Here is a 57,398-nt window from a genome sequence, read left to right as displayed (position 1 = left end):
GCTGCACAAGAATCTCCAGGAAGCCACCAGGAAGCCAGGGAAGGATCGACGTGCCAGGCAATGTGGAGCAGCGGTTTTCACACTGGCTCTGGAGGTCTGTGGGAACCAAGAGAAAGGGTCCAGCACTGGGGCGAGGGGAGCTCTGCCCATCCCAGCCCCATTCCAGCTGCTTTTTGTTAGATTTTCCATTCCACCAAGGTACTTCTGTAGCTAAAAATAAGTCTGAAAACCATGTCTCTGGGACGAATCAATTCAGACAGGTCTGGAAAAAGAGCTCCAAGAACCCAGAGTGCGGGTGCAAGCACTGAGACCCTAAGATTGTTCTGGGCGCAAGGGGTTCTCCAGGGGTGCCGGGAGCAAGGATTCCAGGAAGCTGAGAGGGGGCCACCCTCTCCTGAATTAGCAGTGGAAACAATCATAAGTCAGCAAAAAAGAAAACAGAGACAGCAGCCAACTGGGGTGGAGAACAGAGAAAGCCAAGGACCTGCGCCAGTATGGAAGGAAGTCCAGAAAAGCTGGGCAACAGGAGGCCCAGGCCTGTAACTCACCTGTCTGGGTCATACTACTGCTTTACCAAGAGTTTCTCCCCGGCTGCAGCAGGGTACTTGTGAGCAAGAGGCAACAAGAGAAAGAGGCAGAAGGTCAGGGCAAGCAAGGATATGTGAGAGGCAGAGAGCTCTCTCAGCTGCTTCAGTCCCCAAACGCCTAGGGTGTCTGGCGGGGGCTATGGGGAGGGGACTCCGCCGGGTCTCCTGTGTGGCTGGTAGGAAGCCAACTGCTTGAGCCCTTGCTGCTGTTTCTCAGGGTCTGCACTAGCAGGAAGCTGCAGTCCGGAGCGAGAGCCAGGACCTGACTGCAGACCCACGCAAGCAGGACATGGGCACCTTTGTCACTAGGCCAAGCACTCACCCCTCATGAACCCAGTTGAGATGCCTGGATCCTGCAACTTACTGACTGCATTTGAAGCTTGCGGTGAGAAGGGTGTGTGCTCTGGCACAGTAGGTTAAGCAGTTGCTGGGAGTGCCCATATTCCCTATGAGAGGACCTGGTTTAAGACCCAGCGACTCGGGCCCGGTGTGACAGCGTAATGGTTAAGGTCCTCGCCTTGCATGCCCAGGATCCTATATGGTGCCAGTTCTAATCCCAGCAGCTCCACTTCCCATCCAGCTCCCTGTCTGTGGCCTGGGAAAGCAGTCAAGGACGGCTCAAAGCCTTGGGACCCTCACCCACATGGGAGATCCAGAAGGAAGTTCCTGGCTCCTGGCTTCAGATTGGTGCAGCACTGGCCATTCCGGCTCACTTGGGGAGTGAATCATCGGACCGAAGATCTTCCTCTCTGTCTCTCCTCCTTTCTGTACATCTGCCTTTCCAATACAATAAATAAATCTTAAAAAAAAAAAAGACCCACCGACTCAGTGTTTCTCATCAAACTTCCTACTATCATGCCTGAGAGGTGGCAGATGATGGCCCCAGAACTTGTGTTTTTGTCACTCAGGTTGGAGACCTGGTGGGGTTTCTGGCTTCGGGCTTCTGCTCTGCCTAGCCCATCCCTGACCACAGTGGGTGTTTGGGTGAGTGAATTGGCATGGCAGCCCCTTCCAGGATCTAGAAGAGGAAGAGGAAGGAAGAAGAAGGAAGAGGAGGGGGACACAGAGACGGTGGGGTTGAGGCAGGGACACTAAGTTGCTCTGATCAGCAGCAGTTTTAGACATAAAGGATGAGCCCACCCAAGGCAGACACAGTGCCTGGGAAGGAAGCCAAGGCCTATGGGAGTGACACGGATTCCTCTAGGCCACCACTGGGAGGACAGCAGGTCAGCCATGTTACAGAACTGCCCATCTGCTCTCTCGGCAGGCAACTGAGCTGGCCAGAGTTGCTGGAGATGGACGATGTCGCACACCCTGCTGGCTGACAGTGCCACATCCTTCTGGCCCCACGGGGTTGCTCGGAATCCCTGCTCATGGTGCCCGTCTCCACCTGCCCATTCCCACAGCAGCTGCCCCAGTTCTAACCCCCAGACCCGGGCCATCTCCCTTCACATAGGGCTGACATGTAGCTCCAATTCCTTTATTATTTTTTTTTTTTAAAAGAAGAATGGCATTAGACTTCCCATGAGTAACACTGGTTGCTTAAGAGAAAAGAAAGCTATGTCTTCAAAGGTTTCAGGGAGAAGTATTTTCAACTTGGCTGTTGACTAAGCCAAGGTGTCAGCTCCCAAAAGGAAAATAAAGAGGCCTTCAGGTATTTAAAACGGGCATTGCGCGTACCTCATTTTGGGTATGGGAAAAGGAAGGAACAAGGTCTACAAGAGCAAGTGAAAGGCCTTAGTTTTCTGTGTGATTTGGAAGCTTGAACGTGGATTCATCATGTTTCCAATGTTGAAGAAATTTACTTCTGGAGCCAGTGCTGTGGCACAGTGGGTGGAGTTGCTGCTTGCAATGGCAGCATCTCATATCACAGCACTGGTTCAAGTCTCAGATACTCTGCTATCCACCCAACTCCCCAGTATTGCACCTGAGAAAACAGCAAATTATAGAGCAAGTGCTTGGGTCCCTGCCACCCACCTGGGAGAGACTTGGGTAGAGTTCTGGACTCCTGGTTTCAGCCGGAATGAGTCCTGACTATTGAGGCCATTTGGGAAGTAAACCAGTGGTTGGCATCAGTATGTGAAATACCCCTTTCTTTCTCTCTTTTTCTCTCAAGCCACCTTTCAAATAAGTAAATAATTTCAGAAATTTTTTAAGGTTTATTTATTTTGGGCCCGGTGGTGTGGCCTAGAGGCTAAAGTCCTCGCCTTGAAAGCCCCGGGATCCCATATGGGCGCTGGTTCTAATCCCAGCAGCTCCACTTCCCATCCAGCTCCCTGCTTGTGCCCTGGGAAAGCAGTCGAGGACAGCCCAATGCATTGGGACCCTGCACCCGCATGGGAGACCCGGAAGAGGTTCCTGGTTCCCGGTATCGGATCAGCGCGCACCGGCCCATTGCGGCTCACTTGGGGAGTGAATCATTGGACGGAAGATCTTCCTCTCTGTCTCTCCTCCTCTGTGTATATCTGGCTGTAATAAAATGAATAAATCTTTTAAAAAAAAGGTTTATTTATTTTTATTGGAAAGTCAGATATAGAGAGAAGGAGAAACAAAGAAGAAGATCCTCCATTTGCTGGTTCACTCCCCAAGTAGTCACTACAGTAGGAGCTGAGTCAACCCGAAGCCAGGAAATTCTTCCAGGTCTCCCACGCAGGTGCAGGGTCCCAAAGCATTGGGCCGTCCTTGACTGCTTTCCCAGACCACAAGCAGGGAGCTAAATGGGAAGCAGGACTGCTGAGATACAAAATGCTGCCCATATGGGATCCCGGCATGTGCAAGGCGAGGACTTCAGCCACAAGGCCATTATGCTGGGTTGTGGGGAGCCATGCAGTTGGGTTGGATGCATGGGTGTGTGATGAGCACCGCTCCTTGGTTTGCTATGAGGAGTTTCTGGCTGCGTGGCAAGGCTCGGCAGAATATCTCTGGTCACCTCATTGCTGCATCACTCCATTGTATGGACACTGAATCACCTCTCTGATGTTTCATAGAATTCTTCTGAGGGTGTTGTTGCTGTTTTTCTGCTAATGTGAGGTGATTCCTGTAAGTGGTATAACACCTCAAGTTGATCAATCATGTTATGATAAAAACATCTTTAGCGACATAAGGCTATGACACACAGCTAAAAGTATACAATAGTACAATTGAGCCCACAATGTCTCCCAACATCCTGTTATATGCCCACCTTTGTCCTGAAGTTTTCCCTAATATAAGTAATGTTTTCCTTAAGAAATGGCTTAATAACATCTTGGAACAGATGGCAATCATGGAGTTACAAAGAGTTTGTTTACCATGAGCCTCGAACTGTTGCAACACATGATATGACACATTTTGGCTTCTCACCACGGAAAGCAGAAAGTATATGGGGCATCTTCTCAAGGGAAACAAATGTGAATCCCCCCAAAAATGGCTTAAATTCTCAACCTTATATTGGCACTTATATTTAGGAAAAGAAACAATTTATAAAAACTTCTATCTTATATTGGCACTTATATTTAGGGAAAGAAAACAGTTTATACAGATAAAAGGAAGGGCCCGCGGCGTGGCCTACAGGCTAAAGTCCTCGCCTTGAACGCCCCGGGATCCCATATGGGCGCCAGTTCTAATCCCAGCAGCTCCACTTCCCATCCAGCTCCCTGCTTGTGGCCTGGGAAAGCAGTCGAGGACGGCCCAATGCTTTGGGACTCTGCACCCGCGTGGGAGACCCGGAAGAGGTTCCTGGTTCCTGGCTTCGGATCGGCGCAGCATCGGCCCGTTGCGGCTCACTTGGGGAGTGAATCATCCGACGGAAGATCTTCCTCTCTGTCTCTCCTCCTCTCTGTATATCTAGATGACTTTGTAATAAAGTAAATAAATCTTAAAAAAAAAAAAAGATAAAAGGAAGTTCCTTGTAAAGGCCCTCTGTTTGTAGATTGGCTGAGTTGCCTTGATTCCTTTCACTGCCCTTTAACAAAAGAACAACAACAAAAAATCTGTAAATCTGACTTTAAATAAAAATAAATAAATCCTGAAATATATATATATATATTTCCAGTATTTCTAGCTCTGTCCACTAGGAAGGCCTAGAAATATGGCCAGCCCAATGAGAATGAGAATTAGTTTTCCTGGGTCCAGGGTAGGGGATGCAGAGCAGGAGGCTGGAATGGGCCTCAAGGAAGAGGCAAAATCAGAGGCCAGGCCGATGGCGAGACTTCCATACCAGTGAAGGCAAAGATGGTGTGAACACTGCCAGGGATTGCGCTATCCAATTCGCTCAAATTTATTCAAAAAAAAAAAAAAAGCAGTTCTTGGTTGTCTTTGGAAGATGCTAGGCACTCATTTATTTGAGAGCTGCTGAATAAAAGGAAAGATTCAAAAAATGTAATCCTGCCTTTTCCATATGAACCTCAGGAAATGGCCCTAACCTGTCAGAACTTCCAGCTAACAGAGAAGGGGACAGGATTAGAACGGCATGCTGTGACCCCCTCATTACACAGAGATGATGGCTACCCACAGCAAACAGGACAGACAGGGTGGCCCCATATAGAGGCCCACAACACCTGCCACGAGTCACCCTCCTTGTATCTGATCAAGACTCCGGATTTAACCACTAATCCACAGAAATGACAGGGAGTCAAAGGGTTATATCAAACGGCATGATGGTGTTAGTTGCCTGGGAAGGCAGCGAAGAATGGTCCAAGACCTTGGGACCCTGACTCACGTGGGAGACTGAGAAGAAACTCCTGGACCCCAGCTTTGAACCAGCCTAGCTCTGCTGTTGCAGCCATTGGGGAGTAAATTAGGGGAATGGAAGCTCTCTGTCTCTCCTTTTCTCTCTGTAGCTCTTTCAAATAAAAAAAATAAATCTTTTTTAAAAATGGCATGATGGGAGGTCACTCAGCAAGATACAGGTTCTAGGAGACTTTACAAGATTTTAAAAAAACAGTGTGTGTGTGTGTGTGTGTGTGTGTGTGTGTGTGTGTGTGTGTGGTGTAAAAGAAGCAGAGATATCACAGCTCAAAACAGACTCAAGAGATACATCAGGGCCCGGCGCAGTGGTCTAGCGGCTAAAGTCCTTGCCTTGAAAGCCCCGGATCCCATATGGGCGCCGGTTCCAATCCCAGCAGCTCCACTTCCCATCCAGCTCCCTGCTTATGGCCTGGGAAAGCAGTCAAGGATGGCCCCCTTGGGACCTTGCACCCGTGTGGGAGACCCGGAAGAAGATATTGGCTCCTGGCTTTGGATCAGCGTAGCACCGGCCATTGCGGCTGCTTGGGGAGTGAATCATCGAACGGAACACCTTCCTCTCTGTCTCTCATCTTGTCTGTATATCTGACTTTCCAATAAAAATAAATAAATCTTTGAAAGAGAGAGAGATGTATCAAATAACTGTAGTCAGGGGCCAGCACTGCGGCATAGCAAGTTGAGCTACCACATGGGTGATGTCCCAGGCACTCTCCTTGCAATCCACGTCCTACTGGTATGCCTGGGAAAGCAGTACGAGATGGGCCAGGTTCTTGGGCCCATGCACCCATGTGGCAGACCTGGCAGGAGTTCCTGGTTTCAGCCTGGCCTAGCCTGGCTGTTACGACCCTATGGGGAGTGATTCAGCGATGGAAGATACTTCCGTGTCTCCCACCATCTCCGTAACTCAATCCTTCAAATAAATAAACAAGTACATTTTTAAAGAAAATCAATAAAATAGCCATAATTAGATCCAATTCAAACATACCAGAGTATTAACTCATATCAGTTATTTGAAGATACTAAGACATGATGACCAATAGTTCCAGGTGTGTTGATGGTATGGCAGTTATATTTCTGTTTATTTTATTTGAAAGGCAGAGTTGCTGTCTACTGGTTCACTCCCCAAGTGCCTGCAGCAGCTGGGATGAGGCTAGGCTGAAGCTGGGAGCCACAAACTGCACACAGACCTGCCCTGGCTGCCTCCCGGGCTGTGCATTCACAGGGAACTGCCAAAGAAGGCAGAGCAGGGACTCAAACCCAGGCACTGGGACGGAGATGGGGCAGCCACATGCTGTCCCAACCACTTTGCCAAACATTTGCCTAGAAGCAGGATTCTTTACAGGGAGGTAAAGCTCAACCTAGATGCACTATGGTAAATACAGACTCGTCATTGCAAACCTAAATGCAGTTTTATTGTAATAAAAGAAGTGGGATCTAGAAACAAAGGGGGGAATGCTGAGGAATCAGAGAAAAAAATGGCAAATTACTTTTAAAAAAAGATTTATTTTCATTGGAAAGGCAGATTTACAAAAAAAAGAGAGACAGAGAGAAAGCTCTTCCATTTGTTGGCTCACTTCCCAAGTGGCTGCAATGGCTGGAGTTGAGCTCATCTGAAGCCAAGAGCCAGGAGCTTCTTCTGGGTCTCTCATGTGGGTTCAGGATCCCAAGGATTCGGGCCATTCTTTGCTGCTTTCCCAGGCCACAAGCAAGGAGCTGGAGGGAGGTGGAGTAGCCAGGACATGAAATGCTGCCTATATAGGATCCCAGCACTTGAATGGGGAAAGATTAACCAACTGAGCTATTGCTCTGGGCCTGCTAAATGCTTCTAAAATAATGAGTGATTTGTCGGTGATAATCACAAAGGCCAGTATCAGTTAAAATAAAGAACCCACATACCCTGCTTTAGAACCATGCAACAAATCACCCCAAAAATTAGTGGATTATACTTCTTGTACATGTTTTCTTTTACTTAAAATTATTTATTTGAGGGCCCAGCACAATGGTCTAGTGGCTGGGTCCTCGCCTTGCATGTGCTGGGATCCCATATGGGCACTGGTTCTAATCCCAACAGCCCAGCTTCCCATCCAGCTCCCTGCTTGTGGCCTGGGAAAGCAGTTGAGGATGGCCCAAAGCCTCGGGATCCTGTACCTGCATGAGAGATCCGGGAGAAGTTCCTGGCTCCTGGCTTTGGATTGGCTCAGCTGCAGCCTTTGCAACCACTTGGGGGAATAACTAGCAGGTAGAAGAGCTTTCTGTCTCTTCTCTCTGCATATCTGCTTTTCCAATGAAATAATGTTTAAAAAATCTTTAATTTGAAAGAAGGAGGAAGAGAAAGAGCAATGGAGCCAGAGAGCTGCCTTGCACTCATTTGCATCAGCAGGGGCTCGGGGAGGCTGCAGCTGAGGGCCAGGAACTCAGTCCAGACCTCCTGTGTGAATGGCGGGGACCTAAGTGTGTGAGCCCTCACCGCTTCCCAGGGTGTGCATGAACAGCATGCTGCCCAGGGTGGAAGAGCCCGGCTGCAGAGCCCGGCCCTCAGACGTGGAAGCAGCACTACAGCCATATGCCAGCCTCCACAGCAAACACTCCCCTGCCTATGTGCTTTGTTTTTTTAAGAGCTCTTATCTTTTTAGGATACATAATGAAACGTTTTCTGGTCGTACCAGATCTGGGATTTACTTCAAAATATTCTGGGAGTGGTGAGGAGTAGCTAAGGGTGTAGGCGAAACACTGTTGGCCAAGGGTTGACAGTGCCATGACAGCTCATTATGTGATGTTCTCTCCACAACAAAGAGATAACACACTTACCCCATCACTAAACTGGAAGGAGAAAGAGAAATCTATAGCAAGAAGAGGCTGGTGGTGCACCCAAGGAAAGTGGGGGAGTTCCAGGACTGGGTCAGGAGCCAGTCAGAAGTTGGGACAGAAACTAGGCTGGACTGTCCCCAGACTCCTCGGAAGTGGTGAGGTGATGGGGTGGAGTCCTTACTGGGAGGGGTGCAATGGCTGATGACTCAGAAAACTCTGAACACGAAGCAACCAAAAAGAAAGCCACCACACTTCACAATCGACGTAGACAAGAAATGTGCTCGCTTCGGCAGCACATATACTAAAATTGGGACGTAGACGAGAAAGGTCAAACCCAGCCAGGAGTAGACAGCACAGGGCAGGTGCTGGGAGTGCCACTGCGTGGCTACTTCAAAGCAACTTTTTTTTTTTTTTTTAAGAATCAGCTAAGGATTTCTGGAAGATTCCACCATGGTTAAATGGAATCCACATACTCAGGCACAGAAGGAGTGATGGAGTTGCACCATTTTCCTTGGACCACTGGCCAAGGCCAGGTCAAGCCCAAACAGGCTAAACATGGTTTCAGGGGATTTTACAGCAGGAAGAGCCTGAGAATGAGAAAAGGAGATACAATATATTAGAAGGCTATAAAACCCTTCTTGAGTGCTCTGTTGAAAATTACAGATGCAGCACAATATTTGGGGATATGGAGACAGCCAGCCAAAGTCCTGACACCCGGACCAAGCAACGGAGCTGCAGGGGGCCAGCAGAGAAAGCCTGAACCAGTGGTAAGCCTGAACTGTCCCTTGGCATTTCCTGTGAGCTACACTGTTCTGACCGGACGCTGTAGCTCAGGGGACCTCAGGAAGCAGACACCGTGCAAGGAGTCACACATGGACAGCCAGCCGAGTGACATCAGGGAGCAGCCTCTGGAAGAGAACACTCTGGTAGAGGAGGAGCACCAGGAGGAAGGGCCCAGTGGGGAGCCTGGAGTTGGGGTATGAATCACAGGGGCCAGGAGGCACTCCCCACACTTTCACACAGGAGATAATGATGGCCTGGCTGGGCACGGGACGAGGCACGAAGAGGGTGAGGCAGCATCATGCCAGGTGCCTGAGGCCCTTTCAGGAGCTGGAGATGCCATGGGAGGGACAGAGGGGTGGGAAGAAGATAACCAATTTGGACTTCTTCCCTTTGAGTCATCGAGGATGTGGGAAGCCCTTGACGGCCTGGTACCAGCCGCCCTCCCCAGCCAGCTGCTACCCTCCCGAAGCCCCTGCCAGCCCTCTGACACAAGCTGCTTGCAGCTGCATGAAAGCCCTCCGTGCCTCTGTGTTGCTGACCCCTCCACTGGGACGCGAGCTCCTCCCCTCCAGCCTGCATAGCTCGTGGCATCGTGCAGCCTAAGTGCCACCTTCTCAGAATGTATCAGACCCTCCAAGCAGGGCTCTCTCCTGCAGATGCCCCAGGCCCCTGGCAGCACTGCCCATCCCAGGTAATCCGTTGTGTGTGTCTGTCTCCCTCAGCAGAGGCTGGCTCCTGGGGAGGCAGGAGCTGTCCCGCGTGATTCTCTCTGCGTTTCTGCAGGCATTCATGTGTCACGTGGGATGCACATACCCCAGGCCTGTGTACCCCAGCTCAGGTCCTGGCTATTTTGCTTCTGATTCTACCTTGCTGTTGAGGTGCATGCTGGGAGGCAGCAGGGCCTGGCTCTCGTGACTGCCACTCACCACGCGGGAGACCCCAACTGAAGGCCCAGCTCTCAGCTTTGGCCTCAGGCTCAGTTGTTGTGGGCATGGGGGGACAAATCAGTGAATAGGAATGTCTCTCTCTCTCTCTCCTTCTCAAATAAATAAAACCTTTTTAGGAATACCAGAAATGTCAGGTATTTCCTTGTGTGTCAGCTCTGTCAGCTGGTGACAAGTGCCTAGAATGCTGCATCCTGGAGAATTTGAGACACAGGCTGTGCGGGGTGGTGGGGAATGCTGGAAAGGTGGAGTGTGCCATGAATGGGGACAGGGGAGCAAACTCAGCAAGTCAACCATCATCTGAGGACACCCCTCCCAAGGGTTGTAGGAAGCCACTTCCAACCTAGCATCTCATCCCATAAAACACTGCATCGATTGGGGCCAGAGCTGTGGCATGATGAGTTAAACCTCTGCTTGCAGCACCGGCATTGCATATGGGCACTGGTTGAAGCCTGGATGCCTCCATTTGTGACCCAGCTCCCTGCTAATGCACCTGAGAAAGCAGAACAAGACAGCTCAGGTGCTTAGGTCCCTGTCCCCACTTGGGACACCCAGGCACCTGGCACCTGGCTGTGGCCTGTTGCAGGTGTGGCCATTGGGCCATCTGGGCAGTGACCCAATAGATAGATCTCTCTCTGTATCTGCCTTTCAAACTAATAAAGAATAAGTATTTTTTAAATACAAATGGAGGAATCTTCGTTGGGCTTGGGCACCTGTGCCCCAGAAAAGAACTTCCGCTCCACAGCAGGATTTTCCAGCTTGCTCCAGCTTTAGGTTGAGACATTCCTGTGATCTCCTCCTAGTCTCAGGTCACCTGTGTCCCAAGGACCCAGGGAAGGCTACTCTCATGATTTATTATCATTATTACTATTATTAAAGGCTTTTTTATTGAAATATGAGATTTACGGAGAGGAGAGACAGAGAAAGATCGTCCATCCGCTGGTTCACTCCCAAATGATCACAATAGCTGGAGCTGAGCCAATACAAAGCCAGGAGCCAGGAGTCTCCTCCAGGTCTCCCACACAAGTGCAGGGTCCCAAGGCTTTGGGCCATCCTCAACTGCTTTCCCAGGCCACAAACAGGGAGCTAGATGGGAAGCGGAGCAGCTGGGATATGAGCTGGTGCCCATATGGGGTCCCAATGCATGCAGGGTGAGGATTTAGCCACTAGGCTATTGCACCGGGCCAGTTTCATGAGTACTTACGTATGTATGTAAGCATGTGCGTGTTTGGGAAGAAGAGAGAATGAGCGAGCAAGAGCTGTCATCTCCTGGTTTATTTCTCAAATGTCTGCCACAGCCAGGGCTGGGCCAGGCCACAGGTGGGAGCTGGGGTGGCAGCCATCCTTGCTGTGCCCCATGGTCTGCTTAGCTAGGAAGCTAGAGTGAGATGCTGGAGGGGGAGCCACGCCCAGGCATTCCTGTCTGAGCACAGACATCTCCACTGCCAGGCTAACTGCCTGCCATATTCGACATGGAATTTTCCACACCAGTATGAGTGGGCTGAGCCCATTTCTGTCTACACTTCCGTTTTGGTTTCTGGTGGCATCCGCAAGCAATGACCACAAACTGGGTAACTTCAGATACATCATTTTTTCTTTTCCAGTTCTGGGGACCAGATGTCCAAAGTTGGGGAATCAGCAGGGTCTGGCTGCCCCTGGAGGACCTGGATGACACGCTCTCTTGCCTCTCCCAGCTCTGGACAACTGCAAGCATTTCTGGGGTGCATCACCCCAACCCCTGCCACAGCCCTGGTCTTCTCTCTCGCTGCGTGTCTCTTCCGGGGGTGCCCATCCCTGAGCTGAGTGCCCACCAGCCTTTCCCCCATGCTCATCTGTCCAGAATCACACTCACAGATCTGGGGGCATGGGCACACGTTCTAGAGACAACCATTCCACGTGTGACCCTTTCTGAATGGAAAAGGACAAATATGGGTCGCTAGCTTTGAGTCACAGTTTCTCTGAACGGAAACACAAATAAGGTCCTTTAAGAATTTAGACTGAACAGTGAAAAACGAGCACAAAGGAGCCCAAGCCTGGCGAACAACACCAACACGATTGTCCTGTCCTCTTGGCCCAGCCACGCAGAAGGCCCCCGGCAGACTGTGCTCTCATTGTCTCCCAGCTGGGTGCTTTCTAAGGCCCAGTATGTTGAGCTCTGGGGACACTGGAACACAGTGACATTTTGCCAAGATTTTCCAGCAAAGAAAGAAAGGGCTCTTTCGCCCAGGGAATTGTATCAACACTGCTGGGGAAGAGGAGACACGGGAGAAGGAAGAAGAGAGGAAGAAGCGCGCAGAACTAGCTTTGCCGCAGCCCACAGCCACTTCCCCCTGGGGTCTTGGTGTTGGGGAAGCTGCGTGTGGGAGGTGGGGTTCCTCCCCCGCCCGTGCACCAGCTCCATCTGTGTTCTGTGCCCTGTCCTGCTGCAACCACTCTGTGTGCTACCAGGGTCCGCAGGGCTGGTGCAGACGCCTAGGCTGCCAACTCTGCTGCACTCGGCTCCCTGTAATCAAGACCGGAGGGAGCTACCAGGAGTTTGCATTCAGAAAGTTCTGGGGAGGAGGTGAATGTAAGCATTATGGCGCACACAGTGGGTTAAGTCACCGCCTGGGATCAGTTCTTGGGTCCCAGCTACTCCACTTCTGATTCAGCTCTCTGATAATGTGCTTGGTAGCTGCAGTAGAGGATGGCCCAAGGGCTTGAGCACCTGCACCCATGAAGGGGCGTCAGAACAAGCTTCTGGTTTTTCCCTTTGGATTGGCCCAGCTCTGGTTGCTGCAGCCACTTGAGATGTGAACTGGTAAACGGAAGGCTGTCTCCCCTTGCCTGTCTAGAGCTCTGTCTTTCAGTACATAAGTCAATTTGAAAAGAAGAGAAAGTTCCAGACAAGCAACTCTCCATAGCCTCATGCCTGGCCCCTGAGTAGCTACACCCCTCCTGCAATATATTATAGGCTATGGACTGGTTTGCCGCCCAGGAGTCAGGCATGCAGACAGTAACCTTAGATATTCATTTTCAAATTTTATTCATTTATTTAAGACTCAGAAGGAGAGCTCCTATCAGCCGGCTCACTCTCCATACACTCTCAGAGGCCACAGGGCTGGAGGCAAGCCCTGGGAACTCTACCCAGTTCTTCCACATGGACCCTGCCCTGTTAGCAGAGGATGCTTAGAACAGCACTGGGCTGCTCTCCTAGGTCAGGTCACTCCTAACTCCCAAGCTCATCTGTGAGAAAGGAAACTAAACCCTCAAACATGCCACTGGGGGTGGCTTGGGCAGAACTTGGTTGAAAACGAAATACAGAGGGATGACTAAGGAAGGGTGCAAAGTGTGACAACTGACCAAGTTCACCTGGCAGGGGGCGGGGCCCCAGCCCTGCAGGCCACCAGGGCCTGGGTCAGCTGCGCCCTCCCTAGCGACCAGGCAGCAGTGTGAGGCCTGCACCTGAGGCAGCCTGCAGAGCACAGAAATGAATGTAATACGGTTTGTGGCAAAGTCCACGAGGGTGCATTTTCTCAGAAGGATTTGACCCTAAAGTCCCTTTGACCTCAGAGAGGACTGGACTGAGCCTGGCTTCCCCTGGGCTGGGAAGCTAGAACAAAACTTGATTTGTTCCGGAAGCTGAGACTGCAGAAGCTTGCTTTCTGGGCAAAGTCCTTCAACGGCCGCTGCTGGGCAGCCCACCCCCACGGGTCCCTGGAGCTCCAGGCTGCTAGGGCCTGGCACATGGCTCTTGTCTGCCAAGGACAGCTGGCAGACTGGAAAGGACCAAGCCCAGTGGCAGGCACTGATCCACATGGCCTGACAGGGGATATGAGGGCTGCAAAGCAGGTGTTCACCATGGCTCTTGATGATGCTTGGGCTTGGGGTTCAGAGGACAGGATGGTCTACGATAAGCAACGGACTATAGCATAGGGTGCGGAGCGCTACAGAACTTAGAGCTGCCGACCTTCCTGCGGCCTTCCTCACGCTGGAGTCATGTGATGGAATTTTACCCTAGTGAGGAATATACATTCTATATCTGATTTTCCTGATGTTTATGAGCAAAGTGCTAGGTCACTGGGAGAATTGATTCTGTGGCCTGGTTGGCAGCAACAGCGAAAAGCAGCCTGGGGAACTGGATGTCATTGGCATCCTTGCCCCAATAATTGCTCACACTGAAAACTAATCACTTAAAATATTAAAACAGAAGGTACTCAGATGCACAAGCAGAAAGGCTCAAACTTGGTTAGTACAAGGAGTCTTACCCAACTCTGTGAACATCGATGTTAAGTAGCTGGTGATCTAACATGCAAGCAGATAGCCTAGGGTTCAACTTTGGGATCAGCCAATTACTCGCTGGGACCTGAGGAATATTTCTTTGTATATATAGCTCAGTGTCTGCAGCCTGCCAAGCACTGTGGATCAACTTTGCTGCTACTGGCAGCTCCTTTTCCATCAGGGCTGATTCACTTGTCTGGCCCTACTGATGATGGTCAAAACGAGCTCAAACCACACAAGTCTTCCACAGGGAGGGGCCTCCCCCTCCTCCCCTGGGAGGCAGCAGGAAGCAGAGCCCAGAGCTGGCTCTACTAGCTGTAAGGTCAACACAGAGGCCTCCCAAGGGTCCTAGCAACTTGTCCTGAAAACCCAAGCAGACAATGGTGATGCCACGCAGTGGACTATGTCACCCATCACCCCCTGCGCAGACCCAGCTGTCACTTCTCCGGCACAGCAGCCATTGAGGATGCACGGCCCGAGGGTGAGGCAGCTTCCAGCATCCCACCGTGGGATCCAACATTACACATGGAGAAACACTCAGAGCTGAAACCAAACTCTGACAGTGACTGGGACTCTTTTTTGGTTTTGCTTTTTTTCATTTTGGAAACCACTTGACAAATGAAAAGAAAAAAAAAACAACATTATAGATTTTATCATCAGAAACAAAGTTACTTTTTCAAAAGGAAGCTTTCAATGGCAAACAGCATGAAGTTCAGATGAGCATGCAGAGTCTACCAGCCATGGCCTGGGAATGCTCTGGTACTGTCTCCCTCAGCTCCTGGGCCACCCCTGGCACTGCAGACACAGGGCATGCTCCTAAGCCTGGGTCCTACCTTCAGAGTGCCACCCCCAGGTCTGCATCCCTTCCTCACAGTCACCCTCTGCTGAGCACCTGAACATTTGCTTCATTAGCCACACAACAGAAGTAATTGTGTGGGTCTCTCCTCTGCTCAGCAATGGACTCTTCTTCCCAGAGCATCTGGCCCGCTGCTTTGCAGGAATGGGGCAGGGTGTAGATCCATCAACGGACACAATGTGGACAGAACCGACAGCTGACTGCAGAGTCACTAGGAGCTACAAGGACCTTGTAGTGATGACCCTTTGGGGGTCACTGCTTTCCTGGATACAATAGGATATATTGCTCCACAAAGTGCTCCTTTCCAAGAGAGGTATACTTCTTTATTTCATACTTACATTTTTTTCTATTTTTTCTCTTCTTGTGCTTACATTCTTAAGCTAAAGAAGCACCATTTATCAATAAAAACCAGTTATCTAAAAATGGAGCTGTCATCAGAAAACAAATATTAAAAGATAAATGACAAATGGGAAGAATTATGAGTACCTGCACGTCAATAAGAAAAACATTAACAAACAGGACAAAGGGGCAAAGGAACAAATCCACATGCATGATAAGAGGTAACAAGTTCGAACTTCCCTACAATAAAGCCAATGTGCATGAGAGGATGACAGAAGCCCTGGGTTTGAGATGGACGAGAGAAGATACTGCTCAGCTCCAGGGAGGGAAAGACGGGGCTTGCAGGCAATTGTAATTTGGGAGAAACAACTTAGCAAAAGGTTTCAAGTCTTAAAAGTAACCAATTTATTTGCACACCCTCATTCAACTGGCAGGACTTCATCCTAAGGAAAAAATTTAAATCTTGTGTATGGGCCCTGCGAGGGTAGCCTAGTGACTAAATCCTCACCTTGCGTGCGCTGGGATCCCATATGGGTGTCAGTTTGTGTTCTGGCCTCTCCACTTCCCTTCCAGCCCCCTGCTTGTGGCCTGGGAAAGCAGTCTAGGACAGTCCAAAGCCTTGGAACCCTGCCCACGTGGGAGATCCTGGCTTCAAATCAGTTCAGTTTTGGCCTTTGTAGCCACTCCTGGAGTGAACCAATGGACGGAAGATTTCTCTATCTCTCCTCTCTGTATATTTGCCTTTCTGCTAAAAATAAATAAAAAAAAAACTTTTGTATAAGCAATAATACACATAAGCATTAAAGTCTAGAAATAACACAAACAAGCCAAATTACTAAAAAAAAAAAAAAAAGTGCAACACTATACTGATTCAACACCATCATTAAAAAGGGTGTATTTTGTCATAGCAGGGCAAGGCTCATCATATCAACCGAGGGCAGAGTTTAAACCGTGAGTGTTCCAGCTGGGGGCTGGCACCTTGCACGGGAGGATCCCTGCCATTTTACTGCGGTGCCTGTACTGTCAATTCTCACTGGAAGGACAATGGCCTAAGTGCTCCCTGTTTCCCATTTAATCCTGACAACAACCTGAGGAGGTCAATACTTTTTCCACCCCATTTACAGATAGGAAAATTGAGGTGCAGCAGGTCAAGCCACACTCCTTAAGCAGAGCCCAGATCCAATTACCAATGTTTGACCCAGGATAGTGTTCTCTTATCTGTATACCCATCAAGTATTTTTAGTTCCTCGTTCGCCCGGTGGTGCCTGTTAAGAAGGCTCAGTGCTCCTCTCGGGGGTGTCCGTGTAATCATCCCTTGCACTGGAAGTCACGCCCCTCCCGTCCGCCCGCCCACTCAGCTCACAACTGCAACCCACCCCTCTAGTCTCCCACAATACTTGTCAGCAAAGGTTCATCACACTCCCGTCTCCCGCCCCCTCCCCGGTACACCTGTTCCATCCACTAGGCCCTGGCTTTTATCGTTTCTGTTCACCTCACAGCCTTTTGAAAAGCTCCCAGCACAAACCAGGAGCTCCCGCAGTATCTGAGAGCAAAATTCTGAAAACAGCCTGAGGGCGGGCGGTCTGGCTTGTTAGGGTACCAGCGTCACACATCACCCACTTCCCACTCCCGGTCCCCCTTCCTGGTAATGAGGCCCCCAGAAACAGCAGTGATGGCTCTGGTTGTTATGTCCCACGTACCCACGTGGGAGACTGGAACTGAGTTCCGAGCCCCCCAGCTTCAGTTCATCCCCATGTCCCAATCCTATGTGAAAACGTGGTGCCTTATGAGAAAAGTGCTTGCTAATTAACCTCTTCTAGTGATGCACTTCACGCACAGCCAGTCCTTTTTTGCGGTAGTCCGCATGAAGCTGTCTTCCAGTACAAACGCAACCGCAAACTGGAGGGGCAGGGCTATGGTTTTTAAAGACCGTTTGCATCACGCCCCACTGTTCTGCAGTGGTTAGCTACTGCCTACGGCAAGCACACGCACGCTGCGCCCACTCGGCGCTGCGGGATTGGGGAACACGCCCACCTAGCAACAGCACTGCGCTACGCCTTTAACTCCGGGGTGGGGGTGCGCACTACCCGCGCGCCCCCGGCTCCCTCCGCGGCGCCAGTGGCAGTCGTCACCTGTAAGGCGAGCATCCTGCAACGGGCCATGGAGCCCGGCGCCTATTGGACAGCACAGAAAGGCTGCGGCCTGGGTGCCCAGCGGGGCGGGGGCGGCAGACCCCGGCTCCCTGTGCCCGGCCACGTCCCTGTCCTAGGGCGTGGGCCTGACTGAAGTCCAGCTTCGGCAACACGCCCAGGCCGCCGCAGGGACAGCGACCAGGCGACTCCCGGAACCCCCCGCTTCCGTGTGTCCAGCCAGCGGCGTGGCTTCCACCTGCCGCCGCGTCCCGGGCAGGCACTGGCCATGGCGCTGGCTGCCGCCGCGGCCGCCGCGGCCGCCGGAGTGAGCCAGGCGGCGGTGCTAGGTTTTCTGCAGGAGCGGGGCGGGAAGGTGCGCAACTCGGAGCTGCTGAGCCGTTTCAAGCCGCTGCTGGAGGCCGGCGACCCGCACGGCCGCGCCGCGCGCAGGGATCGCTTCAAGCAGTTCGTCAACGACGTGGCCGTGGTGAAGGAGCTGGACGGCGTCAAGTTCGTGGTGCTGAGGAAGAAGCCCCGGCGCCCGGTGGGATCCCAGCCCCTGTCCCTGCCCCTGCGCATCGCAGCGCCGCCGTCGAGTGCCCTCTCCGAAGCCCCGGCAGAAGGTGCTGCTCCTGCAGCTCAGTCCCCGGCCCCCGTGCAGCTGGACCCGGCGGCGCAGCCCGAACCACAGGATGCCCCCGGGGCTCCGACCCCTGCCTCCAGTCCGCCCCCTGGGGAGCTGCCGTTAGGCTCGGTCCACGGCCCCGCAGACACCCAGCCTCCAGCCTCGGAGCCTGCCCAGCCCTCAGAGGGACCCTGCGCGGATGCCGCCCCGCAAGCCGAGGCGCTGTCGGAGCCATCCGCGGCCCGCACAGAAGCCCCCACCCCGGGCCCGGACTCGGGGCTGCCACCTCCGGCCCGGCGCGCGCCACCACCGCCGAAGCCCTGCATGCTGCCGGTGCGCTGCCTGCCGGGCCCCGCTGCGCTCCGCATCCGGGCTGAGGACCAGGGCCTGCGCCGGCAGCTGTCGGAAGAGCCCGGCCCACGGAGCTCCCCGCCTCTGCTGAGGCGGCTGTCAGTGGAGGAGTCCGGCCTGGGCCTGGGCCTGGGCCCTGGTCGCTCCCCGCACCTGCGGCGCCTGTCGCGCGCCGGTCCCCGCCTGCTGCTGAGCCCCGACACCGAGGAGGTGCCCGCCGCGCCACCGCCCTCAGCCGTGCCCCTGGAGCCGGCTGAGCACGAGTGGCTCGTGCGAACGGCCGGTGGCCGCTGGACCCACCAGCTGCACGGGCTGCTGTTGCGTGACCGCGGCCTGGCGGCCAAGCGCGACTTCATATCGGGCTACACCGCCCTGCACTGGGCTGCCAAGAGCGGCGACCACGAAATGGCGCTGCAGCTGGTGGAGGTGGCGCGGCGCGGCGGCGCGCCCGTGGACGTGAACGCGCGCTCGCACGGCGGCTACACGCCGCTGCACCTGGCCGCCCTGCACGGCCACGAGGACGCCGCCGTGCTGCTGGTCGTGCGCCTCGGGGCGCAGGTGCACGTGCGGGACCACAGCGGCCGGAGAGCTTACCAGTATCTGCGGCCCGGCTCCTCGTACGCGCTGCGACGCCTGTTGGGCGACCCGCGCCTGCGAGGCGCCGAGTCCGACGCCAGCGCCGTCGGGGGCGGCAGCTTGGCAGCCCGACGCCCGGTGCAGGTGGCGGCCACCATCCTGGGCTCCACCACCAGCGCGTTCCTGGGCGTGCTGGCCGACGACCTGGTGCTCCAGGATCTGGCCCGCGGCCTGAGGAAGTCCAGTTCCTTCAGCAAGTTCCTGGGCGCCTCGCCCATGGCTCCGCGCAAGAAGGCCAAGGTCCGTGCGGGACTGCCAGCCTTCGCGGACGCCGCTCGCCGCCCAGCCCCGGGGCTGTTGGCAGGCCTCGTGCCCAGCGTGCCACCCACCACCTGACGGCCGCCTGGGGCTTGGGCCCGGCCCAGACCGAGGCCTCACTTGACACCGTGGCCCCTACCGGCACCGTTCCCGACTCTGTCCAGCAGGGCCCAGCCGGGCCACGTTGTCCGCCTAGAGGGGCCTCCGACCCTGCAGCTCCGTGAGAAGCTTCTCCGCAGAAACCCGCAGTCCGTTCCCGCCTAGGGACGCTTGTGACTTCCGGGTCGAGGGTCAGGGGCAGCAGCTGGTCTGGCCCCTGAAGGCGGGAATTCCTGACTGCCCCCGTGCCGGAAGTTGGCCAGGGTCGCGCGATGTCAGGCTGGCAACTTCCGGTGTCAGGCTGGCAACTTCCGGATTAGGAAGGTTTTTATTTTTGGCTTTCTTTTTCGGTAATGTGATGCTTTTATTGTGCTTTGTACATTAAAATGAGGTACAGTCACTTTCATAATTACCTTTCGAAATTCTATTTTTTCATTCTTAGGCCAAATGCTCTTTTTCAATATTTTGCTAAGTAATTTGGAATCCTACTTTCCAAAAAGAGCAATCAACGGCTCAGCTCCGGCCGTTGCGGCCGCCTGGGGAGTGAATCAAGGGACAGAAGATCTTCCTCTCTCTCTGACTTTCCAATAAAAAAAAAAATTCTTTTTTTTAAAGATTTATTTATTTTTATTGCAAAGTCAGATATACAGAGAGGAGGAGAGACAGAGAGGAAGATCTTCCGTCCACTCATTCACTTCCCAAGTGGCCACAGCAGACAGAATTGAGCCGATCCAAAGCCAGGAGCCAGGACTTCCTACAGGTCTCCCACACGGGTGCAGGGTCCCAAAGCTTTGGGCCGTCCTCGTCTGCTTTCCCGGGCCACAAGCAGGGAGCTGAATGGGAAGTGGAGCTGCCGGGATTAGAACCGGCGTCCATATGGGATCCCGGCAGGTTCAAAGTGAGAACTTTAGCCACTAGGCCACCATGCCGGGCCCAAAAAAATAAAATTCTTTAAAAAATAAATAAATAAAAGTGATCTGAAGGAAATTAGTCCCAATCAACGAAACTCTTTTTAAGAAAATGTATCTACCTCATTTTAGGTAATCACAATTCCGTAAAAATCTCAAACCCACAGAATAACCATTGTGACCCCAATGAATGTAACGAATTTAAATAATAGGGAATGAGCACATCTTGGAGCAGCGGTTCACAAGGAGAGGGAAGAGAGATTTTAGCCAATTCTTTTGATCTGCAGTGGACTTTATGGTGTTGGGCACTCATGGCTGTTTTGATCTGACATGAATTATTTAAACATCATGACTTACATGCGAATGGCCCCTTGGTGCTGTGTTTCCAAACCTGTGGTTTTTACACCTGAGCCTTTTGGTACCGCAAGTGGGTTGATCAAAGATTTAATTTAACTCCCTGATTAAATAGTAATGCACCCATCCAGAAGCGAGTGTTTCATGCTGCAGTCGCCTGTGAGCAGCTCAGCGGGCTAGCCTGGCCTCTGCACCTTTCTCCCCACATGCACAGCTGGGCGGCTGTGGCTCAGATCGCTCTGGTCCTGCACAATGTGGTTGTAACAGCTTTTCTTTTTTTTCATCTGTTTCAGAAATGTGAAAAGGTATTATTGGTTCAGCTAACATGTTTATATCATGTGATAATCCTCCACTTTTGCAAATTATGTTTGCATGTCATTAGTTCCACCAGTTCTTATTGCACAAGGTAATGGGGCTTCCCCTCCCTACAGTATTATGTGAGCTTGAAATTCATGAAATGTTTCAATTTAAGCAATGAAATAAACATCCCCTGTTTCTGTCTTGGTGAGTTTACTTCCCTGCCACTGTGGTTTCTGTCTTTCCTTTCTTCCTGCGGCTTCTCCTCTTTTAAGCACTGGCATATGGAAGGAGTCTGGAGTGAGCCACATGTGGAAACCCTAGCCGAGAAACTACAGAGACATGTAGGCCTGTCTCTGACCCTTCTCTAAAACTCCAGCTTGTCTGCGTAAATTATTTTAAAATGCAAATAAAATCTGCATCTTAAAATTGTGGGAGGCAATAATTATAGCCATGTGAGGAGCTGAAGATCCAGGAGACAGAATGAAATACTAGAGATTTTCAGTGTGAAAGGGGAGATCTGCTTGAGGCAGGACCACACGGTGTGCAGACGCAGGAGCGACCTGCCCTGAGTAAAAGGTGTTCCAGTGTGATGACGGTAATTGACCTCAAAGGCCCAAGTGACAGGTCAGTCAGCCTACACGCCAGGTGTTAGAGGCTGCTGTTAAGGGTTGGACACTGCTTGTGACATCTGCATGCTACATTCACGTCATCATCTTCACTTTCCAGCCAGCTCTCTGCCAATGTGCACCCTGGAGCCAGGGTGCCACCTGTATAAAAGACAGGATGGAGTTCCATCGAGGCTTGAGCCTTGTTCAGCCCTGGCTGTTGCAGTCTTTTGGAGAGTGAGCTGAAACAAAAGCCAAGGGGTGGGTGATGCAGCTTTGGCTGTTGAGGATATTTCTGGAATGAACCAGTGGCTGGAAAAGTGACTCCCACTCCCGCTTTTTCCTCCCACTCTCTCCCTTCTGCCTACTTCTAGGTCATTCTACCTTTCAAATAAATCTTTGCTCTATCTATTTGAAGGATAGAGCGACACAAAAGGAGAGGTGGAGGGGAAGATCTTCCATCTGCTGGTTCACTCCCTAAATGGCTGCAACAGACAGAGCTGGGCCAGGTCGAAGCCGTGTAGCACTGATGTGTGTGCTTGCTTGGGAGGCTCGTGGTGCTTCTAGTGGGAGTGTTTGTGTACATGGGTAACAAGTGGCTCTGCACGAACACCTGCATGGTCACACTGGGGACTTACCTCGGGGTCCTTGTGTGACACTCCTGAGTTAAGACCAACATCCTGGTCCCATCACAGAGACCTAAGCCCCTGCCGTGATAAAGTGAGCCTGCCCAAGACCCATATTCCCCTGCTGTCTTTTTGGTCCTTTCCTTGAAGACACTGTTTGACCATTCAAGATGGCTCTGCCTCGGTGTGCCAGCTGCCACGCAGTGCCCCCAAACCGGGGCCTGCAAAGCAGGAGTGGGTAGTCTTCTGGGAGAGACAGAGACCCAGACCTTGCCCCCCCAATGGGAAGTGGGGTGCCAAGTGAACCCCCCACATAAGCTGGAGGTAAATTTCCCACTATGGGGTCCTTAGGATGGCTTGCATTCACTTATGATTTGAGACAGAGTGTGTTAGTTCACTCCCTGAATGCCAGCCACGGCTGGCTGGCTGGCTGGCTGTCGAGGGGGGTTGGAATGCAGTCCAAGTCTCCCATGTTGGTGGCAGGAACCCAAATTCCTTCAGCTGTCACCTGCTGCCTCCCAGGAGGCTGCAGGCCACAGCCAAAGCAGGGCTGCGAACGCAGCACTCCCCCTTCTCTGAACAGGGGCTCTGGGGAAGGACTGCTGTGTAACACTGCCCACTACCACCACCACCACCACCGGCATTGGGCCTGAATTCCCTGAAGCGTGAGCACGCACCTATCCAAGGGCACTTTGTTCCTGACCCGGGACGCTCGGTTCGGACAGGATGTTCAAGCTGGAGCAAGGCGAACACTGCTTCCCTCTTGCTCCAAGTCACAGTCGGAAGGTAAAAGGTACACTAATTACACCCACGTTCCCGAAAGCAGCGGGGGCGGCCGCGAGCCGCAGGGAGGAGGCTGCGGCGGTTTTCCTGCCGGTTACCCAGGCAACGCGCGATCCCCTCCCCCCAAAGGCCGGCACCCACGGCGAAAGGGGCGGGGAGTGAGGAGGTGGGGGAGGATGGAGGTGGAGGAGAAAAGGGGTGGCTGAAGGAGGTGGAGGGGGCTAATCAAGACACCCTTTCAATTCTGTTTTCCACCCCCTACCCCTCCACCCCGCAAGGCTCTTTGTGACCCTGATGCATGATAAAAAGGGGCACCGGGCGGCCCTGCCCTGCCCTGCCGTCCTCATCAGCCCACCGACAAGCAAGAGAACCTCTCGCCCACTTAGCCCCCCAGAATTTCTTTCCAGAGGAAGTGAAAAGCTCAGCTTCAACCCAGGGCGCTGCTCGGCGCAGCCAGGCGGCGTGCGTGGGGCTCGTGGGGCTCATGCCGGGGGTCCTGGCTGCAGCGAGGTGGGCTGCACGGACAGCAGTGCCCCCTGCTGGCAGTGCCTCAGACCCTCCGCCAGGCGAAGGTGCCCACGTGAACAGCTGTGAGGAGCTCGCCCTTGCTTGGGCTGGGGGCGACGGGCAGAGTGACCATAAAGAAAGGGGGCAGCAGCCAGACGGGAGGCTCCCGCAGGAGCCTCGCCCTACCATTCAATCAGCTCAGTGCGACGCAAAGCCCTGCTAATCCGGAAGATGGCAGAGGCGCCCGGGGCCCCTAACCCCAACACGGGTAAGAACTGGAATGTGCCTGATCTGCCAGTCAACTCCCACTGGCCGAAGGGACGACGCTCCGCGTGCCTCTCGGATGATCTTTAATTGGACAAGGAAGAGCGGCGGTGATTGCACGGGCAGCAGGCCAGCAAAGTGCATTGTAAGAGGCAGGCCTGGGATGCAGGGAGGACGCACAGAAGCGCAGCGCCCTGGAACCCGCTTCCAGGGGCACAGCAGTAACCTCCTGAGCTCTTTCTAAAAGGACACAATGCGGGCATTGTTCGATGCTCAGCAGCGCCACTGTCACCACGAATGCTTCTTGCCTGAATGCGGCCAACGCTAATGCCCAACCAGTTGTATGTACTTGGTGACAGAATGCGTCGGTAAAGCAGTCCCTTCTCACTCTGGCACCCGCTGGTGTTACGCACCCGCGAGCCTTTCATTGTGCCCAGCACCGGTGGAAACACTGTCCGTCTACAGGAGGGTGCTGCTCCCTGGTGTTTGCTGATGCAAGCACCCAAGCCCATGTTCTTATGTTTACCCAGGGCTCATGCACAAATGAAGAAAGCCGCCTGACTGCGAGTGCTCTTCAGCCTTTGGGGGCACCTTCCTGTCTAGGCCCTCTCCCACCCCAGATCTGCATGCCCTGCTCAGACCTTACTGGCCCAGTAGGGTCTCCTAAAGGGAGTGTCAATACACTCAAGGCTAGGTGTTCAAGTATATGCCAGGCACTCATGGTGAGGCAGGACCCCCTACTTTCACTGCTGAAGCAGGATCTTTGGCCAAGACCAGCTCAGATGACCTGCACGCTGCTGGTGGCCATAAGGCGGGGACCAAAATAGGCAAGGATCAGCAGGCCAGGGGCGCTGAGGGCCCCTCCCTCTTCCAGCCAGGCCCTCTTCCACCTGCAGACAGGGTTGAAGCCTCCATATTGTCAACAAGCCCCCACCCCCGGCTTCCCTTCTTGTGACAGTACACACACTTCTCTGATCATTTTTATTGGAAACGTAAACCGCATTCTGCACCTGCATTGTTCCTCTGACTTGTCTCAGGAAAGAGGCCAGGCAGCAATTTCAAAGAATCATAAGTTAATTACCCAAAGACACGCATCACTCGCCTGAGGATCCTGGGAAGCCCTGCCCGGGTCCACCCCACCCCTCGAGGGAAAAAAGCACCGAATAATCCTGCACCGCCCCAGCCCCCTGGGGGAGAGGTGTGGCAGTGCTCCCCACACTGGAAGGTAACTAGACCATGGGCCGGGGCGAGGGCGGTGGGTCCCAAGGATAGGTCCCAGGAAGCCAAGCCAGCCTGGGAGACAGGGGACAATGGCCAAGGTCCCGCCCGACGGCTTCCAGCTGGTCCTGAAGGAAGCGGATGCGCTCGTCCAGGCTGCGCTGCTGGGCCAGCACAGCGGCCTTGCCTGCCAGCAGGGCACGGTAGGAGCACAGGTGCTCGGCCGGCAGTGCCTGCTGCAGCAGTTCACGCAGGGCCCGCTCCCGCCGTGCCACGTGGTCCTTCAGCTCCTTGGCATCCTCTTGCTGCCGCTGCAGGAGCCGCAGGCGCTGCAGCACCGAGGCCTGGAGGGGGCAGGGAGAGTGCCCAGTGATCACAGCCAGTACCACTCAGATCTCCCACCCAGCGCTCCCCAAACCGGAAGGCCCGCCACCCCAACCGCCTTACATGCTCTTCAGGGTCGCCATCGGAGCCTGAACGGGACAAGGCACAGTGCACACGGGCCAGGCGACTGCCCAGCAGCAGTAGCAAACCCAGCACGCGCTCCAGGTCAGCCATGAACCGGCGGAAACGCTCAAGCTCCCGAGGAGCACAGGCCTGGCCCACCATGGCCTCCAGGGCCGCCTGGCTGCTGGCCCACTGGTCAGCCACCTGCTGCAGCCGCTCCTGCTCGGCGTGAAGTTCTTCAAGCATGTTTTGGAGGAGGTCAGCTAGCTCCGCCTGCAGGGAGGGTCCAGGACTTGTGGGCAGAGGTGCCTGGCTCTTGCCCTAGCAGTCTCTACCAGCTAGCCTCACTTCCCCCGGCACTCACTTTCTTGGCCTGGACACTGCTGTGGGGTGCAGGTAGGGCCTGGCCACAGAGCTGGTCAGGCACAGGCGGTGTCTCCTGCTGGGAAGCTGGCAGGGGCTCCACGAAGCCAATTTGATTGGACCTGGGGAGCAAGCCGGAGTGCCCTAAGTGATCACTGCCACACAATGCAGGGGCTTAGAGCCACACTCCCCCTGCACCCCCCAAGTCCCTGGCGCCTCTCACTCACCCTGAGTCAGAAGCCTGCCACCCAGTCTCCCCAGCTGTGGGCCTCATGGCAGCCCAGATCTCAGCCACGGGGATCAGCCCATCCAGCAGGCCCAGGGGTGGCTCGGGGCTGGGCTGGGAGGCCAGAGTGTCGCTCAAAGAGGGATCCAGTCTGGCCAGCTCCTGAACCAGCTCCTCGAGGCGCTGATTGGGCCACATGGGCCCAGAACCAGGCCAGTCAGTAGCCCAGGCTAGGGCACCATGCTGCTCGGGGACGGGCTTGAGGGGATCACTCCCCGCAGCTGCAGGGGGCTCTGGGGGCAGCAGTCCAAGCGTGTCAGCAGCTGAGATGTCGCCGTTTGCAGTCCCAGTGGTGCCATCGTCTGTGGCCCTGGCGACGTCCCTGGAGCAGTTCACCATATGCTGGGACTCGTCTGCTCTTACAGGCGCTGGGCACAGGTGCAGGGAACGCTCTGCGGGCGCTGCTGCCAGGGCACTTCCATTCTGCTCATCAAAGGCACCGATCCTGGAAGCAGAAAGAGCTCAGGCCATATAGACAAGCAGTGGCCTCTGAGGCCTGCCTGCTGCCAGCCCAGGCCCTGGCCCCCAGGCTTCTCCTGAGAGAGGGTTTCTTGCCGTTCCCTCCAACCCCCAGCATTTCCCAGATGACCCTCACTCTGCTGGGAACCAAGGGGAGTTCACCTGGTTGAGAGCCGCTTAGGGCTGTGGGAGCCCAGAGGTGACGTCACTTTGACTAGCATGGCCTCCTCCAGGAAGACCTCGTCATCGGGAAGGGAGGGGGGCTGGGAGGATGCAGCGCAGGTCTCCAAGTCAGCAGCGCTTCTGGGGGGCACCTCCACTGGAGAGGTGGTTGCAGGCTCCTTCTGAGGGGAGAACCTGGGGGCAGGGGCTTCGCACCCACCATGGTGACTGGGAAGGAGGCTCTTCGAGCTGCACCAGGGAGACAGCGGGTTCAGGGTTTGCAAGAGGGAAGGCTGGTACCTGCTCTTTCCTGGAGCTGCGAAGGCTGCCTTGCCCAGCTTGGTCCCCAGGGTAGGCTCTGATCTCTCACCTGGAAACTGTGGTCTGAGACAGCGGCCTAGGGGTTTCTGCTCCTGGGGGAACAGTCTGGAAAGGTGGACAGCAGGAATCTTCAATATCCCACAAGCTCAGTCCCCAACCAACCCGTGTCCCTGCATCTACCATACCTGGGTGACGGACACGGTCCCTCCTGGACCTCCCCAGGGACCCAAGACTTCGCCCGAAGCACTCCGACTGTGACTAGTAGGCCGGTAGGCCAGGGCCAGCGTCTGGGACCCCGTGTCAGCTGGGCCTTCTTGCTGCACCTCGGGTCGCCCAGTGCATGCAGTCAGCTCAGGCCCAGTGTGGTGGGCCTCACTTAAGTACTCCCTCGACGCCCCGCAGGCCCGTCCCAGGTGATCCAGCTTCCCGGGTTCAGAGAAACACCACTTCCGCTGCTGGCTGGCAAGGCGCTCCGGAGTGGCGGGTCGCGGTGTGGAGGGAGCAGGCCAACGTGGCCGCTCCGCCTCCCCGCCGGGGTGGCTAAGCGAGGCGGAGCGCGAGTGGGCAGTGGGCGACTGTGCAGGGGCCGCGGGCCGCAGGCGGGCAGGCAGGCTCATGCGCAGCTCCTTGCGCTGGAAGGATGTCTCCCGCAGCACCCGCCGCTGCGCACCCTGCAGCCGCTGGCGGTAGGCGGCCCGCGAGGCCGGGGGACTGGGCGGCTCGGCCGCACGCGCCGCGGCCTCCGCCTCGGCCGCCAGTGCATACAGCAGCGGCGTGGCCTGCCTGCTGAGAGGCCCAAGCGGCCCCTGCCCTTCTGGGGGTCGCGGCCCACTGCGCGCCGCAACCGCGGGTCGAGGCCGCGAGACAGTGCGCAGGCCGGCATCGGGAGGGCTGGGGCCCGGGCTGCCCCACACCACTCGCACGTAGTCCCAGTCCAGGTAAGGGAGCGGACTGGGCCCGGGTGATGGTGTGCGTGGCTCGGGGCCGCCTGAGGCCGCGGAGAAAGAGCTATAGGCAGAGTCGGCGCGCGCAGATAGCCGCAGATCCAGGCTTCCTGTGGGTGAGGCTGGGGAGGCACGGTCATCCCCAGGGCTCAAGGCCTCCATTGGTGAGCAGACAGGTGCTGGAACTAGCAGGCTCCGAGGGTCCTAGAAAGACAGCGATGGGCTGGTGAGTTAGGATGGCCTGCTGGGCCCTGCACCACCAGAGTCAGGCCCAGCATTCTGGCTGAGTCACCACAGCCTGGGAAGACAAAGTTGCAAGGAGCAACTTTGCTGGGAGGAGGGAACTTAACAATGCACTCACTCCCTGTTAGCTCAGCAGTGGGGCCTCTACCCTGCTGACCCCCTGCAGTGCCCAGGGCCTGCCCAGCCTGCTTCCTGGCAGCCCTGCCAGCTTCACCCTGGGATCTTGCCTTGGTAAACAATGGTGGAGGAACCTTTTGAAATGCCAGACTGCCTAGGAGGGGGTGGTGGTGGTGGTGGTGAAGTTCCTCCCAGGCCCAGGGCCAGCTCTGCAGCCCACCCCCTCAGCCCCTGCAGCCTCCCAGGCACTTCATCTACAGAGATGCCTGGATGTTCACAGTGCTGCCCGCATTTGGCAGGCAAGGACCCTGAGGTGCGGGAGGCGTTGTGGTGGGCCTGACTTGTGCGGGAGCTCACTGCTCACAGCTGCGCACCTGGAATCTGCGCACTTCCGCACTGGAACCAGTGCCTGGAAGCCAGATGGTCTGACAGCGGTCTACATGCTCCAACGCAACCCCAACTCCGCCGTGAGAAAGTTGGCCTCTGTCTCCCTGCAGGTTCCAGAATAATGTGGGAGTGACCTGCTGCCCCCTCCCCTTTACGCTGCTTCCTCTACCTCCGCTTAGAGGTCTGCTGACCTTCTGAGATCTCCGCAGCGCACAGAGCTTGTCTGGTTCCAGCACCCCCGACCCTGCAAGGTCCCAGTTGGCCTGCCTGGGAGTCCCTCTGTCCACCCTCAGCCCTGGCCTCTCCAAGGCTGGGCCCTGCCTTCTATACACCAGTGCACACTTCATGCTGACCCAACACTGGCATGTGGTGAGTGTGAGAAAATGTTTGCTGGGTGGTAAGGGAAGGAAAAGACTTACAGGGAGTGAGGCAGGGGTGGCATTTTGGGAGAGGGGACGAAGGTTCCCCAGCAACTGCCACCCTCTGCCATCCCCATTAGTAATCTTTTCTGGGGAAGGGAACAGGATGGGCCAGGCACCAGTTTTTCATCCAAGGTAGGGACAGACAGAGCAGGGAAGCACAGCAGAGAGCTGGGGTCAGCGTGAGGGCAGCTGGAGCACCTCCTGACCTGTGGGGAGGACAACACGCTCTCCCTAAGCTGCTTGCAGGAGAGCATGGAAGGTGGGGACCAAAGGGTCCAGGATGCTGGGACCCTTGGGGCTCGTGCTGTACCAGAAAGACAGAGCATTTCCTACAAAGCAGAGGCGGTGGGACTGGGGCTGTGGCACAGCAAGCAAAGCCTCTGTTTGCAGAAGGGCAGGTGTCCCTCCATTTCCAAAGCAGCTCCCTGCTAATGCACTCAGTAGGGCGTGGCTCAGGTCTCATAGGCTTTTTGTTTGTTTTTATCACAAAGTCAGATATACAAAGAGGAGCAAAGACAGAGAGGAAGATCTTCCCGCCTGATCATTCACTCCCCAAGTGAGCGCAATGGCCGGTGCTGTGCTGATCCAAAGCCAGGAGCCAGGAACTTCCTCCAGGTCTCCCACACAGGTGCAGTGCCCCGAGGCCACAAGCAGGGAGCTGGCTGGGAAGTGGAGCTGCTGGGACTAGAACCGGGGTCCATACAGGATCCCAGGGATCCCAGCGCATTCAAGGTAAGGACTTTAGCTGCTAGGCCACCGCCCTGAAGGGATTTTCCGGCAGATCTGCATCTTGCCCTCCCTTCCCCCAGGGCGGTGGCCCTCACAGGAAGGCTTGGGGGCCTCTGGAAAGTGTCCCTAGTCTCCAGACTTCCAGAGAGCCAGCCAGCAGCAGCTCTGCAGGTCAACACCCAGGAAGGCGGTTACCCCAGCAGCGTAGGCACCAGCCCTCTCTGTCTAGTCCTTCTGGGCCTGGCCTTGGAGCACTGCTTCCCAGGCTGCCCATGCTGGGCTGCTGCAGCTTCAGGCAGTGGTGACCAGCGACAAAGATGTTTGTTTGGGAGACTTTGGAAAGCATGGTTGTGAGTCACCAGACAGTAAACCTCAGACAGCTGTCTCCTTATCTACCCTGACGTGTGTTAGGGATCCCAGCACAAAGAACCACAAGTTCTCAGACTGCTGTTGTACACCCCCCCACCCCCACCCGCCCCCACAGGTAACAGCTCTCAGGACAGCAAGTCCTGGTGGCTGCAGGCTGCATGCCCTCGGCACCTGGGCGTGAGTCATCTTAGTGGGCCAGACTGCAGCCCTATGGAAGCTTTTCAGAGAACTGGCACCTTGGCGCAGTGGGTTAGGCTGCAGGAGTTGCTGGGATCCTATATGAGCTCCAGTTCAAGTCCAGGTTGCTCCACACCCATTCAGCCATCCATCTCCCTGCTCATGTGCCTGGGAAAGCAGCAGAGGAAGGCCCAAGTGATGGGTGACCAGGTTGAAACTCTTGGCTTCAGCCTGACCCAACACTGACAGCTAATTGGGGAGTGAACCAGTACTTGGAAAGTTTGTCTCTAACTTTCAAACAATAGCTTTAAAAAAAAAAACTCTGCAGGGGGCAGCCTGGAGCCCCAGTTAACAAACCACACTGAGGTGCTCAGGCTGGGGGTTGTGCTCCCCAGGGACCTGTCACTGCAGTGAAGGAGCAGCCAGGATGAGGAGACAAAGCTTAGGTTCGAACAGTCCAGAACTGTGAGTCTGGGGAGAGAGCTGTGACTGGGGACTGGTGAGGGTCCTGAGCCCTGTGCCCGGGACAAGCTGGGGGAGATGCAAGCCAGTTTCTGGTGGATAGATTCCCCCTCCCTCCAGGGCCGTAGGAGCACGGCCAGCTGTGAAGTCTGGAGGGCAACAAGCAGCATCAGATGCTGGGGAACCAGCTCGAACCTCCTTCCAACCACCACACACACCTGACCCCTCTGCGGGCGGTCCGGTTTCACTGCCCCACCCGCGGGGTCTTTCCTCAGCCCTGGCCTCCCAGGGGAGCCGTCCGGAATCAGCTCCTTATGCTAGGGCCGGCCCGAGGGCGTTCTGAGAAGACCCCAGGCTTCCCCAGTTTCCGCACGCTGGCCACGGCAGTCGGCCCCCCGCCGTGAGCGGCTGGTTTGCGGGGCTCTTGGGCCGCTGCAGCCCAGCATGCGCGCCGTCTCCAGAGTCCCTCTCCGCGGACGCGCGGAAGGGCGGGTTTGGCGGCCCTGGGCAGGGGCGCCCGCCGGCGAACGGACGGCGGCCGTGGGGCTTGAAGCTGCTGGAGCCGCGGGGTGCGAGCGCGTAGAATGCCGCAGGCCTTGGCGACCGCAGGGGGCGGCAGAGTCACGCGCAGCCCGGAGAGCGCGGGTGGCCGCGGACCCGCGCTTTTCTCGGCCTTTCCTGTTGAATTCACCGTCGGGAAGGTGGGCTCAGCACGGGCGGGTGGGTCTCGCCTTTCCCGCTGCTCCGCGACCGAAGGGTAAGAGCAGGGACACACGCTGGAAATCCCAGTGCGCGGTGGCCCCAAGCGGCTCCCCTGCAGCGGCGCCAGCGGGGTGGATCGGTGTGGTCCCCCGGCCCCGCAGCAAGAGTAAAGGAGCGCACGGGGCCACCTAGACTGGCGCAGCCACACTCGGCGCGGAGTCGGACCCCGGGCCGGACGGCGCACCCGCCGCCCCCCTCCCCAGGGCGACCCGGGCCTCCTCCCGGGAAGCGTGGACCCCGCCCTGCGCCCCAGCTCCCGACCCCGCCGCGTACCTGAGGCTCCAGCTCCAGCCCCAGCCGCGCTCCCGGGCACCGCAGCCAAGCCGTGACATCAGAGCACACGGCTCCGGCTCCCTACCCCACCTCCAGACCCGGGCCGCCGGGGCAGGGGAGGCGCCACGTCCGGCCCTAGGGGCGGGAGCGTCTGCCAGCCGGCCACGGGCCGGAGGTTGGGGGAGGGAGAGGTGCACCCTTTGTCTGCCCGCTGGGCATAAGCCCGCGGCCCCAGGCCTGAGAAGCAGGAGCGTCGGGGGTGGGAGGGCCGGCGGCCCCGGGGACCGCCCACCGTTTCCCGCGCGCCTCCGCTGCGCGGCCCGGGTCTCCGGAGACCCTGACACCGCCCCTTCTCCAGGAAGTCCACGCAGGGACCTCGGGAACACCCGCCAAGCCAGGATCCTCCCTCCCCTGGACCAACTTTCTTTCCAGAACACCCCCCCCCCCATTTTCCAAACTTTACTAGCTCCGGGAATCCCACCTCGGGCGTTTATCTCTGGTTTTTGCCCGCTTTTCTTCCCGTTTCTGCCGTCATCCAGTGCTAAAGGCCCTGCCTGGGGGAAGGGAGCCTGCGGACTTGTGGGTTCACTCCGCTGGCCTGGGAGAGGCTCCTTTGAGACCCGCGCAGGCCCCGCGGCTGGAATCTCTCGAGGCTTTCCCTCCCCAGACCTCCGAGCTCCAAAGGCTAGCTCGGCTGTCTGCGCCACTGTGCCCTGCCCCTTGCCCTGACACCAGGCTTGCTGCTTTCCAAAACCATGATCCGTAAGTCAGAGACCGACGCCATTTCTGCAAGGCGTTACAGGGGTCCCTCGCTGCGCTCCCCCAACCCCGCTCACTGGGTCCCTCTGTCGCTGTCCTGTGCTGCCCTTAATCACTCCCTGGATCCACTTGCCTGTGTGGCTGCCCTTCTGTCCCTAAAGGAAAAATGAAACACTCATACTCAGATGTGTCCATTTCCTTTGCTTGTTTTGTCTTAGATTATTGCCTCCTTACTGACCTGTAAGATTTGTTAATACATTAAGGAATTCACACTTTCTCTGACATGTGGCATATGTTTTCCAAAGTTTGAGCCTTTTTATTTACGTATTTACTGTTTTAAGATTTATTTACTTGAAAGGCAGAGTTAGAATCTTCCAGCCGCAGGTTCACTGTCAAGCTGGTTGCCACAGCTAGAGGAAGGCTAGACAAAACCAGGAGCCAGGAGCACACGGGGTTGCATGGCTCCGAGCATTCGGCCTGTCTTCCATTGCTTTTCCATTAGCAGGGCACTGAATCAGAAGTGGTGCAAGCAGGACTTGAACCAGCACCCATAAGGGAAGACGTTACCTGCTACCCCACAATGCCGGCCCCTATTATTTCCCTTTATTTGAAAAGCAGACAGGTGTGGGGAGTAGGCCAGACTGTGTGGATGGCACCACTTGCCTTCCAGGTACTCATTAGCCAGAAGCTGGAATCAGAGGTGGAGCCACAAGTTGAACCTAGAGACTCATAATGGGAAGCAGGTGTCTTGGCCACTCTACCAAGGAGCCAGCCTGTCTGGAAGGTGTGCTAGCAAACCATTTCCAGAGACAGCAGCCCAAACTCACCCCGCATGCACTTGCCAGCCTGGAACCAACTCTTTCCTAAGTCTAGCACACTTAGTTGCTGTGTGCAGTTCTGGGCATGGGCTGATGGAGAGAGGGGGGACTCCTCAGCTAACCCTCTGAGAGGGTTAGCTCAGAGGGCACTCCTAGGAGCGGCGGCTTCTGGGAGACCGCCTTACCCCTTTTAAGAGTGTGTACACAGCAGATACTCTCTAGGCTATGCTGTTGGGGGTCATATTTGGCTTCTGTTCTGGAGGACCAAGGCAGGAGCCTTGGGGGACACATGTCATCCTATGCTGGGACACCAGCAAAGCAAAGCAAGAGAGGCTAGAAGCCCACATGGCTTATCCTCTGTCATCCAGGATGTGTGGGGACATCTGAGTGGGGGTACACCAATGTTCTGGTGACCAGAGCCGAGAGAGGCTGTGTCACCCAGTGTGTGAAGGGAAGAGGCAAGACCAGAGCTCTGCAGAAAGAAATGGAAAATGCAGTGACAAACTCCAGCTTATTTTGGTGTAAAAAAAAAAAGGTTGAAATCCATATATACGAAGGATCTCCATGGAAAATGTGCACCAGAAAAAAGCTATGTGAGGGTTTCAGCAATTTTTTTTTGGCATTGAAACAAACTCATCTTTCAATTGTGTTTTCCATGACATGCTGCACGTCCGGCGTACTCAGCAGGGATGGGACAGCCCGGCGTTCCCAGTGCTGGCTCGAAGGGAAATGCCGCTTCAGTCCCTGGGACAGCTGGTCCTCCCCCAGCCTCCCAGAGGCCTGGCCCATGAGGACCCCCACAGGGTACAGCTTTTCCCTGTACTTTATTTTTGTGGCTACCTTCCTATACAGCCTGATCTTTGGGCAGTTGCAGTGATTTAGTGCATAATGAAAAAGCTAAGAAGCTTGATTCCAAGGAATATTTACAAGTAGACCTTGTAGGTGCAAGCAGTGACTGATGCTTTGTTGGATTTCCAAAAGATGCCAATTTGATCTGGCTCAAAAATGTACAGTCTGTAATGTGCTTGAACCAAAGACACAGTGTGACAGCTGTGTGGCTACTGCCTGGATCAAGGCTACAACTGTAGGTCCACTGGACACATATATGAAAAAATGAAAAACTGGGTTGCGTTCTCAGCTCCCAGCTACAGCCCAGCTTTACTCCTGCTGTTACAGGCATGTGGGGGAGGGAACCAGCAGATGGAAAATCGCTCTTTTAAAATGTAAACACACATACATGCAGAAAACCTTCGTCATTCTAACTGGTGTGCCTAGCTACACACAGAGGGAGGAGGCTTTGTGCAACACCTGCAGGGTGCAGGGGTGTCTGACCCTGATCACGGCCCATACCTGAATACACTCGTGGGGGCAGGTTAGCAGTTCTTTCCACTCTAAGGGAAGCAGAGAGAGAAAATCAAGAAAGGAAGTGACTTCTGAGTCTCTTAGCAAGGTGAAGAGGGAGTATGAGCATGTTTACGAGCTGGAACAAACAGCATTTGCTTGCAAGTGGAGAGTTGGGTTCAGAGGCTGGCTCAGTGCCCAGGCCTGATTGCTGAAAGTGGCACAGGGACACACGGGAAGGTGTTGGCCTGCCTGGTGTATCCCGGGGATGGACAAACCGGTGCAGCAAGAAAAAGTACAGGTTCCAAAGTCCAGCAGACTTAAATCTCAATGTCAGCAGCTATGTGACCCCAAAGAGCCCAACCTTCCTGAAGCTCCACGTCCACTGGGGAAGAAGGGGTGCTGCCCCACACCTGCCCGGTAAAGCCCACAGCCTCACTGGGCACACTGGACGCCAGGCTCATACAGCTGTCGATAAACTGTGCCAGTCACAGGGCACTCCCTCAGTTGGCTTCTCCTGTGAGCCCTGCACTAAGATGTCAGCCCCCCCTTGATCTCTAACGGTGGTTCCGATGTCGGGGGTCTCCCATGGCTTCTGTGATGGCTGTTGGTAGCTCCTCTTGGAAGCTCCACACTCACCGCTCGCTCAGAGCAGCTTTGTTTGGGGGAGCCCCACAGTGAGCAGCTCTTGAGGGGCAAGGGGAAGGGGGAACACACAGCCACTTTTCCCAATGTGAAAGCCAGAGCAGCCAGTCGTCTTCATCAACAACCCAGCAAGGGAGCAGAGACCAGGCCAGAGACCTGGAAGGAAGTCATCTGACACTCCCTCCTGCTGGAATCCTGCTGCCCTCCCAGGAGTGACACACCCTGACCTGTCTCCACCTCCTGCAGCAGGGGTTCTCCAGAATTCCAGCATAGTCTGTGAACCCCAGCTCTGCCTGATTCGGGCAGATCTCACGACTCCTGCCTGAAATGCGGACGTTTCTGATAAGGAGCCCCAGATGCCAGCATGCCAGCAGCAGGCTGGCTGTGCCGAGCTGGGCCTTCCCTGGGAGGAGGGGAGCTCTGTGGAGGGGCTCAGGAAGGGGGTGTGGTCTGTGCCCTCTCTCATGCTGGTGTGCACAATCTCACCACTGGCCACTCGGAAACAGATCAAGCAGGCCAGCTCCTGGGGCAAAGTTGCATACGTGCTGTCCAAGTAAGAACTAGATTTCCCTTGATAAACACAGAATCAAAGGCAAGGACATGGGAAACAGGCTGCTTTTTCCTATTCCTGTCCTGAGGAGGCCTGAGACCTGAGAGGTTCACCCTTTCTGTCCCCTGCAGCTGGGGCCCAAACACTTATGCCATGCCTGGGTGTGCCTGCCTGGAGAGCCACAGCAGCCTCCCTCTCACAGGTGCACCTCTCATTTCCTTCCCCTCCCTGACTAGTCAGTGTTGAGCCTCACAACCTCTGAATCAAGCAGTACCTCCTCCAGGGAACCCTTCCTTGATTCTTCCATGTAGAGTTTATTATTCCCTGTGCTCCCAAATGTGCTATAATGGAAATAAATGTGGCCATCTAACTGTCTGTCTGCCGTATTAGAACAGACAGTGAGTGTTTGCAAGGACTGTGCGGGGCTCAGAACAAACCACAGGTGGAAGATCTGAACCGCAGAGATGACAGTGCCAGGCCCTCCATTCTGTCATGGTCCCAGAAGAGCCTTGACCTCCAGGAGCCAGTGATGAGCACAGCCACCTGTCTGTGTGTGTGTGTGTGTGAGAGAGAGAGAGAGAGAGAGAGAGAGAGACTGGAGGAGGGGCACAGACAAGGCCATGCACCAAGCAGCCCTTGAACAATGTAGCAAGGCATTACAATGTACCTGTGTGTGAACTGGCCCCGACCAGGGCAGATGACTTGTGTCTGGGAGCACTGTGGGGCTTAGCAGCTCCCATCCCTCCACTGAAAGCTGTTGCCAGCAACCCCTCTCCAGCCTGGCATCAGACATTCTCCAAGAGCCTGGCTCTGTGCCCAGGGCAGACTCCGGGCCAGCCTTCCTCTGCCCCTGGAGACACTGAAGGCAGCTCAGGAGGGGCCCAGACTGGCCGTTTCCTACGGATCTGCGCAACTCCTCTGCCCTTCCTCCTGTGGTCGTTTTAACAGAAAGGCATCTCTTTGCACCCTTCCTTCCAGAACACATGGCCTGGCTCACTGGGGCACTGGCACAGCAGGGCACGGCAGGGCCCGCCTGAGCCTGCATTCCCACATCCTCTCCACAAGTTCTTGGGACTGGATTAACAATCTTCAATAGGAATGGCAGGGGGACCTGGGTCACAGCTTTTCTGTGAACAAGGGCTCTTTTCAAAAACTCGGGAAATGCCTAAAAAGGATTAAAAATAAAGTCAAGCTTCAACCCCTCCCAGTCTTCCGGAAGTGCTGGGTACTTTTCCTGAGTTTGATTTATCCTAATAAGCTTAGCTACAGTTCCACATCAAAAAGACAAACCATCCAATTCTTAAAAATAGGCTAAGGTTCTGAACAGCAATCTGAATTTTTCCCCAGGAAGATATGCAAATGGCCAAAAAGCACCTGGAAAAAACAATGAACATCAAGCGCAGATCACACCAGAGCAGGAGAGGTCCCCCAGGTGAGCAGGTGAAGCAGCCCCCAGCAGCCCCCCTTGGGTGCAGCAGCTCAAGTTCCTGGTTCCTGGCTTTGGTCCAGCCTGAGCTGTCACCGGCATTTGGGGAGGGAGGTAGTGGATGGACGATCTCTTTGCCTTTCAAATACATAAAAACAAGGCAAAAATGTAATCATCAATTTTTTTTTTTTTTTTTTTTTTTTGTCTAAGCGATTTATTTGGCAGGCAGAATGACAGAGAGAAGGGTTCTGGAACTCTGTCAGAGCTGCCCCCATGGTGGCAGGGGCCCACACAGCAGGGCCACCCGCTACTGCTTTCCCAAGCACATCAGCAGGAAACTGCATAGTAACTGGAACTTCTGAGACTTCAGTCGGCACTCCAATAGGAGAGGCAGAGACATGGGTGTTGGTTTAACTAGCTGTGCCACAGCACCTGCACTCCCCACCCTACCCCCCAACACTTAAAACAATTACCCTTAACGGTGAATTAAAGTCTACTAGTTGTTTGCAGTGGAGACTCTAGCAGTAATACAGAAATAGTCTGTTTCAAAGCATACAGCATACTGTGACCAGCTAGCCAATTTTGGTCTACTAAAATCATGCTGTGAAAACCTAAGCACTGGGCCCGGCGCGATGGCGTAGTGGTTAAGGTCCTCGTCTTGAACGCACTGGGATCCCATATGGGTGCCAGTTCTAACCCCGGCTGCCCCGCTTCCCATCCAGCTCCCTGCCTGTGGCCTGGGAAAGCAGTCGAGGACGGCCCAAGACTTTGGGACCCTGCACCCGCGTGGGAGACCCGGAGGAGGCTCCTGGCTTCAGATTGGCTCAGCTCCAGTCGTTGCGGTCGCTTGGGGAGTGAAACATCGGACGGAAGATCTTCCTCTCTGTCTCTCCTCTCTGTATATCTGCCTTTCCAATAAAAAAGAAAACCTAAGCACAGGCCTGTCAAGTTGAGGCATATCCCAAACCCTTACACCATACGTGTGCTTATGCAGTAGTCCTCCGCTTTGAGTCAGGAGGTTAAGAAAGGACAACAGCTAGGCCCGGCCTGTTGCTGGGCATGTCTCTGGCTGTGTCCTACCACTTCCTTTGCCTTGGATGGGGTAGATAAGACCATGGCCTAAGGGGTGGACTCCAAGGGCAGCACCAGCACAGGCAGGCTTGTCCCAAGGTTTTAACTGTTGTCACCTCTGCACTTCATGTCACCCATCCTCTGTGACTTGCCATGCATAAGGTGGGTGGGTAAGAGAAAAGAAGCACACTTGGGGATTGGTACCCAGAAGCGTGCCAGGAAGGAAGTGGATTCAACACCAAGTACACAACCTGCACTTCTCTGAAGCTCCCTAAGCTCGACCTTGGGGTAGTCAGGTGCACACTAAAGGTACATTTACTGATCTGAAAAGAACACTGACAGAGATCTCACATCTTCCAGGTCCCTCCCCAGTCTGGGCCAGGCTGAAGCCAGTGCCCAGAACTCAATTCTGGATTTCCATATGAATGGCCTAAGTACTTGGGCACTCACACAGTAACTTCCCACGTGTTGGAAGCTGACTAACAGGGACTCAAGCTGGCACTCTGATTCGGGTTGCTAGGGTTGTAAGCAGCAGCTTAGCCCACTGTGCCATGATGCCAGGCCCCCCCCCCCAAGGAGTTCAGAATGAAAGTCTATGAAGGAAATATTGCACCACCCACCAGAAACACAATGTGAGCCACAAACATAGTTCTGAGTGATCTAACAGCCCCCACTTCAAAAGTGAATGGAGGTGTGGGTGTTGTGGCATTGTAGGTTAAGCCACCGTAAGCAGCACTAGCATATTGGTGCCAATTTGTGTCCTGGCTATTCCACTTGCAATTCAGCTCCCTGCTAATGGCCTTGGAAAGGCAGTAGAACATGGCCCGAGTACTTGGGCCCTCACAACCACGTGGGAGACACGGTGAAGCTGCTGGCGTAGGTCAGGTGGCTGCTGTGGCCACCTAGAGAGTGAGCCAGCAGACGGAATGTCTTTCTCCTTCTACTTCTCCTGCTCTTTGCACAATTCTTTCAAATAAATAAATCTTTAAAAATTAAACAGGTAAAAATTTAAAATATATATACATTGAATATGTCCAAATGGTTCAGATATATCAAAATATCACCTTAACAAATAATTATGTTAGAGACTTTTCACTTTATTCAAATTTAAAAATCTGTTTAGAGGCGAGTGGCTGACCTTCATGGTTAAGATGCATAGATCCCGCAGCCTGGTGCAGATAGCCTAGTGGTTAAAGTCCTCATGTTGGGCTGGGATCCCATGTGGGCGCCAGTTTGTCTCCCTGCGGCCCTGCTTCCCATCCAGATCTCTGCTTGTGGTCTGGGAAAGCAGTCGAGAACGGCTCAAAGCCTTGGGACCCTGCATCCATGTGGGAGATCTGGAAGAGGGTCCTGGCTCCTGGCTTTGGATTGGCTCAGCTCTGGCCATTGCGGCCACTTGGGGAGTGAAATCAGTGGATGAAAGATCTTTCTGCCTCTCCTCCTCTCTGTATATCTGACTTTCCAATAAAAATAAGAACAAATCTTTAAAAAAAAAAAGATGCATATATACTGGTGCTGGTGCTGTGGCATAGCAACATAAGCTTCTACCTGCAGTGCCCATGTCTCCATAATGGGTGGTGGTTCGAGTCCTACCTGCTGCACTTCCCATCCAGCTCCCTGCTATTGTGCCTGGAGTAGCCAAGATGGCTCAAGTCCTTGAGCCCCTGCATCCACATGGCAGACCTAGAAGAAACTCCTGGCTCCTGATTGGCTCTGCTGTGGCTGTTGTGGCCAATTGGGTAATACACCAGTGGAGAGAAGACCTCTCTCCACAAAACTGCCTTCCAAATAAAAAATAAACTAAAAAAATGTATGGACCCGGCATGGTAGCCTAGTGGCTAAAGTCCTTGTCTTGCATGCACCAGGATCCCATATGGGCGCCAGTTTGTGTCCTGTTGGCCCCATTTCTCATCTAGCTCCCTGCTTGTTACCTGGGAAAGCAGTTAATGATGGCCCAACACTTTGGACCATCTGCATGGGAGACCTAGAAGAGCCTCCAGGCTCCTGGTTTCGGATCAGTGCAGCTCCAGCCATTGCAGCTGCATGGGGAGTGAATCAGCAGATGGAAGATCTTCCTCTCTTTCTCTCTATATATCTGACTTTCCAATAAAAATGAAAAAACAAATCTTTTTTTTAAAGATGTATGTATCCCACATCTGAGGATCAGGTCGGATACTGGGCTCCAGGTCCTGACTGCCTGGTACACAGGGTTACTGGCTCCAGTAGCTTAGTGCCTACACCCAGGGGAGCCCTGGATGGCACTGCTGCCTTTAGGCATCTGCCCAGCCAGGTGCTGCTGTGTTTGGCCTGGATGGACGCTGAGCATCCGAGTTACCACAGATGTTAGCTGCGGCACTTGCCGATGGTCCAGCTGGGAAGCGTTGCTCTAAGCTCCTCCGCTGAGCTCCCTGGATCTCAGCCCCTTCTGCCACGACTGCAGGTGGTGTTGTCCGTTCTGCAGTGCCGGGCCCGGGACTCCTGAGAGCTTGGCTCATCTGCTTGGAGTCATAGCCACATGCTTCCAGAACTTGTGCTTTTAACTATTTTACTGTTCCTGCGGGCTGGGCTGCCTCTTCTCTGTTTAGCTCTCACTGTCTCTAGTATGACCGTGGCAAGTGCTGCTCTGTTGGAATACTCTGTACTCCTTTCACAGCTGGTTTTACTGGAGAATGAACTGGTGACATGGGTCCTTCAGACCCATGAAATGCTCAACCCAGGGCATCAACAAAGAGCCCTTCATCTCCCATGGCCCCGATACAGCCCTTTGCAAATATTTCACAAGCTGCCCATGGTCAAGGGCATGGTCACAATGGAAACTTGTGACGTTGGTCACTTTCTCCTGCACTCGTGCAATGGCTTGCAAAGTTCACTGCACAATTTCTCCAGGATGATGATGCAATGAAAGCTGGGCATGTTAACATCTCCTTTTGACTCTAGTAGATTGTGAACACTGTCCCTTCATTAAAGGTACAGGCAGACTCAGATTTCCTACATTTAGACAACTTCAGATTATTATTGTCAAGTATTTTGGTCCTGCTAGGTAATAATACCTGATGAGGCACTTTTTTCTCTACTAAAATTTTATTTAGTTGAGGAGGGAGGAGGACAGAGAGAGCAGGAGAGGCAGGCAGAGACATCTGCTGATTCATTCCCCAGATGCCCACCATGGCCAGGGTGGCACCAGGCCAGGCCAAAGCCCAGAGTTCTCCCATGAGGCTGACAGGTAGCCAGTGACCTGAGCCACTGCTGTTGTTTTCCAGGGCCTGCAATGGCGGGAAGCTCAAGTTAGGAGCTGCAACTGGCTACCCAATCTAGGTCCTCTGATGTGGGACATGGCTACCTTGACAGTTGGGCCAAGTGTCAGCTCTTAATGAGGTCCCTTTTAAGGTGAAATACGGAATCCAGGTACTCACCTTAGAGATGCCCTCTGCTTTCCTTACCCTAAAGACTAGCTGGGGAGGAAATGGCCAGAGTTAAGGAAGCTCAGCAGATGAAGGGTACAAGGGATTACAACTTCCTGTGAACCTTCCTCACCCACCATTTCTACGCAGCGGTTTGAGCAAGGACGTGGTGTGGTACCTGATCCCTACGGACCCACAGGACTGAGCACATGCAGTTCTCTTTGGTCTCTCTCACCAACAGGAGCACAAATGAGCAGCAGAGACATCCACGGGACAACAACCAGGGCGGGGAGGAGGGCAGTGAAATGTGGACCACGTTTTACAACTAGAGACCGTCTGAGAATGCAGAGCAAGGGAAAAACGCAGCCCAGACCTGCTGGGGACGGAGCTGTTAGTAACAGACCAGCTGCAATGGGTGAAGATGCCATGGGGTGGGGGTGCCTGCTGCAGCTGCAGGTGGCCATTGTACCCCCAGGATGTACCTCCTGCAGGGCAGCCTAGGAATCAGTCCCTTCCCAACCAGCAGAGCCTGGGGGCTGGTCCTGGGCCAGGGTTTCTGAGCACTCCAATCCCAGCGGAGGCGGGGCGGGGCGGGGGGAGAGGGGAGACGTGGGGGCAGTGGGACAGGGGGAGTCATTCAGGGCAAGTATACATGATGAGTGATCTACTCAAAGCCCCCTGCTTTATTGGGCCCTAAACCCACTAGCAGCCAAGTCTGTATCTTCACCCCTCTCTCTTCCCAACAGAAGACTAGATCATTCTTTTGTGGAGAAAGCAAAGGAAGCCGAGAGGTGCTCCAAAGCGAAGGGTATGCTAGGGAACACATCCCACTGAGTTTCTAACAGCTTCGTGGGACCTCGTGCTTACAAAAGGACAGTACAAGACTTTCTGTGGGAGCCTCTGACATGCAAGGGAAAGGCTGGAGCGAAACAACCAACTCCAGACGACACAACGCCGGACTTGAACAGATATGAGAAAACTCCACAGAGCAGAAAGGCCCTCCTCCGACGCACACATGCAGTTGGGGAAATGCAAGCAGCTCATCCTGACGGAAGATCTTGCATTTCTTCTTTTGCTGGATGCTACTCAACAAGCTCAGAGAGATAGGCCAAATGACCAGTGGGAAAGCCACAGAAATTGCAGTATAGGGGAAAATGGTGGCAGGGGAAACCCCTGAGTCTATGGAACTGTACCATGAAAAATAAAAGCTAAAAAAAAAAAATCTTTTTAAAATTAGAAATTAGGAAAAAATTTTAAACTGTTCTTACCTGCGGGGACTCCTCTGTACCACTATATCCCAAACCAGCACCACCCTCGGCTGAGCCAGGAAAACAGCCCCTCCCAAGTCTTCCTGCTTCAGAATATGCTGTGCTAACACTACTACATACGCAACTGAGAAGGATTTAAAAACACACACACACCTGATCTATTGGAAAGGTAGACTTACAGAGAGAGAGAGAGAGAGAGAGAGAGAGAGAGAGAGAGAGAGAGAGAGAGAAACAAAGATCTTCCTTAGCAGGTCACTCCCTAAATGGCTGCCCTGACTGGGGCTAGGCCGGGCTGAAGCCAGGCGTTTCCTCCAGGTTTCTCTAATGTGTGTTGAAGGGGCCCGAGAGCTTGAGTCATCTGTCCCTGCTTCCCTTAGGCACGTTAGCAGGGACATGGATGAAAGTGGAGCAGATGGGACTCAAATTGGTACTCCTTTGTGATGCTGGCACAATAGATGGTGGCCTAACCTACTGCACCACAGTGTTGGCCCCAAGAAAAATCTTCCTAAAAAATAAGTTTCAACTCGGATGGACATCTGGACTAGCAGCTGAAATGTAGGCTGAGTGCCTGCAACTCCCACTGGAGACTGAGGGTTAGCTCCCAGCTCTGGCTCCCGACTCCGTCTGGCAGACGAAGCAGGCCCTCAGGAGTAGCAATGATGGCTCTAACAACTGGGTTCCTCCCATCAATCTGGACACCCGGATGGAGCTCTCAGTTTCTGCCCTGGGACTCGCGGCTGTTACAGGTATTTGAGTGTGAATCAGCAGACAGGAATCTTGCCTCTATAAAGAATAATAAAACAACAAAATCCACTCTTAGCAAGACTTTGATTAAACATTCTCAGTGACTGCCCGCTGATCTGGCAGAGGGCAATAAGGTTTTGTTTCCTTGCGTCTGCAACGACTACTCCTTCCACCGCATTCCCATTCCAGCCATCCCTCCCTTCCCATGTGTCAGACACATCCAGCTCTTTGTTCCTAGGACACAGGTCTGCTCCCATAGAAGGCTGTTGGCTTGCTCTGTTATCATCTGTCTCAGATGCCGTAACATAAGCCCCAACTACTGCATCGACCATGTTGGCCACCATTATCAACTATAAGACCACATGACACACAGCTGTAAAAGTGAAAAACGATTCAACCATTGAGTAATGGCCCTTGAGGGATGTAAAACGCTATTGGTCTACCTCCCCTGGGCACAACTAGGTTTAAAAGTCAGAGATTTTATTCCATCAGGGATGGTCAGATGGCCAGTTGTATTCCCAGCTGCTCTGCTTCTGATCCAGCTTCCCAGACAGCACCCAGGCAGCAGAGGATGGCCCAGAGAGCAGGCCCCAGTCTCCTTGTGGAGACCTGCATGGAGTTTCTGTCTTTAGCCTGGCTGCTTTGGCCACGGAGGGAATGAATTAGTAGACGGATGACCTCTCTGTAAGAATTTCAAGTCAATTTTTTTTAAGAATATTTTATTGGAGAGGCAGATTCACAGAGAGGAGAGACAAAGATCTTCAGTCCACTGGTTCACTCCCCAAGTGACCTCAACAGCTGGAGTGGGGCCAATCTGAAGCCGGGAGCTTCTCCTGGGTCTCCCATGAGAATGCAGAGTCCCAAGGCCTTGGGCTGTCCTCGACTGCTTTCCCAGGCCACAGGCAGGGAGCTGGATGAGAAGTGGAGCAGCCGGTACACAAACTGGCACCCATATGGGATCTTGGCCCTTGCAAGGTGAGTACTTCAGCCACTAGGTTACTGCACTGGTGCCAGAATCCTATACGGGTGCCAGTTTGCATTCCGGCAGCAGTAGGAAAAGCAGTAGAGGACGGCCCAAAGTCTGGGGCCCTACACTTGCATAGGAGACCCGGAAGAAGCTCCTTGCTCCTGCTTCAGATTGGTGCAGCTCTGGTTGCTGCGACCACTTAGGGAGTGAATCAACAGACTGAAGATCTTCCTGTCTCTCCTCCTCTCTGTAAAATAAATCTTTTTTTAAAATCTTAAAAAAACAAAACTCTTCTGGGTCTGGCACGATGGCTCAGTTGCTAAATACTTGCCTTGCATGAGCTGGGATTCCATATGGGCAATGGTTCAAGTCCCGGATGCTCCATTTTCCTTCCAATTGCTTGCTTGTGGCCTGGGAAAGCAGCAGAGGATAGCCCAAAGCTTTCGGAATAGGGACAGTGGATCGAAGATCTTTCTCTCTGTATCTCCTTTTTTCTGCAGATCTGCCTTCCCAATAAAAATAAATCTTTCAAAAAATTCTGCTGTAAAAGATGTCAGTATTCAGCCTGCACATGTAGTAGCACATTGCAACCATCTGCTCCACAGAACATTTTCCAGGGCCAAACTCTCTGGTGGAACTTAGGGTGACCAATGAAATATGTCCATTTCTGCTCTGTGATGGACTTTTCTTGTTCTGAGAACAGCAAACTCTGTTCTCAGCCAAACAGTACCTGGCTCATAGTGTTAAATATTTATTCAATGAGCTAACTATTTCTGAGAAGACACAAATCACAAGCAAGCACAGGCTGTGAACTTCTAACACTTTCTTGGAGCATTGCAGCCCAGAAAGACGCCAGCACCAAGGCCAAGTCTGTGAACAACTGAAGATTGCTCACAAACCACCTGTTTTCAGATAGTAAGATGCACACAGGTACAGTTCTCCCTTATCCACATGCTAACCACTCAGTGCCCTGATACAAATTGCATTCCAAACTAAGAAAGGGTAAACAAATACTCCACCCGCATACCTATATAATCCCATTTTTAAACAGATACTAAACGGGACCTGGCTTTATTTGCCATTTCCAAAAGTGACTGAGGTTTCACAGGTGGAAGATGTTCGGTTCTCACATAGATTTTAGCAGGCTCAACTTCCGATCTCTTATAAAGCTTGTACCTTTTCACCCACAGTACTGGGTGGTCCCTAATTCCCTATGGTGTTACTCTTACTCTTCAGGGCCATTACCAAGTACCCTGATGGTGACTCCAACACAAGCAGAAACACTCCCTACAGTCCATCTCCTAATGGAGTCGGGAGGCCAAGATATTTTCCGATAGAAACGCCATGTTTGTTTAACTTTCACTACAACTTGTTATAATAGCTCTATTTTTCTATTTCTGTTCATCTCGTATCTCACATATAACTTTATCCTAGGCATTTGTAAACGAAGAAACAGTGTGTACTTAGCTGCAGTGTGAGCCAAAGAGCCAGGCTCCCACCAGGGGTCTTGGGAATGCAACCCATGTGGATGGGGGGGATGAGGGACTAGTGTGGGCCAGAGAGATTGACTGCTGAGCTCATGATCTGCCAAGAGACCGACGGCACGTGCATCCCGATCCTGCAGCTCTTTTTCCCTTCTGTTTAGGGAACAGTTGATGCCTGAAGCAGTAAACTATTTTAATCCATTCTTTTTGGTCAACCTATAGATCTAAGAGAAATATTTTGGGGACTGGTATCTCATAAAGAAAACTTTGAACATTTCAGGTTCACTTCATTTTCATTTTTTTGTCTTTAGATTTATTTTATTTTTATTGCAAAGGTAGATACAGAGAGGAGGAGAGACAGAGAGGAAGATCTTCCGTCCGATGATTCACTCCCCAAGCAGTCACAATGGCCAGAGCTGCACTGATCCGAAGCTAGGAGCCAGAAGCCTCTTCTGGGTCTCCCATATAGGCACAGGGTCCCAAAGCTTTGGGCCATCCTCGACTGCTTTTCCAGGCCACAAGCAGGGAGCTGGACGGGAAGTGGGGCTTCCGGGACTAAAATCGGCACCCATATGGAATCCCGGCAGATGCAAAGCAAGAACTTCAGCTGCTAGGCTACTGGGCTAGGCCCTTTTATCAGTTTTTAAGTCACAGCTTCCACTAGGTTGAAAATGCAAGTTGGCAGGCCCTAATGGCTAAAGTCCTCACCTTGCATGCGCCAGGATCCTATAAGACTACCAGCTCATTAAAGTCCTCGCCTTGAACGTGCCGGGATCCCATATGGGCGCTGGTTCTAATCCCGGCAGCTCCACTTCCCATCCAGCTCCCTGCTTGTGGCCCGGGAAAGCAGTAGAGGATGACCCGAAACCTTGAGACCCTGCACCCATGTGGGAGACCTGGAAGAGGCTCCTGGCTTCAGATTGGCTCAGCTCCGGCCATTGTGGCCACTTGGGTAATGGACCAGCAGATGAAGATCTGTTTCTTCTTTATTTTTCATCGGAAGGGCAAATTTACATAATCTTTCTTTCAGATTTATTTTTATTGGACAGTCAGATATACAGAGAGGAGGAGAGACAGAGCGGAAGATCTTCCGTCTGTTGATTCATTCCCCAAGCAATTGCAATGGCCAGGAGCCTCTTTCTGGTCTTCCACACCGGTGCAGGTTTCCAAAGCTTTAGGCCGTCCTCAACTGCTTTCCCAGGCCACAAGCAGGGAGCTGGATGGGAAGTAGAGCTGCCAGGATTATAACCGGCGCCCATATGGGATCCCAGGGCATGCAAGGTGAGGACTTTAGCCATTAGGCTATCACACCAAGCCCAGAAAATAAATAAATCTTAAAAAAAAAAAAAAAAGAAAAAAAAAAGGCAAATTGGCCAGCTAAGGTTTTGTATACTTGTCCCTTTCTTTGTGGGCCCTTGAATATTCTTCTTCACCCCATGAAAGAGCAGCTTCATTTGCCCCCAGTCTACACAGAGCCTGAAACCAAGCGCCTGCCTGCCGCGGCTCTTGAAACCCGCAGGTCTAGCATGAGGTATTCAAGGTAACACAGGAGCTGATTTAAACCGATAAAAGAGCAGGAAATTGGGAGCTGAAGGAAAAGCAGCTCCTGACTTACCTCATTGTTCCTCGCGAGGTGAGGTGAGCTGCCCGCTATCTCATCTGCTCTAAATACCAAAGCTGAATGCGCCCATTTAAGGCAGATGCGGCCTCGGCCTTGAGTTTCCAGATTTCAATCACTGCTGTCCTTTCTCATCTATTTTCTGAAGTGACAGCTTTTGTAAGAAGAACTCAAGGACAATAGGTTTCCTCTGGAGAGGGAGCTGCGGGACGGGCGAGTCCCCTCTGGAGTGTGGAAAACCATCTGTCCAGTGAAGCTTAGCGGATAGGTCAGCCCTTAAACAGTCACACCCTCTGGGATCTAGAATGCCAAGCCTGCTTCTCAGAGCAGCACATCAGAACACCATGCCAGGGAGCACAGCTGAGAACTCACCTGTAATAACCACCAACCACCGGCCTGGTAGCGTGGCCCAAAAGCTTTGGGCCAACCTCGACTGCTTTCCCCAGCCACAAGCAGGAAGCTGGATGGGAAGTAGAGCTGCCGGGATTAGAACCGGCACCCATATGGGATCTGGGCGCACTCAAGGCGAGGACTTTAGCCACTAGGTTACTACACTGGGCTCTTCCATTGACTTTTGAAGACTTCAGACACATTACTTCTGTGTGTAAATCCATGTATAATGTTCAGTAACTAAGATTCCCTTCTATCAATATAGGTTTGATGACATCTGTTTGTAAGCCATCACATAAGTTCAACTGTGCATCAGCACCAAGAACTGTGCGTTTACAATTCCAGGTGGCTTTTAACCTTAAGAATGACACAAGATGGGGCTGGTGTGGCAGAACAGTGGGCTAATCCTCCACCTGTAGCATTGACATCCCACATGGGCACTGTTTGAGTTCTGGCTGCTCCACTTTCAATCCAGCTCCCAGTGAATGACCTGGGAAAGCAGAAGAGGATGGCCCAAAACCTTGGGCACCTGAACCCAAGTGGGAGACCTGAAAGAAGCTCTCAGCTCTTGGCTCTGATCAAGCTGGCTCCAGTCACTGCAGCCCTCTGGGGAGTGAACCAACAGAAAAAAGACCTCTTATCTCTTTCAAAGAAGATAAGTCAATCTTAAGACAATATTTATTTAAAACACAGGGTTTTACAGAGAGAGGAGAAACAGAGGTCTTCCATCCTCTCACACCCTAAAATGGCCAGAGCTGAGCTGAACTTGACCCAAAGATGGAATCCAAGACTTCTCCCCAGCATCTCATGTGGCTTCAGGGGACCAAGGACTTGGGCCATACTCTGTTGTTTTCCCAGGTCATTAGTAGGGAACTAATCAGAAGTAGAGCAGTCAGAACTGGAACTGGCAACCATATGAGGTGTTGGTGCTTACAAGCAGAAGATTAGCCCAATATGCTACTGTGCCAGCCCCAATAAATCTTTAAAAAATGACAGGGGCCAGTGCGATGGGCTCAACAGGTGAATCCTCTACCTCCAAGCACCCGCATCCCATGTGGGTGTCAGCCTGTGTCCCAGCTGCTTCACCTCCCATCCAGCTCCCTTCTTGTGGCCTACGAAAGCAGTGGAGGATGACCCAAAGCCTTGGGACCCTGCACCTGCATGAGAGGCCTGGAAGAAGCTCCTAGTTTGGATTCAGTCAATTGCAGCTTTTGTGGAAAATTACAGAGTGAACCAGTGATGGAAGATCTGTGTTCCTCCTTCTCTCTGTAAATCTACCTTTCAAATGAAAATAAGTAACTCTTTAAAAATCTGACAGGTGACAAAAATTCTTTGAAGTATCAGTCATTGGGCCCGGCACGGTGGCCTAGTGGCTAAAGTCCTCGCCTTGAACACGCCAGGATCCTATATGGATGCCTGTTATAATCCTGGCAGCTCTGCTTCCCATCCAGCTCCCTGCTTGTGGCCTGGGAAAGCAGTCAAGGATGGCCCAAGGCCTTGGGACCGTGCACCTGCATGGGAGACCTGGAGGAGGTTCCTGCTCCTGGCTTCGGATCAGCGCAGCACCAGTGATCACTTGGGGAGTGAACCATCGGGATGGAAGATCTTCCTCACTGTCTCTCCTCCTCTCTGTTTATCTGGCTTTGCAATAGAAATCAATAAATCTTAAAAAAAAAAAACAAAAACCAAGTATCAGTTATCTCCTAGCCTTAGACTCTCAATCTAATTTGCAAGAGTTATGCCTCTACCAACTTTCTCAAAAATATGGCAACTATTTTGAGTAAGTTATTGGAGTCTAAGTATTCCCCAAACACAAGTGGCTAGAGTAGGCGTTGTGGCGTGGCAGGTCAAGTGGGTGACTGAGCGCTCCCGCAATCTAAACCCGAGTGTTGACTAGTGCCTCAGCCTCCCCTTGCAATCCAGTGCCCGGCTAGTGTGCCTGGCAAGGCAGAGGGTGGCTCCAGGCATTCTGTCCCTGACCTCAGATGGAGTTCCTGCCTTATGGCATTGACCTCGTGCAGCCCTAGTTAATGCTGGCATTTAGGCAGTAAACCTCTGCATTAGAAACCTTTCTCCTCCCTTCTCCCTAGGTCTCTGGCATTCTGCCTTTGAAATCAATCCACCTCTCCACAGATACAAATGGCTGACAAACTCATTGAAAGTAATCATGCTGTTCCTCCGCCCTGAACAGGCACCAGTATCCATATGAGTACCAGTTCAAATTCTGACTGCTTCACCCCAATCTAGCTCCCTGCTTAGGGCCTGGGAAAGCAGCAGAAGTTGGCCTACGTTCACATGGGAGACTGTGGATTAGCTCAGCTTTGGCAGTTGTGTCCATATGGGAAGTGAACAAGCAATTGGCAAACCTGAGTTTTGCCTTTCAAATAAATAAATCTTAAGCAAATCAGAACCCTTATTCACCATTGGAGGGGATTTACAACAGTGCAAGTACCTGGGAAAATAGCATGGCAGCTCTGATCCTCAAGGTAACTCTCATATGACTCAGCAATTCTAGTCCCAACAGACACACAAGAAAAAACACACAAACTTGTTCAGATTCTTGCACCAGTCAGAGTTTCCAACAGCAGACGGTAACACTTGGTCCAGCCCTACAAAGGAACATCAAATTTGATATATGCTACTGTGTGGAAGAACCTGGAGAATATGCTACCTGCAAGCCAGACCGGGAGGCCACAAAACTACATGATCTCATTCAAACCAAAGTCCACAGTAAGGAGATCTAGCCAGCTTAGTGATTGCACAGAGCCTGGGGTGGGCCAGGACAGGGTGTATATGGGGAGGCACACAGCTAAAGGCTTTCCTTTTCAGATGACATCAACATTCCAAAATTCAAGGTGATAGTGGCGTTCTGCTTGTAACTGTATTACAAGCTGCTGAACTGTACAGTCTAAATAGGCCGGGGTAATGTTGGTTATATCTAATAAAGCTAAAAGCTACCATCAAAAAAAGATAATTTATATGAAACAGCAATTATTCATGGTATTTAGAGGTTACTTTTGGGCTGCAGATGAGCATTCCAGAAACCAAACCAGAGCCACTGCCAGGCCTAACTCTGCTCCAGATCTCCCTGAAGGTAGGATATACATTATAACTCACACCAAGACGCTTCCCAAACATTCATGTGAATGCAAGCACACATTTACTTTGTCCCAACAGATCCTTGACAACCATGAACAGCTTCTCTATCAGTCTCCTGAAGGCTTCCAGGAGTACCACCCGGCACTGCCAGCTCAGTGTGGCAACAATGAGCGCAAGCCCACCTGGAAGGCAACTTGTGCAGATTAGCCACCAAAATTCCAAAATTCTTTCAAGTTAGAGGTTTCAAACAGATGGAGACAACACGTTTTACTAAGTTTTAAACTCAGCTTTTCTCTCAACAATTTGCAGAACAGTTTCTTTCAAATGAGTGGGATAAATGCTATTTTCTATGGGTGGGTTGATTTGTGCAAGGTGGTTAATGAGTCGAGTCGTGTACTGTGTGCCAAGCACACTCAGACAATGGAAGCAGACACGCTATGTGTTCTAGCCCTGGCAAGTCTCACATTATCAGGATGCGGTAGAAAAGCTAGCCTGCCTTGTATTCTGGCAAGAAAAAACAAACAAGACCAAAGATTCAGCTAAGGCTAGCTTGAGCGCCTCTCCTGAATCATCACGTAAGAGCCATCTTCAGTAAGACACACATACATAAAACACCAAAGTAGTGCCATTCAAAGGAATTTATTTTCCCACTAAATAGGACTCCTGTGCTCAGGGCTAATTAGAGCTGCTGTTCCATCCAAGATTTCTGTAAGCTTTTTTTTTCTCATCAAAATTCAGATTTCTATGGAAAGAAAACAACAAAAATACTCTCGAGGGGTGTGAATGTGGGGGGAGGGGATCAAACCTCCACAGAACAGTTACAATTCACTCACGTCTGGAAAGGGTCACCAGCACCAACTACGGACACCCTTAGCACTGACCAGTGCCAGGGCAGGCCTGCCCTGTGTGGGCTCCGCCTTATGCGACACACAGGTTGAGGGATCTGACACAGGGAGTTTTCCCCAAGAGGTATGGACAGGCCCAGAGCACATCATTCAACAGGCTGGCAGGCTGGCTGGCTGGCTGGCTGCGTGTGGAGGACACGCCTAGCGACAGGTGCACTTGGTCGCTATCATGTCTTCATACTCTTTGTAGGCAATCGAGCTGTCGGGCTCGATGGTCAGGACGCTCAGGGGGCTGTATTTGGCGGGGACGCATGACGGTCTTGGCACCGAGGAGTCTAGCTTCTCATAGATGATGTTCTGCACCATTGTGTGGACCGGGGAGCCGTAGCGATGCCCGACGGCCCGGGGGCAGTCCCCTTTGCAGTAACGAGGGTTGTACCTGTGTGGAGCCACAATCCAGTTGTGCCACTTCAGCTGACTAAAACTCAGTCGAAAGTCATGGAGCTCACACTCGTTCTGGGGAAAAACAAACTGTTTGAGGTATTCACTCAGATTCAGGGAAGCTGGAGCAGGGGGCTGCTTCAATCGAGGGCCTGTCGGCTGCCGCAGGGACCGGCCCACCCTGGCAGCCCGCCCTCCTGTCAGGCGTGCGGGCATGCCTTGCTGGTGGAGACCCTGCGAAGGCTTGCTTTTGTAGGGGAGGGAATACCACGGGTGATGGGCCTGTGCACTTGTGTCATTCAAATATAAGAGCAGTGACGGGGACGCCAGCACAGTCATGTTCAGCGGACCGTTGCGCGCAGCAGGGTGCTGCTGCTGGGCTGCCACGCAGGTGCAGTTGCCAGACAGGTGGACATGTCTCTCACTGGAGGCCATCAGAGGTTGAAGCAGGGGAGTCACATCAATTTCAGCCCATTTGTATTTCTTCCGAAATTCAAACTGTGAGTTCAAGGTAAGTGGGTGGAGAGTCTTGCCGGAAGGCCTTGGCTCCCTGACCAGCAGGCTGCACGTGCATCTGATTGTGCTGGAGACCGAGACCAAGCTGGTGAGCGTGTACAACAAGACAGACTTGACCGGGAGTTCCACAGCAGTCACACGATCCAGGTTGAACAGCACATCCACTGAGACAGTCCACTGAGGCAGCCCTGAGGAGAGAAACACAGGGAGCGCCTGAGTGGCCCTCCGAGCACATGGGCGGCAAGGAGCTGGTGGCAGGCTGCTTCCGGAAGCTGGGGAGTGGAGGGGAGGATGGGCATAAAGAACGGCTGAGTTTGGGGCAAGGAGAATGGAAATCCGTGTAGTTTTGAGCACATTTTCTACAACCTTTCTAAAGATCCCTGCTAATTCGAACTATGCTCTGTCCCTCCTCTACCCTACTCCCTCTGGTCTCAAAAACATGGTGGGGAGGGTTAATAAGAAAAACGTGGGGAGAGCCCACTGGTACCACCACTAAAGCCCAGCAACCGCATCCCGACAGTTTATTTCCAGCAACTCAGAGCAGCTTTGGTGCTGAACTGACATTAACAGGGAATCATCATATCCTGAGATTTCAGTCTGAACAATTTGCTCCAAACACAGAGGAAACTAATCTGCAAAGTTTCTTCCCCCCTCCTTGGAGAGCCTCTAGAGGGAAAAAAACCAGAGGAACCCCAGCAGTCTTTTTCAAAAGATGCCTTCGGCGCAACTGAATGAAGTCTACTGAAATTTCAGCTGTGCAAATTAGAATACTCAGGATGGAAACCAGAGGACCTGAAACTACTGCGGAGGAGAGTATGAGGGAAGCTGGTTCAGCAGCCGCCAGAGCCCCAACCCCGGAGCGCTGCTCCTCTTCCCTTGCAGCAGCGCCTTCAGCTAGCTGACCAGCTCTGTCTTCTCATGGGGCCAACACGGAGCACACACCCTGTTTGATGCACACCAACAGGTGGGCACACAAACTTGTGAGTCAGCAGCTCGGCGGAACAGAAAATGATGGCAACCTTCCCTGCCAGTACTTGTCTCCTTTCAAGTCAGCAAAGTCTGTTCTTGCTGCAAAACTCTACCACGTTAACCCATCCTGACAATGAAGGAGAGCATTATGAACAAATGGAAGGCCAAGTGCCTGGCTTGCTTGGATTCTGACTCTCCTTCAAAGTGAAAGGCAATTCAAGAAGCAGGGCCCAACTCCTTTCCGTTGCCAAACTGCAGAAACTTGTAACATGCTCCTGTACCCGCTGACCCCCGCCCCCAAGCCGCTTACACACCTGTCACTTGGTGTTCAGGAGCCTTCTGCAGGACCCAGGGGGTGAAAAGCCGAACTGTGTTGTAGAGGTGTCTTCTGTTGGCTTTAGGAATACCCTCCTTGGTAGCATATGCCTTGTAGAGCTTCTTCATGTAGTGCAACGCACTCGAGTCCGGCTGCAGCCTGGGGGCCGCCCCTCGCCCGACAGACAGCACTCTGAAGAGAGGCGGAAGGAGGCCAGAGTGCTCTCCCCCATCCATGGGCTGCAGCAAGGACCAGGGCTCAACCACAGACTCCGACGCAGCGTTGGCGGCGACCCACGGCGCTCCTCTAGGAGGCTCAGAATCAGAACTGATTGGAAAGCACACGCAGGCAAAACAGCAAAACCAGGGAAGGAATCTGCGGGGCGGCAGTGCCATGGCTTGGGAGAACTAGGGAGGAAAACATTTCCCCCTGCCGGTCGGCTTCCTAAAGGTCGGGAAGGCCCTGGCTTGGTTTCTTAAATCAATTTTAGTTGTGTGCGTGGACTAGCCTTTCTTCTGTAATCAGACCTCAAGGACGCCTAGCTGAAGCTGATTTTTATCAGCTGGACGACAGACAGCTGATGCCACCCTTAACCGACCCTCATTAGATCAGATTGATTTCATTATTTTGAATTGTTCTTATTTTTCCCTAACTACCCCCTGACAACACATTTACTGAAAATTTATCATTATAGTAAGGCTAGTTATGCAACTGAGTCTAGCAAAATTAGGGAACGATCCAAAAATTAAATCTCTCAGGGCTTGTGCCATGCCACAGTAAGCTAAGCTACCACCTCCAGCCCCCACACGGGTGCTGGTTCTATTCCTGGCTGCTTCACTTCTGACCCGGCTCCCTGCTTATGGGCCAGGAAGTCAATGGAGGATGGCCCAAAGCCTTGGGTCCCTGCACCCACAAGGGACACCCAGAAGCTCCTGCCTTAGGATTAGCCCAGTTCTGGTTGTTGTGGCCACTGGGTACTATGAACCAGCAGATGGAAGATCTCTCTTTCCTTCTCTCTTTAACTCTGCCTTTCAAATAAAAATCTTAACTAACTAACTAGCAAACTAAATACATAAATATTTTTTTTAATTCTTTTTTTATTGTATTTTTGTTGACAATCTTTACATAGTTAATTACAGAAAAAAAAAAGGTTCAGGGGGTATAGGGAAGTGGGTAATAGTATTATGTCCATATTGTTTCCATCATGTATCTGAGGTAAAAGGGGATATTGACGGAGAAGCCCCACCCAGTTTCCCACCCACCCCAAGTCCCGGATGTGGGGCATGCTCTGAGATCCTTGCTCAAATGGTTTTAATGGTTTTAATAGTTCTCCAGTTATGAATCGCTGCTAGTTTCACTCGATGAGGTCGTCCACTGATTGACACAGTCCATCATAGAGTCTTCATTTGCCCAGTATTTCGCTGCCAACATATAGCTGAGGTGGTTGATTGACTTGCTCTGTCCTCTTTTCTTGGCTAGGGTTCTGAGTCCAGCTGTTCGATTAAATACACATATATTTAAAAAAAAAAAAAAAACCTAAACCTCTTTTTTTTCAGGAGAGAAACCTTAGGACTCATAAGATGCTGCTTACGCACTCGATGAAAGTTGCCGCAGAGCGCATGGAGAAGCTAACTATCCATGACACTCAGCTGTGCTGGGACACAATTTACAGCACCGAGCTGCGCCCTGACCCCACTGCCCCCACCACCAGGGGCCTGCAGTAAGTCATTCCTTCCCGCTTTGATCTGGAGGCTGAGCGGAAGTCTCAGTGGGCATGACCACTCCAGAGAGAGCAGAGCGGGCAGGTAGCTCAGCCTCACCAGGCAACCTCAGATAAAATACAAATTGGGGCACTGCAACTACCCTGGCAGTGTACTTCAAAGAGAAGGAAGTTGCCTTAAACCTTGACTGACTTTTAAATCTAGTTCTTTAAGAAACCTTTGAGAAAGATCAAGTGGCCTTTCTATGACCAGTCTTTTTGTACATAAACATTGTGTTGCAAAGGTTTTGAGAAATTTGCAGATGCTGAAAAAATTTTAACTGGTCATGCAAATTGTGGCTGAATTCACGCCAGCATTTTTTCTCCTTGCCTTTTCTATTTTATACTCTTGCCTTGGGGCTGAGGCACGGCTGGTTGAAATGTTTTAGGAAAAGAGGTGAGGATGCATCAGGAAAAGCTGATTCCCGGGAATGGCAGGGGAGATATGACGTACACGTTTGCTGGCAGAAACCCAACCTCCAGTCAGACACAAAAGCAGTCTGTGCGGTATCCAGGTTAATAAAGCTGATGGACGCTTGCAAATTAGGAGTTTACTGTCGGTCAAGCACCCCGGGCTAGAGGTTGGTAAGCAAGGTTAAAAACTGCAATCACACACACACACACACACACGGATGGGCGCTTAGTTCTAGATTCCCCTTGACCAGCAAACTTGCTAACACAACATGTGGACACTTTGCTCGCAGAAAAACAGCAGTCAGGGAGACGCATGCCGCAGTCCCTGTCTTCCCCTGGCGCCCAGTGAAAAACGTGCCCTTCAACCAGCCACTCCCAGGCCAGACCTCAGCCGCACAGTTGAGGCAGCCTTTTCCTCCACCACTGCCACCGAGGGGACTTACTGACAACTTGGCCAAGACTCCATGCTTCCTGAGTTTGCATTTGAGGAGATACTTTTTTTTTTTTTTAATTAAAAAATCTTTTTCAACAGACATAAACATTGTGGATATTTTTGGTGTTACATGTCTACATTGTTATAGCCAACTGGGATAAACGACTTTATCCTTCTAAGTATTTAACATTTCTTTACAATGAAAGCATCCAAATATTATCTTTTAGGTTGTTATT

General features: G+C 53.0%; 3 protein-coding genes across 3 annotated transcripts; 1 reads left to right on the top strand and 2 right to left on the bottom strand.

Moving 5' to 3' along the window:
* Positions 1 to 16,796: 16,796 nt before the first annotated feature.
* SOWAHA (sosondowah ankyrin repeat domain family member A) lies at positions 16,797 to 19,506 on the top strand. The gene has a single exon (XM_004586400.2). It carries the CDS (start codon positions 17,718 to 17,720, stop codon positions 19,377 to 19,379), a length of 1,662 nt encoding a protein of 553 aa, XP_004586457.2. The 5' UTR covers positions 16,797 to 17,717; the 3' UTR covers positions 19,380 to 19,506.
* A 5,315-nt stretch (positions 19,507 to 24,821) lies between these two features.
* Positions 24,822 to 32,642, bottom strand: SHROOM1 (shroom family member 1). Its single transcript, XM_058677902.1, has 8 exons — positions 32,370 to 32,642; positions 27,189 to 28,151; positions 27,053 to 27,108; positions 26,683 to 26,982; positions 26,003 to 26,506; positions 25,777 to 25,897; positions 25,413 to 25,685; positions 24,822 to 25,309 (listed from the first exon to the last, which is right to left on the bottom strand). Exons 2-8 carry the CDS (start codon positions 28,107 to 28,109, stop codon positions 24,977 to 24,979), a joined length of 2,508 nt encoding a protein of 835 aa, XP_058533885.1. The 5' UTR covers positions 28,110 to 28,151; positions 32,370 to 32,642; the 3' UTR covers positions 24,822 to 24,976.
* A 19,869-nt stretch (positions 32,643 to 52,511) lies between these two features.
* Positions 52,512 to 55,591, bottom strand: GDF9 (growth differentiation factor 9). The gene is made up of 2 exons (XM_058677304.1): positions 54,555 to 55,591; positions 52,512 to 53,459 (listed from the first exon to the last, which is right to left on the bottom strand). Exons 1-2 carry the CDS (start codon positions 54,949 to 54,951, stop codon positions 52,516 to 52,518), a joined length of 1,341 nt encoding a protein of 446 aa, XP_058533287.1. The 5' UTR covers positions 54,952 to 55,591; the 3' UTR covers positions 52,512 to 52,515.
* Positions 55,592 to 57,398: the final 1,807 nt, after the last annotated feature.

The sequence above is a fragment of the Ochotona princeps genome, chromosome 19 (assembly GCF_030435755.1).
Source record: "Ochotona princeps isolate mOchPri1 chromosome 19, mOchPri1.hap1, whole genome shotgun sequence".
NCBI lineage: Eukaryota > Metazoa > Chordata > Mammalia > Lagomorpha > Ochotonidae > Ochotona > Ochotona princeps.
This window is presented reverse-complemented; position numbering and strand designations above follow the sequence as displayed.

What these genes read in the sequence shown, in the direction of transcription:
- SOWAHA (XM_004586400.2), top strand. Translation starts at nt 17,718, where the DNA reads ATGGCGCTGGCTGCCGCCGCGGCCGCCGCGGCCGCCGGAGTGAGCCAG.
- SHROOM1 (XM_058677902.1), bottom strand. Translation starts at nt 28,109, where the DNA reads ATGGAGGCCTTGAGCCCTGGGGATGACCGTGCCTCCCCAGCCTCACCC. An exon ending in GGACCGTGTCCGTCACCCAG is followed by an intron (nt 27,109 to 27,188) that starts GTATGGTAGATG and finishes CCACCTTTCCAG; the next exon opens with ACTGTTCCCCCAGGAGCAGA. An exon ending in ATGGCGACCCTGAAGAGCAT is followed by an intron (nt 25,310 to 25,412) that starts GTAAGGCGGTTG and finishes TGCCCCCTCCAG; the next exon opens with GCCTCGGTGCTGCAGCGCCT.
- GDF9 (XM_058677304.1), bottom strand. Translation starts at nt 54,951, where the DNA reads ATGGCACTGCCGCCCCGCAGATTCCTTCCCTGGTTTTGCTGTTTTGCC. An exon ending in TCCTGAACACCAAGTGACAG is followed by an intron (nt 53,460 to 54,554) that starts GTGTGTAAGCGG and finishes TTCTCTCCTCAG; the next exon opens with GGCTGCCTCAGTGGACTGTC.